Source organism: Balaenoptera ricei, chromosome 2 (assembly GCF_028023285.1).
Source record: "Balaenoptera ricei isolate mBalRic1 chromosome 2, mBalRic1.hap2, whole genome shotgun sequence".
Classification (NCBI taxonomy): domain Eukaryota; kingdom Metazoa; phylum Chordata; class Mammalia; order Artiodactyla; family Balaenopteridae; genus Balaenoptera; species Balaenoptera ricei.
In genome coordinates, this window is record NC_082640.1 from 40400099 (window position 1) to 40472187 (window position 72089).

Consider the following 72089-nt stretch of genomic DNA (forward strand, 5'->3'; position numbering starts at 1 on the left):
AATAGGATCTCAATTTTTTTAAAAAATTGTATTTTTTTCTGGAGCCTGACAAGGTAATTGTAAAGTTAATATGCAAGAACAGAAATCAAAACTAGCAAAAGACTCTATAATTAAAACATTGTGAACAGAACCAGAAATAGAATAACTTTCATATGAAAATTTAATATACAATATCATAGCATCTCATAGCAGTGAGGGAAGATAAACTTCTTGATAAATGGAAATCAAATATATGGATACAAAATTAAAAATTGGCTTATTCCTCATACCACATACAAAAAGAAAATTCAAAATGAATCAGAGATTTAAATGTGAAAAATGAAGCCTTACATATAGTGGAAGAAAATATAAATTAATTATATAATAATGTGGAAATGGAGATAATTTACCTAACGATAATTCAAAAATCCAGAATCATGGGGGAAAGCTATCTATCTATCTATCTGGCTATTTATCTATTTATCTATCTGTCTATACTTAACTTTATATATGTAATATATATCTTATTATATAGAAATATTTATATTAGAATCAATTAAAATTAAATATAATATAAAATTATATAAAATATAATTTTTCAAGTACCAGAACAGTTTGCAAATTACTTGTAAAGAACAGCAAAAATATTAGTAATCTTAATAATAAAAGAAACTCTAAAAAATAAAACAAGACAACCCTATACACAAATAGGCAAGATACATAAAGACATCAGTTTACAGAAACTAAAAAGCAAATGGTCCTTAACAAATGAAAAGATGTCAGCCTCACTCATAGTAAGAAATATGAAAATTAAAAACTATACTGAAATACCTTTCAAATTGACAAAATCCAAATGTTTGACAAAATACCCTATTGTTTAGCCGGCAAAGTTATAGACACTCTCATGGATTACCAGTGGAAAGGTAAAATTGCATAACCAATTTAGTAACAGCTAGCAAAAGTATATATGCATATACCCTTTGACCCAGCAATCTCTGTTTTAGAAATTTATCACAATGATACATTCTAAAAATACAAAAAGACATATTCACAGAGGTTCATTTTAGCAATTTATCATAGTAAAAGACTGACCCATTTTTCCATCAAACGGGAACTAGGTAAATAAATTATGAATACATAATGAACTACTACATAATTAAAATTTATATTTATATGCTACTTTACGAGACTGGGGTGTATTGTTAAGTTAAAAAAAAGCAAGAAAGAGAAAGTTTTGCATATTATACCACCGTTTAACAAAGAGAGGGGAACAGATCTATGAATAGATAGATTGATAGATAGATAGAATCTCCTATCTTGAGAAAATGGAAGGAAAACTGTATTTTGTGTAATTCTATAGGGAGAGGCAGAAATAGGGGTAGAAGTTAGAGTTCTCTAATACACTTTGTTTTGTTGTGACATAAACACCATATAAATACATATTATTTTTGGAACAAAATTGCATAAGGGATTGCTAACTATTAAATGTAAAATTGATATATAAATCTTTGAATTGAGTGATTGGAATAACAATACAGAGATAAGATTTTTCAAATGACTTTAAAACACAGTCATTTCACCGTACACCCTTAATGGATTATATGCTGAAGATAAAAGAACTAAAACAAAAAACGCACACATCTTAAATTATTATAATCAGTTGTTAGTGTGTGTGTGTATGTATCAAGTAAATGATTATGTTAATAAAGATTTTTAGCATCAAAGGATAAATCAAATAATATCTGCCAAAGCCTATAATCCTTCATTGGAATGGAAGTATTAGCATGGACTCATAATATAGTTTTTTTGTTCAATGAAAAAAACCTAGAAACTGTGACCAAAGCAATAGCAATGAGCATCTTTAACACTCAGGTCCTGAACTACTTAACCACAAAATTAACCAGTGATCCTTGAAGATATGGTTGATTCCTGATTTTGGGTAGGAAATGTGGAAAATGAGTCTGGATCATAGAAAGTATGAAAGTTACCAAAGATTGTTAGTGTTTGATTGAAAATGATCCATCCTACAACATAGAGAGTTTCCACTGACCAAAGATGGTTAATTAGGGCACATCAATATGTTTAAATCCATCAGTTTACAATGATACAGAAAAACAAAAATAAAATACTTCCAATGATTACTTTGGAGTGCTAGGGAACAACACATTATTTGAAAACTGGTGTAAAGAAAAAAGGGGGAAAGACTAACGCAAGAAAAAGTCTATATAGCAGAGCATATAATCATTACCGTCAATTTGTTTAGATAGTTGTGAAAAAGTATTTGCATTCTTGGATAATAAAACATTACGGAACTAAAACATTTTAAACTATGTGGTATTGCTATAACAACAACAACAGCATAAACAACTACAATAATAGCAGAACAATGAAATAAAATACACATCCGAGTATGACTATTTCCCATATGATAAAGATGGCATTATAAATAATTGACAAAATGCTAGATTATTTAATAAGTAGTATAGGAGTAATCGTTCAACAATTTGAAGACCTAACTTGCATTTTTACCTCACACCATAACTCAACATAAATTCCAGATGGAATAAAGAGAATATAGGATGTGGAGAAGGAGAAAAGGAAGGCAAATGGGAAAAAGAGGAAGGGAAAGAGAAAGGAAAAGAAGAAAATGGAGAGTTAGGCAAAGAGAGGAGTGTCAGAAATGGGAAATTATCCAATTTAGAGGGGGTCAGGCTCTTTGAGGCAAAAACCTCAAAGAAAATATAGAAAATATAATAATTAACAAAGTGGGCTCTGGAATCAGATTGTCTGGCTTTAAAGACCAGCTCTGCTGCTTACTAGTTGGTGTGTGACCTTGGGCAGGACACTGAGCCACCTCCCTTTGCCTCAGTTTCCTCATATGAAAATAAGAATAATTATATGCACATTAGAGGTGATTTACAGATTAAATAAAATAGCATGTGTCAATAATTAAGTATAATCTGGAACATGTAGTAAAACTAAATAGATGTGGACTATCATTGAACGTAATTTAAAATTTTGTGTGTAATGAAAACTTCATAAACACAGTTAAAATATAAATGACAAACTGAAAGAATATTTGCTACATGTAAATACATATTTAGACAAAAGGCTAATAGAATTATAAGTATATAAAAATATGCTATTGAGAAAAAGTGTGATGAATAATTTATAAAGTAGGAAGTATCAATGACAGTTTTTAAAATTAAACTAATTAAAAATCAAAGCCAAAGAAATTAAAATTAAATACTTATTGTCTGTGTATTTGAAAAAAAAATAAAGGCAATATTTAGTATTGGTGAGATATACCAAAACTGTTAATATCTTGCACTGCTGTAGCAAATATGTCGTTAACTCTCTGAAGGGTAATTCAGGGGTATGTGTCAAGAGTTTAAAAATATCTATATGTTTTATACTTTAAATTATACTTTTTGTAATTTAAACTAAGAAAACACGATTAATATGTGCAAAAACATTCTTCATACTATTACTTATAATAGTGAAAACTTAGAGTCAAGCAATGTGTCCAAAGTTATATGATTATCAAATACTTTTTGATGGGACCAATAATAACCATATCGAGAAGACTTGCTAATGTCATGTATATGCTATGTTTAAAGTTTTTAAAAGCAGGTCACAAAGCAATGCTTTCATCATGATCCCAATTTTATGTACAACTGGGTCTCTCCCTGCAGAGTGGTTTCATCACTTTATTTTTTTTTAATTTGTGTATTTTTCAAGCTTTCCACTGACTATACATTTATTTTCTAAAAATATATGTAAGAAAAAACCTTCTCAAAGCTTTAAAAATAAGCTACTATAACTATACTAACTTACCATGAATCAGTCATGATATTTTTCTTACAAGAAAACAATGCTCATAGCGGTGATCCCTGGAGTCTCACAGGGAATATAATGAGGACAAAGAACAGCTTGGCTGGCAGATTCCAAGGAGTTTTTATTGACCATGTGTTGCCTCCTATATGACATCTTAAGCTGAGCTAAAAAGAAATAAACTTTAAGAAAGGTTTACGTGGGTTAAGCTTTTTTTTAAACATTGCAATACCTTTCCCAATCCCCATTTCAAATTAGCAAACACCTATCACCATCAAAACTAGCACCCCATAAGAAGCACAATGATGGCTTTTTCAAGGAAACAAAGATAATGGACATGTTAATGCCAAAATCATCCCCAATTCATACTAATTCAAGCTCAGGTTTCTATCTACTAATCTTTTCTGTTTATGGGGTCTTGTCGTGTAAATTCTATGCCTCCTACTCACTAGTAATAAAAAATGCACCAGGTTTTTCATGCTCACCCAACATCTTGGTGTTGGGGATACTGCTTAGATACATGGGCTTTCTGATATCCAACATCCAAATATCACGTGATTAAATATCATAAATACATAAATCTTACCCATCAAGTAAGGATAAATAAAAAACCTTGAATCTATTTAAGTATACACTAACACCAAAAGGAGACTGTAAAATATTCCGAAACAAGAAGGGATGAAATCTATCATATGTAGAATCTCTCCATTAATAAGAAAAAAAAATAGGATATTAGAGAGAAATACAAGTCAATAGATAGCTAGTGGGAAGCAACCGCATAGCACAGGGAGATCAGCTCTGTGCTTTGTGACCACCTAGAGGGGTGGGATAGGGAGGGTGGGAGGGAGGGAGATGCAAGAGGGAAGAGATATGGGAACATATGTATATGTATAACTGATTCACTTTGTTATAAAGAGGAAACTAACACACCATTGTAAAGCAATTATACTCCAATAAAGATGTTTAAAAAAAAAAAAAAAAGCATATCACCAAACTAAAAAAAAAAAAAAAAGTCAAGGCAAATTTGAAATACCTTCTCCACTAAGTTAATTGACCAGTATCACTTACTATGAGTCATTCTGCAATAAATTTTGTTATGGGCAGGAAGCTAGTTTAGTGACACCAAGCCAAGAGTATGAATCAATTAATTTTTTTTTTCTGATGAGACAAGTTTAAATATCATGGCTTTCTACATTGCTTTTTCTTTAAACAAATATTTACTGAACACCTACTATATGACAGTCACTGTGACCAGTCAATGGGATACGTCACAGTACTTGGAGATTAGCATCTCCCTGATGATCTTTTGGGCTGAGTGAAGAGAAATATCTAAATTTCAGAAAACTACAGCTTGCAAGTCAAATCTAGCCCGCTACTTGTACTTGTAAATAATACTTTACTGGAATACAGCCATGCTAATTAATTTATGTATTGTCTACGGGTGTTTACATGCTGCAGTGATAGTTTAGTTACGACAGGGACTACATGAACTTAAAATAGTTGCTATCTAGTCCTTTACAGAAGTTTGCTGACCCCCGGTTTAGAAGACACTAACAATTTCTACTTCTGTACAAGTACCTGTGACCCAACTGCCCTCAATCTATTCTTCAAATAACACCCAGGATCATCCTTTTTACATGAAAGTTGGATAACATTACTCTCTTCTTAATACATGACAATGGCTTTTCATTGCTCTTACAATGAAGACTACATTTTTATACAACCTCCAAAGCCCAGCTTGCTTCAGCTGTGGTGGCCCTCTTTCCAATGCCTTGAATAGATCACTCTTATTATAAATGTTTTCTTCTGTCTGGAGCAATGTTCCACTTATATCTTGCACTGGTCAACTCATCCTTTGTTCTCAGTGTAAATTTTACTTCCAAGGAAGCCTTCCCAACCATACTATTTACAATAATCACTACACCTCCATCCTGACCTGTTATTTTCTCTTATGGTACTCTTATATTCTTTCATAGTATGCCTTAAATTTTGTTTCCATATATTCATTTATGGGTTTTTATGCTGCCGTTCTACACCACTAGACTATAAGCTCAGTGAGGGTAATAATTAAATCAGTTTTGTTTTGTTTTTTTTTAACTAAGTGAACTGTACCCATCTGAAGATTTCCTGGACCATAGTATGTATGTCATAAATTTATTCATTCATTTTTCATTCTTTTTTAAAACTTTATTTATTATATTTTATTTCTTTTTGGCTGCATTGTGTCTTCGTTGCTGCGTGCAGGCTTTCTCTAGTTGTGGCTAGCAGGGGCTTCTCTTGTTGCAGAGCACGGGCTCTAGGCGCGCAGGCTTCAGTAGTTGTGCCACATGGGCACAGTAGTTGTGGCTCACGGGCTCTAGAGCACAGGGTCAGTAGTTGTGGCGCACAGGCTTACTTGCTCCATGGCATGTGGGATCTTCCCAGACCAGGGCTCGAACCCATGTCCCCTGCATTGGCAGGCAGATTCTTAACCACTGTGCCGCCAGGGAAGTCCTCATTCTTTTTTTTTTAATTTTTGAATTTTATTTTATTTATATTTTTATACAGCAGGTTCTTATTAGTCATCAGTTTTATACACATCAGGGTATACATGTCAATCCCAATCTCCCAATTCACCCCACCACCCCCCCCACACCCCGCCGCTTTCCCCCCTTGGTGTCCATACATTTGTTCTCTACATCTGTGTCTCAATTTCTGCTCTGCAAACCGGTTCATCTGTACCATTTTTCTAGGTTCCACATATATGCGTTAATATACAATATTTGTTTTTCTCTTTTTGACTTACTTCACTGTGTATGACAGTCTCTACATCCATCCACGTCTGAACAAATGACCCATTTTCGTTCCTTTTTATGGCTGAGTAATAGTCCATTGTATATACGTACCACAACTTCTTTAGCCATTCGTCTGTCGATGCACATTTAGGTTGCTTCCATGACCTGGCTATTGTAAATAGTGCTGCAATGAACATTGGGGTGCATGTGTCTTTTTGAATTATGGTTTTCTCTGGGTATATGCCCAGTAGTGGGATTGCTGGATCATATGATAATTCTATTTTTAGTTTTTTAAGGAACCTCCATACTATTCTCCATAGTTGCTGTATCAATTTACATTCCCACCAACAGTGCAAGAGGATTCCCTTTTCTCCACACCCTCTCCAGCATTTGTTGTTTGTAGATTATCTGATGATGCCCATTCTAACTGGTGTGAGGTGATACCTCACTGTAGTTTTGATTTGCATTTCTCTAATTATTAGTGATGTTGAACAGCTTTTCATGTGCTTCATGGCCATCTGTATGTCTTCTTTGGAGAAATGTCTATTTAGCTCTTCTGCCCATTTTTTGGATTGGGTTGTTTGTTTTTTTAATATTGAGCTGCATGAGCTGTTTATATATTTTGGAGATTAATCCTTTGTCTGTTGATTCTTTTGCAAATATTTTCTCCCATTCTGAGGGTTGTCTTTTTGTCTTGTTTATGGTTTCTTTTGCTGTGCAAAAACGTTTAAGTTTCATTAGGTCCCATTTGTTTATTTTTGTTTTTATTTCCATTACTCTAGGAGGTGGATCAAAAAAGATCTTTCTGTGATTTATGTCAAAGAATGTTATTCCTATGTTTTCCTATAAGAGTTTTATAGTGTCCGGTCTTACAATTAGGTCTCTAATTCATTTTCACTTTATTTTTGTGTATGGTGTTAAGGAGTGTTCTAATTTCATTCTTTTACATGTAGCTGTCCAGTTTTCCCAGCACCACTTATTGAAGAGACTGTCTTTTCTCCATTGTATATCCTTGCCTCCTTTGTCATAGATTAGTTGACCATAGGTGCATGGGTTTATCTCTGGGCTTTCTATCTTGTTCCATTGATCTATGTTTCTGTTTTTGTGCCAGTACCATATTGTCTTGATTACTTTAGCTTTATAGTACAGTATGAAGTCAAGGAGTCTCATTCCTCCAGCTCCATTTTTTTCCCTCAAGACTGCTTTGGCTATTCGGGGTCTTTTGTGTCTCCATATAAATTTTAAGGGTTTTTTTCTATTTCCATAAAAAATGCCATTGGTAATTTGATAGGGATTGCATTGAATCTGTAGATTGCTTTGGGCAATATAATCATTTTCACAATATTGATTTTTCCAATCCAAGAACATGTTATATCTCTCCATCTATTGGTATCATCTTTAATTTCTTTCATCAGTGTCTTATAGTTTTCTGCATACAAGTCTTTTGTCTCCCTAGGTAGGTTTATTCCTAGGTATTTTATTCTTTTTGTTGCAATGGTAAATGGGAGTGTTTCCTTAATTTCTCCTCCAGATTTTTCATCATTAGTGTACAGGAATGCAAGAGATTTCTGTGCATTAATTTTGTATCCTGCAACTTTACCAAATTCATTGATTAGCTCTAGTAGTTTTCTGGTGGCATCTTTAGGATTCTCTATGTATAGTATCATTTCATCTGCAAACAGTGACAGTTTTACTTCTTCTTTTCCAATTTGTATTCCTTTTATTTCTTTTTCTTCTCTGATTGCCATGGCTAGGACTTCCAAAACTATGTTGAATAATAGTGGTGACAGTGGACATCCTTTTCTTCTTCCTGATCTTAGAGGATATGCTTTCACATTTTCACCATTGAGAATGATGTTTGCTGTGGGTTTGTTGTATATGGCCTTTATTATGTTGAGGTAGGTTCCCTCTATGCCCACTTTCTGGAGAGTTTTTTCATAAATGGGTGTTGAATTTTGTCAGAAGCTTTTTCTGCATCTTTTGAGATGATCATATGGTTTTATTCTTCAATTTGTTTATATGGTGTATCACATTGATTGATTTGTGTATATTGAAGAATCCTTGCATCCCTGGGATAAATCCCACTTGATCATGGTGTATGATCCTTTTAATGTGTTGTTGCATTCTGTTTGCTAATATTTTGTTGAGGATATTTGCATCTATATTCATCAGTGGTATTGGTCTGTAATTTTCTTTTTTTGTAGTATCTTTGTTTGGTTTTGGTATCAGGGTGATGGTGGCCTCATAGAATGAGTTTGGGAGTGTTCCTTCCTCTGCAATTTTTTGGAAGAGTTTGAAAGCATGGGTGTTAGCAATTCTTTAAATGTTTGATAGAATTCACCTGTGAAGCCATCTGGTCCTGGGCTTTTGTTTGTTGGAAGATTTTTAATCACAGTTTCAATTTCATTATGTGTGATTGGTCTGTTCTTATTTTCTATTTCTTCCTGGTTCAGTCTTGGAAGGTTATACCTTTATAAGAATTTGTCCATTTCTTACAGGTTGTCCATTTTATTGGCAAAGAGTTGCCTGTAGTAGTCTCTTAGGATGCTTTGTATTTCTGCGGTGTCTGTTGGAACTTCTCCTTTTTCATTTCTGATTTTATTGATTTGAGTGCTCTCCCTCTTTTTCTTGATGAGTCTGGCTAATGGTTTATCCATTTTGTTTATCTTCTCAAAGAACCAGCTTTTAGTTTTATTGATCTCTGCTATTGTTTTCTTTGTTTCTATTTCATTTATTTCTGCTCTGATCTTTATGATTTCTTCCTTCTGCTAACTTTGGGTTTTGTTTGTTCTTCTTTCTCTAGTTCCTTTAGGTGTAAGTTTAGATTGTTTACTTGAGATTTTTCTTGTTTGTTGAGGTAGGCTTGTATAGCTATAAACTTCCCTCTTAGAACTACTTTTGCTGCATCCCATAGGTTTTGGGTCGTCGTGTTTTCATTGTCATTTGTCTCTAGGTATTTTCTGATTTCCTCTTTGATTTCTTCAGTGATCTCTTGGTTATTTAGTAACGTATTGTTTAGCCTCCACATGTTTGTGTTTTTTACGTTTTTTTCCCTGTAATTCATTTCTAATCTCATAGCGTTGTGGTCAGAAAAGATGCTTGATATGATTTCAATTTTCTTAAATTTACTGAGGCTTGATTTGTGACCCAAGAGGTGATCTATCCTGGAGAATGTTCCGTGTGCACTTGAAAGTGTAATCTGCTGTTTTTGGATGGAATGTCCTATAAATATCAATTAAATCTATCTGGTCTATAGTGTAATTTAAAGCTTGTGTTCCTTATTAATTTTCTCTTTGGATGATCTGTCCATTGGTGTAAGTGAGGTGTTAAAGTCCCCCACTTATTGTGTTACTGTCAATTTCCTCTTTTTTTTTTTTAACATCTTTATTGGAGTGTAATTGCTTTACAATGGTGTGTTAGTTTCTTCTTTATAACAAAGTGAATAAGTTATACATATACGTATGTTCCCATATCTCTTCCCTCTTGCATCTACCTCCCTCCCACTCTCCCTATCCCACCCCTGTAGGTGATCACAAAGCACTGAGCTGATTTCCCTGTGCTATCCTCTTTTATAACTGTTAGCAGTTGCCTTATTTAGTGACGTGCTCCTATGTTGGGTGCATGTATATTTATAATTGTTATACCTTCTTCTTGGATTGATCCCTTGATCATTATGTAGTGTCCTTCCTTGTCTCTTGTAACATTCTTTATTTTAAAGTCTATTTTATCTTATATGAGTATTGCTACTCCAGCGTTCTTTTGATTTCCATTTGCATGGAATGTCTTTTCCAATCCCTTCACTTTCAGTCTGTATGTGTCCCTAGGTCTGAAGTGGGTCTCTTGTAGACAGCATATATATGGGGCTTGTTTTTGTATCCATTCAGTGAGCGTGTGTCTTCTGGTTGGAGCATTTAATCCATTCACGTTTAAGGTAATTATCGATATGTATGTTCCTATTACCATTTTCTGAATTGTTTTGGGTTTGTTTTTGTAGGTTCTTTTCTTCTCCTCTGTTTCCCACTTAGAGAAGCTCCTTTAGCATTTGTTGTAGAGCTGGTTTGGTGGTGCTGAATTCTCTTAGCTTTTGCTTGTCTGTAATGCTTTTGATTTCTCCATCGAATCTGAATGAGACCCTTGCCAGGTAGAGTAATCTTGATTGTAGGTTCTTCCCTTTCATCACTTTAAGTATATCATGCCACTCCCTTCTGGCTTGTAGAGTTTCTGCTGAGAAATCAGTTGTTAACCTTATGGGAGTTCCCTTGTATGTTATTTGTCGCTTTTCCCTTGCTGCTTTCAATAATTTTTCTTTGTCTTTAATTTTTGCCAATTTGATTACTATGTGTCTTGGTGTGTTTCTCCTTGGGTTTATCCTGTATGGGACTCTCTGCACTTCCTGGAGTTGGGTGGCTATTTCCTTTCCCATCTTAGGGAAGTTTTCGACTATAATCTCTTCAAATATTTTCTCGGGTCCTTTCTCTCTCTCTTCTCCTTTTGGGACCCCTATAATGCGAATGTTGTTGCATTTAATGCTGTCCCAGAGGTCTCTTAGGCTGTCTTCATTTCTTTTCATTCTTTCTTCTTTATTCTGTTCCGCAGCAGTGAGTTCCACCATTCTGTCTTTCAGGTCACTTATCCGTTCTTCTGCCTCCGTTATTCTGCTATTGATTCCTTCTAGTGTATTTTTCATTTCAGTTATTGTACTGTTCATCTCTGTTTGTTTGTTCTTTAATTCTTCTAGGTCTTTGTTAAACATTTCTTGCATCTTCTCGATCTTTGCCTGCATTCTTTTTCTGAGGTCCTGGGTCATCTTCACTATCATTATTCTGAATTCTTTTTCTGGAAGGTTGCCAATCTCCACTTCATTTAGTTGTTTTTCTGGGGTTTTATCTTGTTCCCCCATCTGGTCCATAGCCCTCTGCCTTTTCATCTTCTCTATCTTTCTGTGAATGTGGTTTTTGTTCCACAGGCTGCAGGATTGTAGTTCTTCTTGCTTCTGCTCCCTCATTCATTTTTGAATGAAGGTTATAGGACTATTTTGATGCCAATTGAGTGAACTGTTTAATGGTGGTAGAGAATTGGCAGATAAGTTTGAATTTCTTGAATAAAACAAAAGATAATTCATATTCTAAAACTGTCTAGATATCCTATGTCATGATTTCTGAAGTAAAAAAAAAAAAAAAATAGTAAGCAGATTGATTGAGAGTATAGTCAGATCGTCACTGCTGAGGCCCAAATCTGTAACCAGGAATACCAGGTAAAAGAAATATCTCAGATGACACAGAGTTGGGAAAATATGATAGAACAGATAAGAGAATTGGATAATAAATCTCAGGCACCAAAAATGCAAATAAAGTAATTTCAGGAGGTTATAAAGGAAAAAGTGAGGAGAGGCAATAATTGGCCAATAAGAAAGTAAAATTTCCCTGAGAAGGGTTGGTGGGGACCTATCTGAAAATTAAAATAACAAGTTCTAGTTGGAGGTGATAAGGAAAGACACACCAAGATCCATCCTGATAAAATTCTAGAGCTCCAGTGCCAAAGAGAAATCTAACAAACATTCAGGTAAAAATACAGGTACCTATATTAGCCTGCTTGGCCTGCCATAACAGAATACCACAGACTGGGTGGCTTAAACAACAGAAGTTTAATTTTTCACTGTTTTAAAGGCTGGAAGTCCAAGATCAAAGTGCCAGCAAGGTTGGTTTCTGATGAGACCTCTCTTTCTGGCTTGCAGAAACCTGCTTCTCCTATGTCTTCATAAGGCCTTTCCTCTGTGTGTGTGGAGACAGAGAAAGAGCTCTCTGGTGCCTGTTCTTCAGTTTATAATTGTCCTATCAGATTACAGACCACTCTTACGACCTCATTTAACCCTAATAACCCTCTAAAGCCCCTATCTCCATATATGGGTGTTAGGGCCATGAATTTGAGGGGATACAATTTAGCCCATAACGGTACCTAAAAGGGAGAAAAAGTATCATACAGCCAGTACTGATATGGTCTACAGGGCTGGGGGCTATGTGATGGTGGGATACATTTAAAGACTACTGAGATGAAGGGTTGCAACTTAATTATTCTATGCCTAGTCAAGTCATGATTCATCTGTCAAGGCTCAAAGGAATATAGTTGCAAAGACATCAGGGTTTGGAGAGTAGATTGTTCACTTACTCTTTCAGAGAAAAATGCTCAAAGACCAACTCCAACAAGCAGATCCATCAGAATAGAGATCTCAAGGTAGGAGCAATGAGGAAGAGAGGAACACGTGGAGAGCAACAAACCTTAGTTTACACATATATACCTAAATGGATAATGACAGGCTCTGGTGCAATGTAACGGAGCACTAATATGGATTATTAAAATAGAAGGAGTATCTGTAAGGAAAATTGTCATAACTTACACGTGAGCATAATTAGCTCTGTGAAAGCAGAGCTGAATAGAAGTTGGGAGGGAGAGGGAAAAAGAAGCATTCTAAAGATATCACCTAGGTGGGGTTAGTCACTGGTAAGAAAGAAAGGAAAAATGGGGGGTCAAAGTATTCTGAGATCTCATCTCACGGAAGGGCAAGGAAATGGGGTTAATAAAATATTCGGTATGGAAGAAGTTAGTACCATTTTATGAAATAAATAGAGTCTGATTATGAGTCTTTGGAGAGAGAAACAATCAGCCAGAATATGGAAAAGTGTACTAGAACTTCCAAATTAAAAAGCCAAGAAGTGAAATGAATAGCAACTTCATCAAACTGGGGAAAAAATGAAAAGGGGGAAAAATAAAAAAGAAATCACTAAAGACGTTGAATTAGTAGACATAAAGATGAAAATAATAAAATTAATATTTGTATTTGGAAATGGATTGAAATCTTCCATTAGAAGCAAGAAATCGATAGAGTTACAACTGGGTTAAATCATACCTTTTTTTTAAAGTAAGCTTTAGAGTGTTTTAAAAAGTTAGGAAATAAGATATGTAAAAGAGATATAAGCAAATGAGAACAAAACTCACAGCAGAGGTGGCAATATTAATTTAATCAAGGTGACTTCAAGATTAAAAATACCAAACAGAGGGGCACACTATGATGGTAATAGACACAACTGATGTAGAAGATAATACTGTCATAAACCTGTATGTACTAAATAACATAAAAGCTAAATATAGAATGTATTAGAAAATCAGGAAATATTTGGTAAGCATGCAGTATAGTAGATTTCAATACACTTATTTTAAAATTAGGTGGATGTAGCAGACAAAAATAAATATGGGATAAAAGAACATAATGATACATTTAAATAGTTTTATTTAATAGTATAGATCCATATATTCTTAAGAGAAATAATATACATTTTTGTAAGTCCACAGAGCATTCATATAAATTGATTTGAACTTGATTACAAAGATGATTTGATAACCCACAAGCTCTGATTGAAATTCAGTAAAATTAAATGAAATCTTAAAAAGATTATCAGATTTAGCTCACCCACTTCGATACTGAGAAATAAGCTAATGGATATTCCTGGAATCAAAGAGTAAACCAAACCTGACAATACAAACTATCCTGGAAGGAATGCAAATAATATTTAACAAGAACAAAAATAAAACCCCACAAAACTTAGCATAATGTAAAATCTACACTTTGATGAATTTTAAATAAGGATAATGAAAACTAAAATAGAATATATTATTCATCTCATGATTTTAGAAAAAGAATATCCGCAAAACAACAACCAAAACAAAAGAGACTGGGAAGAAAGAATGGAAAAAATGAAAACCTGAAATTAATGAAAATTAATATTAAAAGTAGTAAAAAGATTATAGGAAATAAAAAAGCTATTGCTTGAAAAGACCATTAACTATCTCATAAGCCTGATGAAAGACCTAAGAGAAGAAGGAGAAGAAGGCACAGGAGAAGGAGAATAAGGAGGAGAAAGAAGAAGAAATAGAATATAAGACTAAGGATTAGAAAAGACATATTTTTACTAATATACTGGTAAAGGACAGATACAAGAGAATACATGCCAAACATTTGAAATCCTAGAAGAAATGGATTATTTCCTAGCAAAATATAAATTAGTAAAAATTAATCCAAGAAGAAGTAGAAACTTAAATTGATTAATATAAAAAAGAATGTAAAAACAATTATATACGGCACAGAAAAAAGGCACCAGTAGGTTCACAGTTAATTCTAACTAATCTTTAAAAAAAAGATAATTTCAATATTACAAAACTATTACACACCACCAAAAATATTTAATCTTTTCCAAATGATTTTAAGAAAATTTCTTAATTTTAATTCCAAGATTCAAATAGATACATTTTAATAAGGAGACAAATTCAGCAGTACGAATAAATGAAGTAGTGATACATACTACAAAATGTATGAATCTCAAAAACAATATGTCAAGTGAAAGAAGTTTGACACAGAGGCCGCATATTGTATGATTCTTATATATAAAATGTTCATTTAAAATAGTCTATAAACACAGAAAAGCAGATTAGTAGTTGCCTGGGATTGGGGCTGGGGACAGAAATTGACTGCACATGGGCATAAAGGATCTTCTTGAGGTGATGTAAATGCTCTAAACTGGATTGTGGTGATGGTGCACAACTGTAAATTTACTGAAAGTCATTGAATTGTATCCTTAAAATGGGTGAATTTTATAGTTTGTATATTATATCTCAATAAAGCTCTTTTAAAAAAAGTAAATAAATAGTAGATATGGAAAATCAAGACTATCATTTATGAATATAGATGCAAAAGTCTAAATAAAACTTTAAATAAAAGAATTCATGAAGTATACATATGCCATGACTAAATAACATTTCTTCCAGAAAAGCAAGAGTGGCCCTATATCAGATACGCGATTAACATAATCCATTGCTTTGAGAAATTAAAGAGGAAGAAACATTGGAGCACATTAACAGATAATGAAAAGTCATATAATCAAAGTCATTAGCCACTATTGAAAAAGCGAAAGTAGGAATAAAACCATGTTATGTAAATTTACCAAGTCAGCAGGAAATATTATTTTTAATAACAGATCACTAAAACCATTTCAATTTAAATCAAGAACTAGATAAGGATATGTATTGTTAGTCAATATTTTCTTGAAAGTTCTAGAAATACAATAAGAAAATAATTTTAAACAAGGATTTAAATTTAAAAAGAAAACTGATAAACCTATCTCTTTTAGATAATAAAATTATTTTACACCTAGAAAACACAAAAAGCCCATAGTTAAAAATGAAAACAAAGCTGTCCTTCAATTGATAAGAGAATTTGGTGAGGAGATTTGATGTACCATAAAACTACAAAAGGAAAAGTTTTTCTCTGATATAGTAATAAGCACTTAGGAACTGAACTGGAACCAAACATATTCACAATGGTAAGAAAAAGGACAATAAAATCTTAGTAATAAATATAACAGGGAAATAACAGAAACTTCTATAAATAAAATTTCTACAAAATTGTATTAAAGGATATAAACCAAGATCTGAACAAATTGTAAGACGTCAATTGTTTATAAATAAAATGCTAATTCTTCTGAAATCAATGTATAGTTTTAAATAATTCTGGGTATAACATTAACATATCTTTCTTTTGAAATTGAATTATCCTAAAAGTTAATATGAACAAATAAATGCCACAGAATTGTCAAGAAAAGCATTCAAAAGAAAAAACAGAAAGGGAGAAGTTGACTTACATAAAACATCATTTGAAATAGCCACTCAAGTCAGTTCATCATAGTATCGGCATATAAATAGATATAGATTAGTAAAACAGATTGGCGAATCCAGAGCTATATCTGAGGATAAATGAGCATTGAATATCCAATGACAGTAATAACTGTGAAAGAAAACTGGATTAATTATAGAAGGTACTGGCATAATTGGCTATCTTTCCAGAAGAAAGTAAAATTAATCCCTATTTTACCCCAAACACAAAATAATTCTAGAAGCATTAAAGATTAAATGAGAAAAGAATAAGATCATAAAATATTAGAAAATGAATATTTAGTCCACTTCATCTATTATCTAGAGATAGAATAAATCAGACTTAGATGTATATAGACCACACAAAATATTAAGACTTTTGTATGGGAAAATATTCCATAAATAAAGTGCATAGAAAACAATAATGGATTTGGGCAAAAAATGATAACGCAAAGAATATGAGTTAATATCCATTTTATATAATAGCTCTTTCAAACATCCCAATAGAAAGATTAGCAAAGACCATGATGAAGCAATGCACAAAAAGGCAATTCCAATTGGCCAAACAAACATTAAGATGCTCAACCTCACCAAGCGTCAGTGAATGCAAATTAAAGTAATGAGATATTCCTTTATGCCCATCAGACTGGCAAACACTAAACAAAACAATAACACCTATTGCTGGCGGGATACAGAGAAAAGGGGCACTTTAATATATTGCTGGTGGAAATGTGCTTCATTATAGCTTTTTTGGAAAGCAATCTGGCAATATCTATTAAATTAAAAATATCCTTTGACCCAGACATCCCACTGTGGGAAACTATCCCAGAAAAATAAATGCATCAGTAGGTAAGGATACATACACAAAGGATTTTTATTGCATCACTGTTTTTTGTGCCAAAAAGTGGAAACTTAGTGAATTCCTATTAGTAGTGCAATGATTGAATAGTGTGAATATTACAGAATGCAACAGAACACAACTTAGTACCATATCTCCTGACTTGAAGAAATTTCCATCACATATGACTGAGTGGGAAAAGCACAGTGTAAAAAGGTGGGTGTAATATGCTCACATTTTTAAATAAAAAAAATAAACATGCACATGCATATGTCTGTACATATATGTGTGTGCATCTATATCTATCTATGTGCATCTATATCTATCCATCTATCTATCTATCTATCTTTTTGTCTGTCTATCTACATCTGTATCTGATTGGAGAAAAAGATGAGATTATACAAACCAGTTTGTTAAAATGGATTAACTGAGAGTAGAGCTGGGAGGTGATGTAGGTAGAGGGGCATAGAAAGCTGAAGGGCTCAGGGGGATGTACAGTCAAAAAAGGGGGGGAATATAATAAAAACCTGACAGGTGTGGTTTGACCCTGTTTGTGCCAGACAATACTGAGATCGTCTCTAATTACTCCCTTTCTCTGGTATTCATACTTTGTATAGTCTCTTCCCTTGAGTGTGGATGGAAGCTGTGACTTGGTTCTAACCAACAGAATATGGCAAAAGTGATGGGAATGTCACCTTCATGATTTTGTTACTTCTATCTTGTCACTGCTATCTACCTAGAAGACCCTCCTTACTGACTTTCCCTTTCTGGCCTGAGTGAAGTAATCTGCTCTGTGGAGAGGCCCACGTGGCAAGGAATTGAGGGAAGCTTCCAAATGCTAGAGAGCAAAGAGCTGAATCCTGCCACCAATCACAGGAGCTTGGGTATGAGTCTTTACTCAGTTGAGCCTTTAAATGAGAACCCCGCCAGGCCAACACCTTGACTGCAGATAACCTAGCTAAGCTGTGCCTGGACTCTTGACCCAGAGAAACTGTGAGATAATAAATGAATATTGCTTTAAGTTTTAAATTTCTGGCATTTCACGTGCAGCAATAGATAACTAATTTAAACATTTATATAAAATCATATATGTGTATGTATTTTTAATTAGAAAAATTAATCTTAGCTACTATTTATTGAAAATCAACAGTCCTCCAGACACTCCACTTACTTTATCTCAAAGCCCCACAAAAACTCTGAAGTACACGTATCATCCTTATATTACAGGAGAGGAACGTAACTCTTGGAAGTTAACTTGCCAGGTCATATAGCTGGTGTTTTGCCAAGTGAAAGTTAGAACCCTGGATGCCCCACTCCAAAGCCCCTTTCCTTTGTGTATGTGTATAAGAACTTATCACCCATCCCATTGGGAGTCCAGGCAGGCAAAATACCAGGATTGTCCCTGTTCCACTTCTCTGAGAAACTGCCATAAGCCGATAAACCTCCGGGCACTTAAAGACCAAAGATACACCCTGTACATGACAGGTGGCCTCCCATCCATACCCGAGCAGCCTTTTGGTCTAGATCTGCTTAGTACTCTATCTAAAACCATCAGGACAGTTCAGAGGGTGGCATGTTGCACTGGGCTACGCACTTCAGGTCACTAAGAAAGCTCCACGTGCCCAGAAGCCAAAGGTCAGAGCAGCAAAATGTGGACATCAGACCGAAGGAGGCATGGGGAGAGGCTGTCAGTACTTGCAGAAGGAAACTTTAGAGTTTTCTATAATGGGCCTGTGAAGATGGGAAATGAGTGTTTTGCAGAAAAAAAGAAAAGCATAGGATCAATGGTCAACTCATTTGTATAATGCTGAATTGGAATTAAACAAATGTCTGTAGAGCAAGACTTTTCAGAGACTTTAATCAGCTAATGTACAATGAACATTCACATTAACTTAAATGTGTTTGAATTCAGAAAACTGACTTGGTTGAAATTTTCATACACTAATGTTAATTTTCAAAAAATAAAAAGTGGGAAATGCTTCTCTTCTCTTTCCACCTACTTCTACACGTTCCTCTGTCTCTACAAAGTCAACCTGACCTTACACTCCATCCCTCTCTGCATAAGCTTGTGTCATTCAGATGCGATGAATTACTCTGGGAATAGAAATCCTGATAACTATTTTATAAGATTCTCTAAATATTCACTAAATGGACCAAAACATATTGGAATTAGACAAACACATAATCTTTCTAAATACAAAGCCTAGTGTATCTGGTATTCTTCAAAAAATGTTAAAAAGACATAGTTCCAGACTTGTCATTGCCAAGGGGGAGGGAGGTCAGGGAAGGGAAGGCTTGGGAGTTTGGTACTAGCAGATGCAAACTGCTATGTATAGGATGGATAAACAACAAGGTCCTATTGTATAGCACAGGGAACTGTACTCAATATCCTGTAATAAACCATAATGGAAAAGAATATGAAAAAGAATATATAAATATATATATTTTCTGTGTACATTTTGCTGTACACCAGAAACTGACACAACACTGCAAATCAACTGTACTTCGGTAAAAAAAAAAATTTTTACTAAAAAAAGAATTAGTTCTGTGGGAAATTTAGAGACAAGTAAGTAGATGAATTGAGTATCTTAAAACTACTTATTAATAATAGATTATAATAATGATAATATTTATATATGTGCCTTTTGAATAAAATGGTCATAATCATCATGTCATTTAATATTCACAATGACTTAATGAGATTTAAGTTATCTATTATTAGCTCTAATTTTAGAGATAAAAAGAGACTAGAGGTTATTATATGTCCAAGGTCACAATTCTATTGAGTAAGAGAATTGGGATTGGAAATTGATTTGTATTTTGGTAAAATGTTTTAGGAGAATGTTCTACATTCTAGGTGATTGTCTCAGATCAAGCAATTCATTAATTATCTCTTCAGCTATATCTAGTCTTCCATTCAAGCTGATCACAGAAATTTTGTTTTGTTTTTAATATCTGTATTTTTCTTATAGAGAGCCATTTGGCTGTTATAATAATCTGCTTGTTTTTGCTTTCTGGCTTTGTTTTCCTCCTCCCCATTATAAAATCAATTTGAATGTTTTAATTATGTTTATAAAAAAGCCTTTTCATACTGATTCTCCTCTCAGTTTTGGAGTGCATGTTCTCTTTTTTCTCTGCTGACTCTTCCTCATGGTAGCTGCTTTACTTATGGGCTATGAAATTTTTTAATGTAAACTCAGTTGTTGCTTTAGCAGTTTTCTATGGCTGTCTCGTGTATCCTTGGTGGGTAGAGGGAGAACAGAAAGAAGATTATGGATTTCCAAGTCCTCGGAAAATTTTTATGTTAATTTATCTGCATATGGTTTATTATGGATAGCGTAAATCTAAACCTCAAAGCTATGTATGATGTAATCCCCAACTCCCTATTTCTTGCAGTTAATTTTTTTTATACCCACAAGATGTTCCTGCAAGATATTTCCTTACCTCATACTTAAGCTACTAACTGAGTAGTTTTTTTTTTTTTTTTCCTCCTTAATCTTATATCAGGTATGGAAGAATCCTTTGTAAAGGCCAGTTTTATGTTATTCAGTAGTTTCAGTTCCCTGTAGGCATGGGTTCTACAGTTTTACCCCCCAAACCTAATAGGAAAATAATTGCTAATAGAGGACTCAGTGTTAACTGTTGCTTATAGCCCAAACTCTAATTCCTTACAGGTTTCTTTCACTAGGCACTTGAGGATTTCCATTTCTTGATTTCTGGCTCAGCTGTCTATGTTTCTAACTTTTAAAATATTTATTTATTTATTCATATATTCATTCATTCATTCATTTATTTAATAAGTCTGGTACCCAACTGTTTATGGTTTAAACTAGGAAGGGGAATTCCTTCTTAGTCAGCCATATTAAATAGTTATCTATCCCCTGTGTCCCAAATCACATCACTTCTCAATATTAATCTTCCACTTTGAAATCCATAAAATAATTGACATTATGGAAACAGTAATTATGGCTTGTTCATAAAATCTCAGAAGACTAGAATTAAGAAGCAGATGATAAAAATCAAAAGAGCAATTTGAGAATGAATGAAAAGGAGGAGGTGTATCCAAGATGGCCAAGTAGGAAGACTCTGAGCTCACCTCCTCCCTTGGCACACCAAAATTACAACGATTTACAGAGCAGCTATCCATGAGAATGACCTGAAGACAAGTAGAAATCATTTTCCACAACTAAATATGTAAAGGAGGAACCACACGAGATAAATAGGAGAGGTGGAGATGCAGTATAGTCAAGACCCCCACCCCTGGGTAGGCAACACACAAACAAGAGGATAATAACAATTCCGGAGATTCTCCCCCAAGGAGTGAGGGCTTCAAGCCCTACATTGGACCTCCCAGCCTAAGGGTCATGCACTGGGAAGATGGGCCCTCAGAATGTCTGGACTTGAAGGCAAGTGGGGCTTGTGTATGGGAGAGCCAAAGGACTGTAGGAAACAGCGACTCCATGCTTAAAGGACATACACAAAATCTCACATACTTGGAGTCCCAGCTCAGAGGCAGTAATTTGAAAGAAGCCTGAATTAGACCAACTTGCTGATCTTGGAGAACCTCCCAGAGAAGCAGGAGGCAATGAGACTCCCCCTGGGACATAGATACTGGTGGCAGCCATTTTGGGGGGCTTGTTCTGTTGTGAGGACACTGGTGCTGTGAAGCACCAGTTTGGATTCCTCACTCTAGATTATTAGTGCCTGGAGCTTTCCCATTTAACAGTGGGCCAGCACAAGCCCTGGGCCCCTGAGCCCCCATATTGAGCCACACTGGGGATCAGTCCCACCCACCAGTGGGCCAGAACAAGCCCTGGTCCCCTTAGCCAGCAGCCCTGGTACCCAGCCCTGCCCATCAGTGGTTCAGCAACCACTGCACAAGGCAGGGCCTGGCAGCCAGCCAAGCCCAATGACAGCCCCACCTACCAGCAAGCCCACAGCAGTTGGCCCAACCACAGCAGAAGGGCCCACACAACCCATACAGTGGTACTGATACAGTATATAGCTCTGGTCACCATAGTTGAGTTGCTGCTGGGCCCCATAGGCTGTCTCCTATATAAGGCCACTTCTCTAAGATCAGGAGAAATAACTGACCTACCTAATACACAGAAATAAACACAGAGAATTAGGCAAAATGAGGAGACAAAGTAATATACTTCTAATGAAAGAACAAGACAAAGCCCCAGAAAAAGAAGAGCTAAGAGAAGTGGAAATAATCAGTCTACTAAAGAAAGATTTCAAGGTAATAAACATGAAGATGCTCAACAAACTTGAGAGAAGATGGATAAATACATGAGAGTTTTAACAAAGAGTTGGAAAATACAAAGAAACAAATAGAGCTGAAGAATACAATAACTATATTACACACACACACACTACAAAGAATCAACAATAGATTAGAAGATGGGACACAGCAAAGCAGTTCTAAGAGGGAAGTTTATAGTGATATAAACCTACCTCAGGAAACAAGAAAAATCTCAAATAAACAAGCTAAACTTCATCTAAACAAACTAGAAAGAGAACAAACAAAACCCAAAGTTAGTAGAAGGAAGGACATTATAAATATCAGAGCAGAAATGAAAGAAATAAAAACTAAAAAACAATAGTAAATATTAATTAAAAGCTGACTCTTTTGTTTATCTTATCCGAAAAACTGAAGAGGAAAGAATACTTTCAAACTCATTCTATGAGGCCAGCATCACCCTGATACAAAAACCAGCAAAAGACACCACAAAAAAAGAGAAAATAACAGGACAGTATCACTGATGAACATAGATGCAAAAATCCTCAACAAAATAGTAGCAAACTGAATTAAACAATATGTTAAAAAGACAATCATACACCATGATCAAGTGGGATTTAACCCAGGGATGCAAGGATGGTTCAATATCCACAAATCAATCAAGGTGATACACCAATTAACAAATTTTAGAATTAAATCACATGGTCATTTCAATAAATTCAGAAAAAGCTTTTGTCAAAATTCAATATCCATTTATGGTAAAAACTCTCAACAAAGTGGGGATATAGTGAACATAATTCAACACAATTAAGGCCATATATGACAAACCTATAGCCTACATCATACTCAACGGTGAAAAGCTGAAAACATATCCTCTAAGATCAGGAAAAAGACAAGGATGCCTTCTCTAGCCACTTTTATTCAACATTGTATTGGAAGTCTTAGCCATAGCAACCACTCCAAAAGAAAAAGGGAAAAAAAACAAAAGAAATAAAGGGAATCCAAATTGGAAAGGAAGAATTAAAACTGTCACTGCAGATGACATGATATTATATATAGAAAATCCTAAAGATGACACCATAAAACTATTAGAATAAGTGAATTCAGTACAAATTGCAGGATACAAAATTAATATAGAGAAAGCTGTGGTATTTCTATACAGTAACAACAAGCTATCAGAAAGAGACATTAAGAAAATGATCCCATTTACAAGTGCATCAAAAAGAATAAAACCTAGGAATAAATATAATCAAGAATGTAAAGACCTGTACTTGGAAAACTATGACACTGATGAAAGAAACTAAAAACACAAATGGAAAGATACACCATGCTCATGGATTAGAAGAATTAATCTTGTTAAAATGACCACACTACCCAAGACAGTGTACAGATTCAATGCAATCCCTATCAAAATGCCAATGGCATTTTTCACAGAACAAGAACAAATAATTCTAAAATGTGTAGGGAAATAAAAAAGACCCTGAATATCCAATACAACCTTGAGAAAGAAGAGCAAAGCTGGATGTATAACACTCTCTGATTTCAAACTATGCTACAAAGTTACAGTAATCAAAACAGTATGGTACTGGCACAAAAATAGACACAAAGAACAATGGAAGAGAATAGAGAGCCAGAAATAAACCCATACTTGTGTCAATTAACCTACAAAAAAGGAGGCAGGAATATAAAATGGAGAATAGACAGTCTTCTCAATAATGGTGTTGGGAAAAGTGGGCAGCTACATTCAAAAGAATCAACTGTATTACTTTTTCACACCATATACAAAAATAAATTCAAAATGGATTAAACTTAAATGTAAGATCTGAAACTATGAACTCCTACAAGAAAACATAGGCAGTATGCTTTTTGACATTGGTTTTAGCAATATTTTTGCAGGCATGTCTCCTCAGGCAAGGGCAACAGAAACAAAAATAAGTGAATGAGACCTAATTAAACTTAAAATTTGTGCACAGCAAAGGAAAATATCAATGAAATGAAAAGGCTGCCTACTGAATGTGAGAAGATATTGACAACCAGTATATCTGATAAAGGTTAACATCCAAAATATACAAAGAACTGATACAACATGACATCAAAAAAACTAAACAATCTGATTACAAAAAGGGCAGAGGACTTACATAAACATTTTTACAAAGAAAACATAAAGTGGTCAACAGGAACATGAAAAGATGCTCAACATCACTAATATCAGGGAATGAAAATCAAAACCACAATGAGATTCCATATATATGGAATCTAAGGAGAAAAAAAAAAGGCCATGAAGAACCTAGGGGCAAGACGGGAATAAAGACACAGACCTACTAGAGAATGGACTTGAGGATATGGGGAGGGGGAGGGGTGAGATGTGACAGGGTGAGAGAGTGTCATGGACATATATACACTACCAAATGTAAAATAGATAGCTAGTGGGAAGCAGCCGCATAGCACAGGGAGATCAGCTCGGTGCTTTGTGACCACCTAGAGGGGTGGGATGGGGAGGGTGGGAGGGAGGGAGATGCAAGAGGGAAGAGATATGGGGATATATGTATATGTATAACTGATTCACTTTGTTATAAAGCAGAAACTAACACACCATTGTAAAGCAATTATACTTCAATAAAGATGTTAAAAAAAAAAACCACAATAAGATATAACCTTACACTTGTCAAGATTCCTATTATTAAAATGATAACAAATAACAAGTGTTGTCAACAATGTGGAGAAAACAGAACACTCTTGTACTGTTGATGGGAACATAAATTGGTAGAGCCATTATGGAAAAGAGCATGGAGATTCCTCAAAAAATTAAAATTACCATACAATCCAGCAATTCCACTTCTGGGTATTTTTCCCAAGAAACCAAAACATTACTTTGAAAAGATTTATGCTAGGAAGTGTTCTAATCTGATTCTTTTACATGTAGCTGTCCAGTTTTCCCAGCACCACTTACTGAAGAGGCTCTCTTTTCTCCATTGTATATACTTGCCTCCTTTGTCAAAGATAAGGGGACCATATGTGCATGGGTTTATCTCTGGGCTTTCTATCCTGTTCCATTGATATATATTTTTGTTTTTGTGCCAGTTCCATACTGTCTTGATTACTGTAGCTTTGTAGTATAGTCTGACATCAGGGAGCCTGATTCCTCCAACTGTGTTTTTCTTTCTCAAGATTGCTTTGGCTCTTTGGGGTCTTTTGTATTTCCTTACAAACTGTGAAATTTTTTATTCTAGTTCTGTGAAAAATGCCATTGGTAGTTTGATAGGTATTGCACTGAATCTGTATATAGCTCTGGGTAGTATAGTCATTTTCACACTGTTGATTCTTCCAATCCAAGAACGTGGTATATCTCTCCATCTGTTTGTATTGTCTTTAATTTCTTTCACCAGTGTCTTATAGTTTTCTGCATACAGAAACCTACCTTCTTAGGTAGGTTTATTCCTAGGTATTTTATTCTTTTTGTTGCAATGGTAAATGGGAGTGTATCCTAACTCAAAATGGATTAAAGACCTAAATGTAAGGCCAGACAATATAAAACTCTTAGAGGAAAACATAGGCAGAACACTCTATGACATACATCACAGCTAGATCCTTTTTGACCCACCTCCTAGAGAAATGGAATTAAAAACAAAAATATACAAATGGGACCTAATGAAACTTAAAAGCTTTTGCACAGCAAAGGAAACTATAAACAAGACGAAAAGACAGCCCTAGAATGGGAGAAAATATTTGCAAATGAAGCAACTGACAAAGGATTAATTTCCAAAATTTACAAGCGGCCCATGTAGCTCAATATCAAAAAAACAAACAACCCAATCCAAAAATGGGCAGAAGACCTAAATAGACATTTCTCCAAAGAAGATATACAGATTGCCAACAAACACATGAAAGGATGCTCAATGTCACTAATCATTAGAGAAATGCAAGTCAAAACTACAATGAGGTATCACCTCACACCGGTCAGAATGGCCATCATCAAAAAATCTACAAACAATTAATGCTGGAGAGGGTGTGGAGAAAAGGGAACCCTCTTGCACTGTGGGTGGGAATATAAATTGATACAGCCACTATGGAGAACAGTATGGAGGTTCCTTAAAAAACTAAAAATAAAACTACCGTATGACCCAGCAATCCCACTACTGGGCATATACCCTGAGAAAACCATAATTCAAAAAGAGTCATGTACCACAATGTTCATTGCAGCTCTATTTACAATAGCCAGGACATGGAAGCAACCTAAGTGTCCATCGACAGATGAATGGATTAAGAAGATATGGCACATATATACAGTGGAATATTACTCAGCCATAAAGAGAAATGAAATTGAGTTATTTGTAGTGAGGTGGATACACCTAGAGTCTGTCATACAGAGTGAAGTAAGTGAGAAAGAGAAAAACAAATACCATATGCTAACACATATATATGGAATCTAAAAAATAAATGGTTCTCATGAACTTAGGGGCAGGACAAGAATAAAGACACAGATGTAGAGAATGGACTTTAGGACATGGGGAGGGGGAAGGGTAAGCTGGGACGAAGTGAGAGAGTAGCACTGACATATATACAGTACCAAATGTAAAATAGATAGCTAGTGGGAAGCAGCCGCATAGCACAGGGAGATCAGCTTGGTACTTTGTGACCACCTAGAGGGCTGGGATGAAGAAGGTGGGAGGGAGACACAAGAGGGAGGAGATATGCGGATATATGTATACATATAGCTGATTGACTTTGTTATATAGCAGAAACTAACACAACATTGTAAAGTGATTATACTCCAATAAAGATGTTAAAAAAAAGAAAGATTTATGCACCTCTATGTTCACTGCAGCATTATTTACAATAGCAAAGATATAGAAGCAACCTGAGTGCCCATCAGTAGATGGATGGGTAAAGAAAAGGTGGAACACACACACACATACACACACACAGACGCATACACACACACACTAGAATATTACTCAGCCATAAAAAAGAATGAAATCTTGCCATTTGTGACAACACGGATGGACCTAGAGGGTATTATGCTAAGTAAATAATGCAGACAGAAAGACAAACGTATGATTTCACTTATATGTGGAATTTAATAAAACAAAACAAGCATAACAAAGTAGAAACAGACCATAGATTCATTAAAAAATGTGGTTTCTAGAGTGGTGGTATGTGGGGAGATGGATCAAATAGGTGAGGAAGATTAAGAAGGAAAACCTTCCAATTATACAATGAATAAATGAATAAATCATGGGGATGTAATGTACAGCATAGGGAATATAGTCAGTAATATTGTAATAACTTTGTATAGTGACAGGTAACTAGACTTAATCATGGTGAAGATTTTGTAACTATAAAAATCTTGAATCACTGTGATGTACACCTGCAATTAAAATAATATTGTAAGCCAATTATACTTCAATTTAAAAAAAAGAAAAAAAAGAATGAATGAAAGAAAATATATTTCTTTTCCCAACAGGTAGCAAACCTAATAAAATACTTCTCTAAGTGGTGTTTCAGTCCAGTTAATGATGTGTTGGTTATCTTAGCATATGATTTATGAAAGACTGTCTTTATTAAATCACAAATATTTCTTGAACCATGGTCTGTGTTAGGCAGTGAGGATGCAGGGGTTAACAGGTGGGTCATGGCTGATGCCCTGTGAAATGTACACTCTAGGGGGAATAAACAGAAACCCCACAGTCCCAGGGCATAACAAGCCACGGAAGAAGCCTCTGAATGATGTTTTAGCCAAAAACTGAAAGATAAAATGAGATCGTGATTTAGTTTTGGTTATGTTGAGCTTGATAAATTCCTTCCAAGTGTGGACACCAGTAACCTATCAGATAAACGTGTCTAGAGCTTAAGATATGATTCTTTATTGTAGATGCATATTTGGTGGTCCATTTGGATAGTAATTTATTATTCTAGCATGTTAAATTTTAATTTAATTGATTTACTAACACAGGAACATGTTTGCAAAATCCAAAAAGCGCTAAAGGGTGTACGTTAAAAAGTGAGTCTCCCTCTGACAAGTACAGGTTTCTGGTAACTGAGTGTACTGCTGAACTGAATGAATAAGCATTTTCAGAACTCTAATGGAAAACTGATGAACTCATAAAAGTGCTAACAAAAGATCAAGATGAAAAAGAAAATTAATTACATGGGACTGAGTGCACTGATGAGGATGATTATAATTTTTGTGACTTTCTGTTTGAATAAAAAAAAAAAAAAGTGAGTCTCCCTTCAATCCCTCTCATCCAGTTAAACCAGGCCCCTTCTCAGAGACAATCAATCACTGCTACCAGTTTCTAGTTCAAACTCCCAGAGAGTAGCATGTGCATATTAATATTTTACACAGGTGATATCATATTATTCAAGCTGTTCCATTTCTCAAATCTTGACTAAGCATTATATGTCAATCATAATTCTATACCAGTGCATATGGGGCCTCTCCAGCCTTTTGAACAGTTATGTACAGTCTATTGTATGGCTAAACCAGTCCTCTAGTCATGGATATTTATATGGTTTCTAATATTAAATGATATTTTAAAATGTAAATCCCAAATACATCTCTCCTCTAATTAAAAGTCTTAAGTGGCTTCTTACATGGTACTTAGAAAAAAATCCAAAGTTGTCATGCTAGCTTTTTATCCTAGCTTATAATGCCATTAGTATTTGCTGCCTCTCTTCCATCCTGATTGCATCCTGCACTCTGCTTTTGTTTGCTCACTGTGATCTAGCCAAATTAACATTTTTTCCTGTTTTCTCACTATATCAAGCTCCTCGTGCCTTATAGGTTTTTCAGCTGATATACTCTTCTTGGCATGCTGTTCTCTCTGACTTTTATGTGATTGGCTTCTTCAGATTTTAATTTAAATGACTACTCAATCTAAAGTAGCCACCAAGTCACATTCTATATAATGCCACACTGTTTTAATAGTCTGCATATCTTTCTAAAGTCAAAAATTAACAAGCACTTAATATGATCTCTGAGTTTGACAGCCATGGGAACCACATCTCAGACCTCTGACTTCAGGGAACCAAGGGCTCCAGCTGGTGTTCTCTGAAATCTATGGCTTCATTTTCACCAAGGGCACACTTCCCTGGGGCTGCTCTCAGCTAATGACTAACGGTGGAGTCCCCAGTAGCCTTACCAAACTTTCCTTAGAGGTGAAAAACATAGGCAATAAGCATAGATAATTATTTTAAGAAGAATTGTATAAAGGAAAGGAGAAACATAAAGTAGCAACACGAGGAGGAGATGGATATCAAAGGAAGACTTTGGGTTTTTTGTTTTGTTTGTTTTTTCATTGTTTATAGGAAGGGAGAGATTAGAGTGTGTTTCATGGTTTATGGAAAAGATCCAATAATGGTTGAGAACTTGAAGACATAGGAGGAAGGATAACTAAAGGAGTAAAATCCTCCAGGTTGATGGAATGGACAGGATCCAGAGCACAGCTGGAGTTTTGACTTTAGATTTTGTTTATCACAGAAATAAAGGAGGAAATAGAGGTGTTGGCACAGGTAGTTGTTGACTTGAGATGTTAAATGTCTTGTCCAGTGGATTCTTTTCTCTCTCTCATGCTTGCGCTCTCTCTCTCTCTCTCTCTTTATCCCTCTGAAACAAAAGACAAAGATATGTTTTGAATGAAAGGGAAGAGAACATGGAAGTCTTCAGGAAAGTGGAAAGCTTTTAAATAATTTTATCAGGAATGGAAGAGCAAGTCAACGCATGCCAGCTGTTATTGATGACCATACATTTATAAATACCTATACATTTATAAATGTTAAAAAATAAAACTATAATACAGTGTACTAATTCCACAGGAGAGTAATAAACAGTGTTTTAAATGTACAGAAAAAAGAATGATTTATTGTACCTTAAATTATGTTTAAGTATAATAATAAACACCATTTCCTAAGCTCTGCCAGGCTTTGTGCTGAATACGTACATCCATGACCTCAATTAATCTGAACATCAGTGAAAGGCTGGTATTTTCCATATTATTAGTTAGCATATGAGTGAATTGAGTAGCACAGATAATAAATAAGTTATCAAAATCTCACAGCTGATAAGTCACAGAAATAGAATGTGAACTCTATTTGAAGGACCAAAAAAGACCCCTGAGTTATTTTCATGCCTAAAATGTATGATGATTAAGCTTAGCCTTATTTTGAGCCCTTAACCAGATTTGAAATCCAAAATGACCGTGATCACTGAAATGTTTCTGAGTACTTTAAAAACTACCGAAGTACCTGCAATTTTTTTTTTTTTTGTTATTGTTCTTCAAACACTCTTCTCAGTCACAGCACTAGTTCTGAATCTTTTATCTCCTGAGGCCATGGTAGACATGGCTAATCAATCACGGCACTAATTTCCAATGAACTGAATGAACCCCATGCTCTTCCACCTGTTACTCCAGGTAGGCGTGATTAATTGACCAAAGTCAACAGGAAAATTGAACATAGTATTTGCTGTCTCTGTTTTAAAAAGTTAACTGCCCTGGTGAATACAAATTGAAGAGATAGATAGACTTTTAAAGGGAGACAAGGTAGAGAAGTCCTGTGGAAAATATCTAGATGAAGACTTAGTACATAGTAGGTGCTTTTGAGTTTAGCAGATTCTTGATCAATTACAGGCTGAGTACAATTTAAAGAGAGAAGATCAATTCCTTTCCTTTCTTTTCTCTGTGTTATTTAATCTCTTGAATTTTTGTGATATATCAGGAGGGCTTGGAAGTAGACTCTCTACTTCTCCGTTGAGAATATAGAGACTTCAACATGACTTGCTAGAGGATGACCGAGAAAATGGAATGTGAAAGTGCTGTCTCCTAGGCTCCAAGGTGCCTGTTTCAGAACACTTTGACAGATGGCTGCAAGAGGGTTGAGGGTAATTAGGTTGGTCAGCTGGAGGGCTTTCTAAGGTCCTGTAATCTGTCACCCCTTGATGCCTGCCTTCCCCTAGAAAGTGACAGATGATGCATTGAGCCACAGTGGTAATGTAAACCTCAGTGTGCTCCAGAATCCCATGTCTGCTCTTCTTATGACAAGCACTTCTTTTATGGATGATTTATTTCTCTCTGGAAAGCTCTATCTAGACACAGCCTTAGTTTCCAGGATATTCCTTATCATTACTGCATTCTTCCCAAATATGAGAAGTAAAATGCAGGATAGGCAATGAATCTTTCTGGAGGTCTGAGTTAGGATCCATTCAGAATTGGAACTATGGTCCACTCTAAATATGAGTTTCTTATGCATTATAGTAGGATCCATGGATCTTAACAAACGCTGTACTCCTACTCTGCCAGTTTGTTTCACTATACTAGTAAGACTCAAAGATAGCATTTCTATATTCTTTCCCCAACTTATATTAAATGGGTTGTATTCCATCAACATATGAAATATATTCTATTTCTAAATATATAAAATTACAACTTCTCCCATCTCTCTGGTCTTGTTATCCCCTTACCTGGCTTTTTTTTTTTTTTTTTTTTTTCCTTCATCTCACTTATTACCTTCTGACTTATTACGTTTTCATCTGGTTTTTTGTTTATCGTTTGACTTCCTACACTAGAATGTAATGAACAGTAACTTTGCTCTTTTTTGTTACAGTAACCTTGGAACACTGTATCTCCTTGATACATATTTGTTCAAGTTTAAATAAATGACAGATACCAAAAAAAATTTATTTAAAACAGAACAATTCACATGATTTAGTAACAGGAATACTACTGAATCTGGAGTCAGAAGGGTTCTTGTTCTTTGAGAGTCACAAGCGTGATACGTGTGTTGGTTCGGGGTGGGGTACACTTGATCTTTCTGAGACCCCGATACCTTATCTAAAAGCAAAAATAATAAGTCTTGGTCCACCTATATCATTGGATTTCCCTGAGGCTCACATAGTGTGAAAATACCTTGAAAGTTTTCAATAATACAAATATCAATTATAATCACTCTAAAATGTGTTCATAAACTGAGGAATAAAAAGCAGACTGTGTTTTAGTGGTCCTGTCAAAGTGCACAACTTTTAGGAGGAAGACATGAGATCATGGTTGCTGAGGAGTTCTTCAGAAGTGTTCTTTATCCAGAATCCCGCTCTTAGCCTCCCTCCTCCCTTTCTTCTTTACTTCCTTTCTCACTATTACAAACCTTTATTTGTTCAAGAAAAAAACTTTGCTCAAAGAAAATTAGCAGTTTATCCATGATATGCCCGTTATAATTTTATACTGTTAAGATGATCTGAGAGTTGGAAGTTTTCTTTAAGTTAATTCAGTGAGGATGAAATGTTTCCTCCTATTTCCCTTTGTCAAGTCAGTCCTTTTCTACTCAGAAACGTGAGTTTGAAGCAACTGCTAGGAAAGAAGTTAACTTTAGGTAGAATCATAGTTTGTCTTATGCCCCACAAATGTCAAGTGAGCAGATTCATGACTGGACTCAGAGTCTCTCCTAGCCTACAACACCATTTCATTCATGTCTCTCCATTGGCAGCAGGATAATGGATTAAGGTTCTTCTTAATCCATGTAGATAAAGGCTGGCCTTGAACACCATATAACTGGAGAAACAGTAAGAACTTTGGAGTCATACAGAGCTAGTTTTGAGTCCTAGTTCTGGCACCTGTTTGTCATTGGTCCCTGAGCAAATAAATAAAATCTCTGAGAAAATAATGGTATCTACCCCATGTAAAGTGGGCATGGATTACATGCCAAGAGCAATGAAGAGATTTAGGATACTGTGGAGAACAACATAAATATAAGGTCCTGCCCTCATAAGGTCACTGCCTCGCTGCACGTGATGACTCTTGCTTTCCCCTTTTCCTGATTTCTGTCATTTCTGACACTGTGGCCCCATACCCAACCTCTAGACAAATGGCACGACCAATGCAATTCCCCAAATATTTCAAACTTACAGGGTCAGGTCATTGTTACTTCCAAGAATCCAGGTAATAAATATGAGGAATTTATTCTAATCTGTTTTAATAAGCTAATGTAATGACAGGAGAGTGGAGACTCACCCCAGAGTTCTCTCTCCAGGACTTTTCAGTTGACCAGTACTTCCTAAAATGCAGATGACTTAAACTAGGGATATGTAAATTGATTTTACATTGTATGTCAATAATACTTTCAGTTTTAATTGTTATACATTTAATATTATTTATCAGAAAAAAAAGAACTTAAGCCCATCAAAATCATGATTGATCTTATGTTTATTATTACTTATGTAGAAAAGTGAATTGAATGAAAAATATAAGTAATTATACAGGTGTTATGGCAAAAACAGGCAAAAATAGTGAAGGTAGACTTTAACTAGTTGACGTTTGGAAATTCCACTTTAAGGATTCCCTTCACCATTTCCTTATGTATCAAAGGAGTAGTTCTTGAGATAAGAATTTGCAATTCACTAAAAATGAAAGGAGTTGATAGGATTATTAAATAAATGTAAAGTATATACCTTGGTAATTTTCAAAGCCATTTCACATATATGATCTTTTTTTTTAAAATAAATTTATTTATTTATTTATGGCTGTGTTGGGTCTTCATTTCTGTGCGAGGGCTTTCTCTAGTTGTGGCAAGCGGGGGCCACTCTTCATCGCGGTGCACGGGCCTCTCACTATCGCGGCCTCTCTTGTTGCGGAGCACAGGCTCCAGACGCGCAGGCTCAGTAGCTGTGGCTCACGGGCCCAGCTGCTCCGCGGCATGTGGGATCTTCCCAGACCAGGGCTCGAACCCGTGTCCCCTGCATTGGCAGGCAGATTCTCAACCACTGCACCACCAGGGAAGCCCCACATATATGATCTTAATTGATTTTATAATAGTGCTGTGAAGTAGGAAGAGAGATAGAGAGAGAGGGTGAGAGAGAGCACTAGACTAGAGGGTGGAATATTTGGGCTAAAAATTACAATTAACGCCTGCAAAGCACAATGTAAAATGAGAATATAACAGAAGGGTGGATGAAACTGTGTTTGTTTTGAAAGTATGAGGATTTATTGACAGACCAGGAGATGATTGATTTAGAGAAAAGATAACTAAAGGAAACATGGAAAAAATTTTTTAATATTAAAGGCTATTTTGTGGAAAAGGAAACAAATTTATTCTGCATTGATCGAGAGAGAAGAACTAGGATTAATGGCAGAAAGTTTCAGGCAAGCAGCTTTTTAATCAATGTAAGGCTGACCTTTCTAATAATTAGAATGTTCTACAATCAGCTCCTGATCAGCTTTCCTAGGCTGCTTCTATTCCTCCTTGCTGAATTCATAGTTTTTCTAAATATTCCAGGTTCCTTTTCAACTGTCCCCCCTGCCAAAGTCACTAATACAAGGTTTCTTTTCCTTCCTATTTCCTCTGCATGAACATTAACTGAAATATTCTGTTTAGAACACAAATAAATGTAAATATATGGCCTCTGTTAATATTAGACCTAGACTTTAAATGTATGAATAATTTTTATTTGAAGGTAGGTTTTCCCTGTGTTGGAATAGTCTACAGTCTTTTCCCAAAAGCCTTCTTTTTAATCAATGTAACTTTGAAATTCTCTCATCTATAGCTGCATATCTAGCTCAGAAAAAAAAAAAAGTCTGAAAACATGGCCTAGCTTTGCCCAAATGACCTTGAGCAGAACAATTCCCCTTTCTGGATTTCAGTATCCTCATTGTTTTAAAATTAATCATTTGGATTGGACAATCTCTAGGGTTTCTTCCAGCTCTAATTTTCCATGATTCCATTAATCAACTTCCCTCACAGTGGAATAGGCAAACTCTTAACTATCCAATGAAACTTTGATAGATTCTGTGTAAATAGTTGTAATTCTTTCTTTGTGTTGTATTCGCTTAGGTTCCCCCTTAAATAAATAATTAGCTGCCTAATTTAGAACTGCATCCTTAGTCTGTTTAGCATATACATGCAGGCCTAACTGAGTGACACACAAAACATGGAATGCTTTATTCACACGTGAAATTTATTCATAGCGTTGGACTTGAAAATCAAAAGGAAAATGTCTTTTAAGTTTTAAATCTGGAGTAGAACTCTTCCACGTCTAGGTGAAAATAGTGATGCTCTTCTTTCCTTAGAAATTGATAACTTCAGGGACTTCCCTGGTGGTGCAGTGGTTAAGAATCCGCCTGCCAATGCAGGGGACACAGGTTCGAGCCCTGGTCCCAGAAGATCCCACATGCTGCGGAGCAACTAAGCCCGTGTGTCACAACTACTAAGCCTGTGCTCTAGAGCCTGCAAGCCACAATTACCGAGCCCACGAGCCACAACTACTGAGCCCGTGTGCCACAACTACTGAAGCCTGCGTGCCTAGATCCTGTGCTCCACAACAAGAGAAGCCACCGCAATGAGAAGCCTGTGCACCGCAATGAAGAGTAGCCCCTGCTCGCTGCAACTAGAGAAAGCCCGCGCGCAGCAACGAAGACCCAAGGTAGCCAAACATAAATAAATAAATAAAATAAAATAAATTGATAACTTCATGTTTCTCCTAGATATTCAAGTACAGATCAAAGACAGAAAAATTGTGAAGAGTTAATTTATATAATTTTTTAAATGACAGCTTTATTGGGATATAGTGCACATACCATACAAGTCACTGGTTTAAATACACAATTCAATAGTTTTTAATATATTCACAGAGCAGCGACCATCACCACAATGAATTTTAGAACATTTTCACCACCCCAGAAGGAAACTCCATAAGCATTAGTAGTTTCTGCCCATCTTCTCCCTGCCTCTCCCAACAGCCTCGGTCCTAGGCAACCACTAATTTCTGTTGTCTCTGAAGATTTGCCTATCCTGAACATTTTGTATAAATGGAATAAAACAACTTGTGTTTTTTTGTGACTGACCCCTTTCACCCAGCATCATGTTTTCAAGGTTCATCCATGTTGTAGCATGTATCAGTTCTTCATTCCTTTTTATGGCTAACTGATATTCAATTGCATGGATTTACCAAATTTTGTATATTCATTCATCAATTGATGGACAATGTAGGTTGTTTCTATCTTTTGGCTATTATGAAAAATGCAGTTAGGAACATTTATGTACGTGTTTAACGTGGACATATGTTTTAATTTCTTTTGAGTATATACCTAGGAGTGGAATTGCTGGGTCAAATGTAAACTTTAAGTTTTTGAGGACCCGTAGCCTCTTTTCCAAAATGTCTACACCGTTTTACATTTACACCAGCAATGTATGAGGGTTCCAATTTCTCCACATCCTAGCCAACATTTGGTATTATCTGTCTTTTTGATTATAGCTATCTAGTGAGTATGGGGTATATCTAATACAATTTTGATTTGCATTTCCGTGATGAGTAATGATGTTGACCGTCTTTTCGTGTGCTGATTGGTCATTTGTATATTGTATTTGGAGAAATGTTTAACAAGTTACTTTGTCCATTTTTAAATTGGATTCTTTGTCTTTTTACCATCGAGTTGTGAGAGTTCTTTATATATTCTTTATACCAGTTCCTTATTTTATCTGCAAATATTTTCTTCCTTGTTCCGGGTTGTTTTTCACTTTCTTGATGGTGTCTTTTGAAGCAAAAATAGTTTTTACTTTTGAAGAAGTTCAATTTATCTATTTTTTTTTAGATGTGCTTTTGTTTTCATAGTTAAGAATCCATTGCCAAATAAAAAGTCATGAAAATTTACCCTCATGTTTTTTTCTAAGAGTTTTATAGCTTTAGCTTTTACATTTATGTTTTTGACCCATTTTGAGATATTTTTATATAAGGTAAAGTAACAGGTGAAACTTCATTCTTTTCCATGTGCATATCCAGTTATCCCAGCAGCATTTTTTGATCAGACCGTTTTCCTACATTGAATAGCCTCAACACCATTGTTGAAAATCAAGTGACCATAGATAATGTGGGTTTATTTCTGAACTCAATTCTATCCCATTGAACTACGTGTTTATGTTTGTGGCACACCCTTAGAGGGCATAGAAGTTCTGCACAGAATACCGCCCCCCCCCCATAATTTTCCCTGTGCATCTCTTTCATCTGGTTGTTTCTGAGTTATATCCTTTATAATAAAGTAGTAGATATAAGTAAAGTGTTTCCCCATCTGTGAGCCATTCTAATAAATTTTTGAACCTTAGGAGGGGGTTTTGGGAACCTGTGGTTTGATAGCCAGTTGGCTCAAAGTCCCAGTGGCTTCAGGATTTGCAACTGACATCTGATGTAGGATTAGTGTTGTGGAACTGAGCCTTTCACTTACAGGAACTGTGCTAACCCCAGGTAGTTGGTGTCAAATTGAATTGATATGTAGGTTACCCACCCAGTTGGTGTCCACAGGGAATCGGTCGTTGATACTGGAAAATATCTCAGAGTAATATATATGAAACAAAACAAACAAAACTGGTTTTGGTTTATTGATTCTGCAATCTTGCTCAACTCCTTTTAGTTCTAATAGATCTTAGTGGATTCCTTTGCGTGGAGATTTTAGTAGATTCCTTAGCATGGAGATATATAAATGTGTATATATATATGTGTGTGTGTATATATATATATATATATATATATATATATATATAGTGTAGCATGTTATCTACAAATCAAGTTAGTTTTACTTCTTCCTTTTCAATATGGATGTTTAGTATTTCATTTTCTTTCCTAATTGGTCTAGCTAGAACCTCCAGTACAATGTTGAATAGAAATGGTGAGAATGGGCAATCTTCTCTTTTTTCTAAGCTTAGGGGTCATTCAGTCTTTCATCATTAATCATGTTAGTTGTGGGTTTTCAAAGATACCCTTTCTCAGGCTGAAGAAGTTTCCTTTGTTTCTCATTTGCTGAGTGTCTTTTTCATGGAAGGCTGTTGGATTTTGCCAAGTTCTTTTCCTGACTCTATGTAGATGATTACTGTCTCTATGTAGATGATTACTGTGTGTGTTTTATTCTGTTGATATGATCCATGGTATTAACTGATTTCTGAGTGTTAAATCAACCTAGCATTTCTGGGATAGATTGCACTTGAGCACAGTGTATAATACTTTTTATATGATGCTGATTTAGTTTGCTATAATTTCTGTGTCTGTACCCTTAAGAGGTACTGGTCTGTAGTTTTCTTCTCTTGTGTCTTCCTCTGATACTGGCATCAGTGTAATAGTAATTTAAAAAAGAGTTAGGAATGTTCCCTCCTGTTCCATTTTTTTGGAAGAGTTTTTGAAGAGTTGGGATTAATTATTTAAAATTTTTTTTTTGTAGAATTCACCAGAGTAGATTTCTGGCTCTGGGCTTTTCTTTGTAGGTTTTTTTTTTTGATTACCCATTCAATCTCTTCACTTTTCATAGGTCTATGCAGATATTCTGTTTCTTTTTGAGGTAGTTTTGGCAGTTTGTGTCTTTCTAGGAGGTGAATCATTTCATCTAGGTTATCTAATTTGTTGGTGTACAATTATTTGTGTTATTCTCTTATAATACTTTTTATTTCTATAGGGTTGGTAGCAATGTCCCCTGTTTTATTTCTGATTTTAGTAGTTTGAATCTTTTCTGTCTCTCTGCGTCTCTCTCTTTCTCTCTCCCTCTCTCACCCACTTTCTCACTTTATCTCTCTATCTTTGGTCAGTCTCCTAAAGATTTGTCAATTTTGTTGATCTTTTCAGAGAATTCACCTTTGATTTTATTGATTTTGTCTACTGTTTTTTCCTATTGTCTATTTCATTTGTTTCCTTTCTTATCTTTATTGCTTTTTTTTTTCTTCTTCTTGCTTTGAGATTATTTTGCTCTTAGAATTGTAAGGTGGAAAGTTGGGTTATTCTTTCAAGAGCTTCCTTTTTTAATATGGTGGTTAACAACCATAATTGTTGCAATTTTTTCTTCTGAACGCTACTGTTAGTGCATCCCATATGTTTTGGTATGTTGTGTTTTTGTTTCATTTGTCTCAAAGTATAGCCTAATTTTCATTGTGATTTATTCTTTTTTCCATTGGTTATTTAGGAGTGTGCTGTTTAATTTCCACATATTTGTGTTTCCAAATTTATGTTATTTCAGCTTGCAGAACTTCCTTCAGTATTTCTTGTAAGGCTGATTTACCAGGGATAAATTTTCTGTTTCTGTTTATCTGGGAATGTCTTTATTTTACTTTCATTTATGAAAGATACACTGCCAGTAAGTGTATGTTGCTGTGCATAACAGTGTCCTGCATTTCTCTGATGCTCTGTTTACTTTTCTTCATTCCTTTTTCTCTCTGTTCTTCTGATTGTATAACCTCTATTGATCTATTATCAAGTTAACTAATTCTTTTTTCTGCCAAATCAAACATACTGTTGATCCGCTCTAGTGAGTTTTTCATTTCATTTATCGTGTTTTTAAACTCCAGAATGTCCAATTAAAAAAAAATTTTTTCTACTCTTTATTGATGTACGCTATTTGATAAAACATTGTCATTGTATCTCCATTTAATTATTTAAGCATGGCTTCCATTCCATTAGTTCTTTGAACATATTTATAATGACTACTGTGAAGTGTTTGTCTGTTAAATCGTATATCTACTCACTGTGCTTCTATTATCTGTTCTTCTTTTTCCTGTTGTGCGGATCAGACTTTTGTGTTTCTTAACTTTTTGTTGGAAACTGGACATTTTAGATAATGCATTGTAGCAACTCTGGATTCTAGCTCCCCATTCCCTCTGGCACTTGTTATTGTTATTTATTTTTTACTTTTTAGTGACTGATTGGATTATTTTGCTGAAGTCTATTTCCCCTGCAGTGAGTTAAATTATAAATGTTGGTATATAATTTTGTCCAAGATAGATTTTTAGTGAGATTGTGAAAGTAGAGTGTACAGAGCATATTCCCAATTATGTAGGTGGAAACAAGTGGTCCGTCTATGCTTATACGTGCTTACCTGATTTCTAAAAAGAGACAGAGAAACTGGTAAAGAAGTTGCCTGTAGGAAGGAGGACTGAGACCTGACGAGCTGTTATGAAGATTAATTCACTTTTCCTTGCTTACTATTTTTACGTATATTTAGTTTTGCCATTTGTGTGCAATTCTTCCTAAATGTATAAGGGTATAACCATTGAGTTTCTTTTTATTAGAAAATGACTCTTAGATATCTCCTTATACTAATTTCATGAATGCGTATTTTAAATGGGAATTAAATTACTTCATTTAGAAATTCTGTTCTAGTGGAGATTAATGTATTATATAATGCATTGTGTACGTAATTTATTATATATTATATAGTATATAATATGTTATATATGTATTACATGTAATGTGTATATATTATGTAATATTACATACATATTACATAATTATATAATATGTTAACATGTATATAATGTGTAATATTACATAATATAGAATAAATTATATATAATATCAAAATGGATTATCCCACATTTATATTTTTCAAAAACAAACCAATCTTAGACTAGTGTTTCATCTGGTAAAATCATTAATAAAATGTGAAGGTTTAACAAAAAAAATCTAACTTTTAGAATTGCAATGTTAATCTGCAGAAAATGCACAAATTTGTTCATTGTTTCCTTTCCTGCTTGGTTATTAGCCTCCAGGGATGGTTACCAGCACTGCCGCTTGTGTTCACTTCCACACCACTAGGGTCTCCCCTTACACAGCTGCTTCTTGCTTAATGAGTGTTCCAAGACCTTTCCCAGGGTGTATTTATTTCTCCACAGCTGCAGGCAACTCCTTCTCAAACTTCATTGTCTGAGTTCCTCTCCCCGAGAGGAGTTCATGCCTTCTCCCTTTAGAGTATGGCTCCTCTCTGATCAGGTTCACTGCAGCAAGATTAACCTGTCATTAAAAAGATATAATTGTACTTCAGTTTTCTCCTGTTTCTTAAATGGATGCCGAACTGAGCTCCAAAGCCCCTTGCCAGAAAGCAGCTAAAAAGCCCTTGGCAAAGGAAAGCTGATTATTTGCAAAACTGGGACTCCTAATTGGAAAATGTGATGGAATGAAAATAGTGAGTCCCCAGTAATCTCCTTCTAAAATGATAATGTGTTCCACTTAATGAATATTAATGTGTCATATTCATGAGCCTGGAAAATTTGAACCTGTGAGATAAGAATTTGTTCTACCTCTGAACCAACATGCTCACTCATTCACACTTTCCCCATTGACAGAGACAAGCTGCCATTCTTGATGGGACACCTCTCACAGACAGCAATTACTATGTATGCAGACACCTAATTGGTTGTGAATTTTTCTTATTTTTTTCTGTTCCTAGGGATAATTATGCATGCTTTCATACTCTTTACTCTGTTCTGTTATAAATTCCTAACAGCAAATGGCCATGTATTTTACCTCTTTTTTAATTCCTTACTGCCCACCAGAAATGTACAACCTATGAGATTATTAAGAAACAAAATGGAAACTATACATCCAGATATGTGTTGGGTGTACAAGACTAATTTGAGGTTCTACTTATTCCAATAACGTAGTTAGTACTTAACATATATTTGGAAATCTACTTTGGGACTCGGCCAATTTTCCCAGCAAAAAGTGAAGTGAAGATCTGTACTATGATTAGCTGGGTAGAGCCAAATGTGATTCATTACTTTTAAGACACAATTTCTGTATAATAATCAACGGGAGACCCAGTCAGGGGCCCAGCATTATTAGAGCCCATCCTTGAGACAATTATACTTTTCAGAACTTTGGACTTTTAGAAAAACAGCTTATTGAGATATAATTCATATACCTGACAGTCACCCATTTAAAGTATACATTTTTTAGTACACTTTAATATACTAAAGTGTAAAGTTTTTAATATAGTCAAAAGTTGAACAACCACCACCACAGTCAATTGTAGAACATTTTTCTCACTCCAGAAAGAAATTCCATAACCATTAGCAGTCACTATACATCTTGCCTTCTCCCCAGTAGCCACTAATCTACTTTCTTACCTATTCTGGACATTACCTTTAAAAGGGACATACAATCTGTGGTCCTTTGTGACTGGCATACTGTTTTCACTTAAGCATAATATTTTCAAGGTTCATCCATGTTGTAGCATATATCAGTACTTCATTCCTTTTTTTCTTAAATTTTAAAACTTGGGACTTTTTAAGAGAAATACTAGTTACAGTGGAAGACCTGTACACACAGAATTCATTTTTCAATCAGTTGAACATATATAAATGAATACTTGTTAGATATAAAAATATGCGACAAGACCAAATACATTTTGTAGCAGGGAAAAATTAGATTTTGCCCTACCATTTTCTAGGGAGAATGGTGTGGGGAATCTTTTGTTTTATTTTGAGCTCAAAGCCAACCTGTGTGTGATGGCTTTTTCTTAGAGCTGAAATGTTGGCTCTGTATAAGAAATAAGAAAACATGGTGGAGAGAAGAAGTTTCTGAAGGATGGGAGAAGGTAGGGGCCGCCTGATGGAAGGGGGTTCCCAGGCAGATGGGAGACCTAGGAACAGTAAGAGAGAAGAAACTGGGAAAGAAGAGACAAGTTTGAGGGGGGATTTATTGAAAAGTAAAATGCTGTGTCTTAGGTTACTATGGATTGAATTGTGTCTGTCCAAAATTTATATATTGAAGCTCTTACCTCTAAAGTGATGGGGTTTAGAGATGGGGCTTTGGGGACATAATTAGGTTTTGCTGAAGTCATAAATGTAGAGTCCCCATGATGGAATCAGTACCCTTATAGGAAGAGGAAGAGACACCAGAGCTTTCTGCAATTTGGCCATGTGAGGACAAAGCAAGAAGACAATCATCTGCAAGTCAGGAAGAGCATTCTCACCAGGAGCTGGATCAGCCAGCACCTTGATATTGGACTTCTCAGCCTCCAGAACAGTGAGAAATAAATGTCCATTGTTTAAGCCACCCAGGCTATGGTATTTTGTTATAGCAGCCTGAGCAGACTAATACATTTACCTTATAAAAAGTCTATACTGATAGAAAATCCTCAGTGAAAACTCAGTTTCATTTTGTGTAGATGGGGTTACATGCTCAAGGCTCTTCTGAGGGTTGTGTGTGAAGATCACAAGAGACTCCATCCCAACAGAGCTATGTTCTATTTCTGTGCAGGCCCATGGTAATATGTGACCAGTTGGGGTCATGTGCTTCCTATGCTTCCTCCAACTCCCAGCATCCGCTCCTGGAGCCCCTCACAGTTTGTTGCCAGCCAAGCGGATCACTTCTTTCCCAATCAGTGCTGACATGTTAACTTTGGGGAAATCTCAGTGCAGCAATCCCTAGCCAAATCTTAAGAAACACCAAGATTGGGACTTCCCTGGTGGTGCAGTGGTTAAGAATCCGCCTGGCAATGCAGGGGACATGGGCTCAATCCCTGGTCTGGGAAGATCCCACATGCCGCAGAGCAACTAAGCCCGTGTGCCACAACTACTGAGCCTGTGCTCTAGAACCTGTGAGCCACAACTACTGAGCCCACGTGCCACAACTACTGAAGCCCACGCGCCTAGAGCCCGTGCTCCACAACAAGAGAAGCCACTGCAATGAGAAGCCTGCACACCGCAAAGAAGAGTAGCCCCCGCTCACCGCAACTAGAGAAAGCCCTCGTGCAGCAATGAAGAACCAACGCAGTCAAACATAAATAAATAAATAAATTTATTATTAAAAGAAAAAAAAGAAACACCAAGGTTGGCAAAACTGCTGCTGATACAATCAGTTTCATAGCAAATATGGGATTGGGGGAAAACAATAAAAGTGGCATTGAATATATGTGTTACTGTAAAAAATAAATAAAATTATAGAGCATCCATTCCCCCAAACAAAGCAAATTTCTCATCATTCTGAATCTGAAACAATTACCTGCCTCATAGTCTTCAGATATTCAGGGAACATTGCTGCTGGACCTTGAGGAGCTGAGACAGACCACAACATTGCACACCAACCCTCACATGCCTGAAATTAAACATCTTTCAACTTGCATTCTATCTGGTTTCATTTTTTTCCTGGGATTGAGAAACAGTGTTGGGTGATGGATAAGTGCCCAGACACTGAAGTTTGGAGACTGAGTTTGAGATTTACATAACCTCTATGGGTCTCATTTGTAAACACAGATGAAAATCTTACTTACCTGAGAGAGTTATCATGAGGATTCCACGGCTTGATGTCAGTAAAAGGTTTGCATGGGTCCCTGCCACATAGGAAGCGCATGGGTGCCTTTATCGTACTTATTTCATTTTTTAGAAGATAGATAGGATGTTGGTGCAATCACTAGCCTCTTTGCAAGTTAACCTCATTGGTTTACAGTTGTTTGGGGGTGACTGATGTCCTGTGTAACTGGCTAGAATGATGGAGTGTAAAGAGATTGCTCTTGGCGCTGTTCAAGGCCTAGCCCAGTGACTATTTCCATGGGAACATCCTCTCTCTATAGACTGGGATCAGAGGAAGCCCAGCCCCTGAGACTAGGCTTGGCAAATTCTGAGCTGGGATTCTGATAGTTAAGTCTTTCATAATTACTCATCCACAGACAGCACCGTCTGGAAACTAAGCAGGACCTGAGGCATTACAGTAGGAGAGACTTCCAGCCTCCAGAGTGGTAATTAACAGCTCCAAGAGATGAACAATTTCCTAATGCCAATGGTGGTAATCTGTACATTTACAGGTAGTTTTTATTTTCTTCTACTTTCACTATAATAAATAACAATGTAGCTGGTAGAGAAGAAGGAAAAAGATACGCACAGTGCTGTTACTGGTTTTAACCTTTCTTGGAGGAGAAATCTAAGAGGAGAAACGAAATGAGGTAAAACAGAGACAACACAAATGATAGTGAAATTAATTTAGGGAAGCATGAATGATTTTCTTTTACATTTTAATACTTTCTTTAAGTGCCTTCTTTATACATATACTCACAGGCATCGAGTTTTACCAAAAACGCAAAAAATAAACTTAACATACAGATTATTTTTAGTGTAATCTTCTATTGTCTTTTTTACTTATTCTCTTTCTACACCTCAGCCAATAAAATCCTCTTAATCCCATTGTCTCTTTTAGCCAATTCCGTATTGATTTGATTACAGTATTTTTATTTTTTTTTATTGGAGTATAGTTGCTTTACAATGTTGTGTTAGTTTCTGCTGTACAGCGAAGTGAATCAGCTATATGTATACTTATATGCCTTCTTTTTCGGATTTCCTTCCCATTTAGGTCACCACAGAGCATTGAGTAGAGCTCCCTGTGCTATACAGCAGGTTCTCATTAGTTATCCATTTTATACATATTAGTGTATATGTGTAAATCCCAATCTCCCAATTCATCCCACCCCCCTTTTCCCCCCTTGGCATCCATCCATTTGTTCTCTACATCTGTGTTTCTATTTCTGCCTTTCAAACAGGTTCATCTTTTTAGAATAGTCTGCATCCTGGCATGGCCAGTACCTCCTTCTCCATTCTTCCTTCCCATTAAAAAAAAAATTAGCTAATACCTGAAAGTTATTTTTCCATGTAAACTTCAAGAGCATTTTATATAATCATCAAAAGGATTCTCTTGGGCTCTAATGGAAATGTTATTATATTTATTAATTTAGAAAGATTTTGTATTTTATGACCTTAAGTCTTCTATCCAAAGGGATGGCAGATCTTTCCATTTGTTTAGATATTGTTCTATACCTTCCAAGAGATTATATAGCTTTATCAACTATGTCTAATGTCATTTCTGTTACATTTATTTCTAAGTCTTTTATAATTTGTTTTTGCTTTTATGATTGGAAATTTTTTTTTACCACTTCTGTGTGTAGTTGCTTATTGCTAACTTATAAATCCTGTTATAAATTCTGTGTTTTTTCAGTCTTTTGGAATTTTTGAGCAAGAAATGTGATCATTATAAAACAGTTTCAGTTCTTTTCCAATGTTTATGTGTATTTGAGTCAAATTAATGTTAAAATATAATGCTGATAGAAGGTGTCCCTCTCTGATTTCTTATTTTAATTTAAATATTAAATATCACTCATTTAAGGTAATACTTTCTGCTATCTTTGGTAGTCTGTATTTTATTTGTTTTCCTCCATTTTTTACTTAAAATTTTATTTAAATTTTATTAAGCATCACTTCAGCATTGATTTATTTGCACGTGTTTTGATCTTTATTTTCTTAACATAATGTATTACGCAGATAGATTTCTTGATATCAACCATCCTGGTTTCCTGGAATAAACCTTCCTTAGTCATAATGTAGTATTCTTCTAATAATTTTGCAGGGTCAGTTTTCTAATATTCTATTTAAATTGAGATTATACAGTATTTTTGTCTTCTGCAGAATCTTTATTATGTTTTGGTATTAAAGTTAAACTGTACACATAAATGAATTGGATAAATATCTATCTTTTTATCTATGGCTGGTTTACATAACATTGGGATTATCTCTTACTTAAGGATTAGATAAACTCACCTGGAAATTCACCTAGTCCTGGTGCCTTTTGTTAGACCTTCTATAGTAATTAGCCTACTCAAATTTTCCACTTCTTAATCGGTCAGTTTTGGTAATTGATATGTTTCTAGGAAATCATCTATTTCATTCAGGTTTTCGAATTTATTACCAGAGAGTTGGATGCTTGACAAAATGTTAATGGAAAATGTAGACAAATACAATGTTCATAATGTTACTTAATGTAAATAGGTAAAGGATATGTACATGGTCATGTATTGGATGATATAAAATGAAAAAATTGATTGGATTTGGGGTTAGGTTGTTGGGGAATTATTTTTCCCATGGGTTTCTGATATTTTAATAAGATATCAGCAATATTATTAAAAAGATGAAGCATTGTACCATAGTGGTGAAGAATGTATGTACTGAATTTGGATAGACATGGACTCAAATCCTGGGCCTGCCAGCTGATCCCTGTATGAGGTGGGCCAGTTACTAGGAGTCTCCTGACCTCTGTTTCCTCATTTGTAAAATGGGGACAGTAACAGTGCCCCTTTCCTAGGGTTGATGTGAGGACCAAATGTTGTGATGCAAAAGAGCTAGCACAGTGTCTGACATATTATTAAGCCCTAACTTATTGTTAGCTATAGTCATCAAAAAAGCAAACTATCAAAGAGCCTGATGGCTGCAGTTTGACTCTCATCACAATTGATAACACTTATGATTTTGTTTAGCCTTCCCAGCCTTAAGGGATGAGATGGCCAAAATGAATAGTCTTGAGGTACAGCTGCTTTGTTACTAATAAACTTACAGACCCTGTTGAGTCAAGAGTTTAGTGGAATTCAAGTTGATATGCAATGCAGATGGCAGGAAGAGCTCCAGGCAGGGGTATCAGAGTGACAGAGCACAATGAAAGAGAATAAATAGGCCAAATGAGGAAAAGCTGGAGGAATTTAGAAAGAGGCAGCAGAGTGCTATTGACAAGGATGCAAAGAGTTTCAGGCTGTCAGGGTTTAAATCTTGTTTCCACTACACAGACACCATCTGTGTCTTTGAGACTTAATGTTTTCACCTTTAAAAGGGGACTAATAATAGCACTTGCCTCATAAGGTTATTTTGAGAATGAAACTAGATGATGCATGAAAAGTGCCTGACACATAGTAGGCACTCAATAAATGTTTCATATTAAGAGGTGGTCAAAACAATGCAAATAGATGAAGACTCTCTAATAAAATATGGAGTGGAGTAATGTAAATTCTCATGAACTACACCTGCAGTCAGCAGAAAAGATGATGGAACAGGAAATTCTAAGGAACCTGATTCCTAAATGAGAAAGATAATGGGGGAAAAACAGTATACCATCATTTTTTCTACCCCTTTCTTAAACTTGTAACTGAATTTGGAAGAAGTCCATGTTGGTCAGGGACATGGTATTCAGAATCCAATTGAATTCTCTGGATGTTAATAGTTACGGCAATATAAGTAATGAGAAGTGGCAATAAGCGTGCAGATGTGCATTTAGAAATGACCCTTTGGCGGAAAGTAGAGGATCTTTTCTGTGGGGGGGATGGTAATGTTGTGGAGGAAAGCAGAATCGACAAGAACAGATATTGGCAGAACTGATAAGAACCGATGTTGGGGAAAGGCTAGGTTGGGGGAGAAAACGTGATAAGATGATTGACATACATGACGGAAATTTTAGAATTTGAGAGATTCAATGCATTTTTTAAAATATTATTTATTCTCAGAGTTTTTGTTGTTTCGTCATTTTCTTTTAAGCAGGTTATATTCAAGGGAGCTGATTTTCTTTTAAGCAGGTTATATTCAAGGGAGCTGATTTTCTTTTAAGCAGGTTATATTCAAGGGAGCTGATCCTTATGGGAAGAGAAAGGGGTTTACTGCAGGGAGAGACTAAGGGAAACATCTAGAGGGGCTATAGGATAGGGTTCCTTCTCTTGGATGCAAGGAGAACAATTGTGATTGAAAACAGAAGGACATATTTTGTCCAGTTAGAAGAGAACATGCTTCCCTAAAGACACAGAGTACATAGAAAAAGAGGTCTTAAAGAACATATAGAAAAAGAGGACTAGTCAGATAGGCACACAAAAAAGTGGACGGGGAAGGAGAAATCACTGTGGCCGTAAATGCTGAAATTCTCTGTCTATTTGTAATTTCCAAATTTACTTGAAGTTTGTATCCTGATGGTCTGTTGCAATAGTAAAATAGCCTGAGCGCTCTAAAGGGATGGCCGAGCATGCCATCTGGAATAGATCAGGTAGACAAGGAAAGAGCCCCGAGGTGTGTTGTCTTTGGATCAGAACCCCTGCTTTCTGGAATGGATGGCAGGAAGATATTAAAAGAACAGCAAAAGCCAAGTGGTACATCATCAGGGCTGTGTTTTTAACACAGATGATGTCTCTGAATTCCTAGTCAAAGAGAGGATTATGCCAAGGGGATTGAGAAGGAAATGGGGGAAATATTCAGAAGAATGAGAGAGGAATGCCAGTTAAAACAAAGAGATATCATGTATGATCTACCAAATAGGCAAAGACTTAAAACAAATGATAATACCTAGTGTTACCTAGGATAACGGAGACCGGTACTCTACTCTACACATTACTGGTGGGAATATTCATCAGCACAACCTTTCTTCTCTCAGATTTGGTAATGTGTACAGAGAGCCTTAAAAATGTGCAAACTTTCAAAGCCATTGTTTTAGTTAGGATTAGTTCAGCTGTATATGATAGAAAACCGACTTCTAAAGTGACTCAAGCAAGATAAAAGTGTATTTCTCTTTCTTCCTGGAGGTAGGCAATCCAGGGCAAGTACGGTACTCCATAGACAGTGCCATGGACCCAGAAGAAACCTATCTTGTTGCTTGACCAACCTCAGCAAAGGTTTCTTCTCATGTCCTTGGAGCTCCTTCAGCTCCAGCCATCCTGTCAGCACTCTGCCAGAAGGAAAACAAAAAGAAGACTTCACCTTTAGACAGCACTTTGCAGAAGCCACACACTACACTTCCACTTAGATCCTAATGCCTAGAGCTTCTGGCTGAAAACATGTCTGAAAAATGTAGCTTTTATTGTAAACATCTGCGTGTGCACCAAAAATTCAAGGTTCAAATAGTAAAAGAAAAGCAGGGAACAACTACTGGGGATAGCTTAGCAACCGTCTGTGACCCATTTCATTTTTATGAATTTATCTTAGGAAGTAATCAGAAAAAATAATCATATATACATGTATAGATATTTATTGCAGCACTACCATAATATGGGAAAATTAGAAATCATCTAAGACTTCCAATAGGGGACTTATTTAATAAATGCAATACACATGTACATCAGATACTCTGCAGTCATTGACATGGTACATAAAACAAACATGGAAAAATAATTGTGAGGCTTTACTGATTGAGAAAAGCAGTGCATAAAACGGTATGGTTGGTATCATCTTAATTTGTAAGAAAAAGTATAAGAAATAAAAGAATGGATATACACAAAATGTTAGTCTTTATGGTTGGTTGGTGGAATTATTGGCTATTTTAATTTGTACTTTGTATTTTCTAAGTTTCTTTCCAGTGAGTATAAATGCATAAATTAAAAATGAAATCTCCAACCAGGATTCCATACCTCGTTTGCACTATCACAGAAATCTTTGAAATCTTACTGTTTCTCAAACCATCATAGTGATCTGCTGACTCTCCCACTTTTGACTTTTTCTATACCAATCCTTCATAAATAAAACTAGCACATTAGTTTCCCTAGAAGAAGAACTCTTACCGTATTATTTTTCTGTTACTCTTGAATACTCCGCAATTGCTTCTTGAGTTATAATAAATAAAAAATGCTTTTCTTGAACTTCAAAGTTCTCTGCTAGATGTTCCAAACCTACTTTGTTCACCTTGTCATGCCAAAGACATCTGTTCTGCCAAATGTGCTATTTGCTGGTCCCAAACATCCAGCCATTTTCTGCTTCTATGCCTATACTCAATCTGGTAACGATTTCAGAAATGCCCAGCTTTCTTTATCTTTGGCTGTTGAAATCCATCTTCCATGATCTTTAATGTTCTTCTCAGATGCTATCTCCTCCCTGAAGCAATTCCAGTAAATGTGCTCTCCACTAACTTTTTTAATAGCAATGGTTATCTTCTGTCTTATACAATAGCTATTTTGGGGCTTGTCTTCTCCCTTTTCTTAGAATCTTGCAAATTCCCTTAAGCCCAGTCCTCTATGCTATTCATCTTTGTGCCATCCCCTTCACCCACCCTCTCCCTGCCATTATACATATCACAGAACTTAAGTATAACGGGAGCTCAGCCAATATTCATTAAACTAAATTTAATTGAATATAATTTACATGCTGTCATAAGAAGATCACCACTGCCCACAGGGAAAAGGGAGAGGAGGAAAAGAAATGGTAAAGTGATGTTGAGAAGGTGATTCACAACTGTGAAAGAAAACAGTCATAGTGAGAAGAAGTTTCCAAAGAATGAGAAGAGTTTCCAAAGAATAAAATGTCACCGAAATTTAATCTAGTAAAAAACATATGGTTTAGGGAAATAAAAAAAAGCAATAATCAAAGTCGTTTGTCATTACGCGTGGGTTTCTCCATAAAATTGACACTTGGTCTTATGTTGAACATCTCTAGTGACAAGGAACTTATTACTTTGCACAGTAGCTTATTTCTTTGGGGGACAATTCTAACTGATGAAAGTTTCTCTTCTTTTTTGTATTGAGACATAATAAGTCTTTATCTTTGTTTCATGTGTCCTATTTCACCTCAAATCTTCCTTCTCTTTGAGAGCCCTTCATATGTTTGATCAAAGCCATCATGTCCTCTCTAAGTGTTTCCTCTCTTAAGCTAAGCTTCTTGGTTTTATTCCTCATCCCTCATTCCAGGGCACTCCCAAAGGAGCCTATCTTTCGAACAGGTTAATATTCTATCACTGGTATTATCAGATCTGATGCACATATTGCCCTTCTTCAACATACAGTGTAGGAGATATGCTCCTATCACCACTTGTCCCACTTTCCCATAAATCTCTCAGCAGGTTTTAAACTTTATGAAACCTGAAATAAAGCAGCTTTAACAAATAGCTATTCGTATTGACATTTTATCTGATTCTCAGCACAAATTCCTAACTCTTCCATTCCAACAAGTTTGCCATTTCCAGATTATTTTCCTTAGAAATTATGGAAGCACTACTGCATATGTGTAAGAAAGAGAAGGTCCAGAACAGGTGGGTACTGCCTCAGGCACAGATATTTGCAGTCAACGATGGGCACAAAAGACAGTGTTACTGAATCGGGTCCAGCTGCTCGCCCCTCCAAAGTCAATACTTAAGAGAGAAAAATGTTGGTAGAAAGGAAAGTTGCTTTTCATCAGAATGCCGGCAATCTGGGTAGATGGTGGACTCAGTGTCCCCCCAAAACCACCTCTGAAGATTCTGTTTGACCATGAAAGTTTTCAAAGGAAAAGGGGAAGTAATCTCAGTTAGTCACTGAGATAGGGCGTCAGAGTCATCACCATCCCCCACTGAGTGTAGGCTGGTTGACTTCTTGTGGTCTTCCTCTAGATGTTATCTCGTTCACACTGCTTTGTTCACACAGTTTGTTCACAAGATTACTGAAGGGGAAGCTAGGGAAGAGATCTGGTCATCTTTTAATCACTAATTCTTCATTTCTACTTCTTTGTTCTATAGAAAGAACCAACCATGTAGGCAAGGTATTGCATGATCAAAAGACTTGAAAGGTGTGCTTGGGCTGGAGATGAGTTGAGCACGGGGGTGCCTAGTTTTAAAAGTGAGTTACAATACAGCTTTGCTAAAGTGAGAAGAAAAGGGGCTTCATGCTGAGGGCAGTTTTCCTGCAAAGAGCTGCTTACAACAGTGCTCGCAAAATGAGTCAATGTTTAGATGGGCAATTTCAAATATTGCCTTATTATTTTTTTTCTGTTAATCTCATCTCAACCAGGAAGCTATATTACTAGAAGTTTGGACATTAGAAATGGGACATGGTTTATTTCACAACTCTCTAGAGGAAAAGGATATCTTGGATTTTGTAATTTACTTTCAGGCCACAGATAAATGCTAAGCTCTTGTCTGTATCTGTCTCTGAAATACAGTGTCAGACATACAGGAAACAGGAAGTGAATGAATGAATGAATGAATTGTATACAGTACACAGCTTATGAGACCATGTGAAGAATCCCTTTAGGGACAAGAAATTATCTTTGTCATGGAGGAATGGTGGGCATCACCTAGAGAGAAATAAAAACACCAGAGAAAGTTGCTACAAAGAGCAGAAACTTAATAAATGCTATTTCCTTCTCCATGAGTTGAATACAATTTTTGCCAAATAAACATACTTAGAACCAAAAGGACATCAAGTACATCTTTATATGGATAAGGGAAAAACCTGGAAGTCAAGTATCTTGTACAAGGTCACGTCCCTAGTTAGCTGAACAATTAGGGTACAAACCCAGTTGTCCTGACTTCCAATTCAGCATTCTTTCTGTCATAAAAAGTAAGGGATTTTTTCTTTCTTTCTTTCTTTTTTTCTTTTTCTGCCTTACACAAGCAAAATATAGTTACTAGGATACACCCCGAAGAGGCAGAAGTGGGGAACCAGGGAAAAGCAACATTACACCACTGCTGTACAGGAGGCAAGAGACCAAGGCAAGAAAGATGACATCTAAGCCACCAGTATGCCTGCGGGATGGGGACACCAACAACTTCAGCAAATAGAATGAGACAAAAAACAAATTAGATTTTTTTTTTTTTAAAGATCAAATTTATAGAGAGAATGTTTTGCTTATCTCTTTTAAATTTTATTTATTTATTTATTTATGGCTGTGTTGGGTCTTCGTTTCTGTGCGAGGGCTTTCTCCAGTTGTGGCAAGTGGGGGCCACTCTTCATTGCAGTGCACGGGCCTCTCACTATCGCGGCCTCTCTTGTTGCGGAGCACAGGCTCCAGACGCGCAGGCTCAGTAATTGTGGCTCACGGGCCCAGCTGCTCCGCAGCATGTGGGATCTTCCGGGACCAGGGCTCGAACCCGTGTCCCCCGCATTGGCAGGCGGATTCTTAACCACTGCGCCACCAGAGAAGCCCCACAAATTAGATTTTTAATAAAACCCTTATTAGATAGATGTAGGAGATGGAAGAGTTACAAATATATGATTTTTATCTCAGTAGTATCTCCCTAACTTGAATGGTGTTAATTTCATTGATTGATTTAACACTGATTGAGTGATTAAGGGAAATGAAGGGATAATCCCGAATCCTCAAAGGAGACAGAGCAGCTGCTCCTGACAGTGTCAAGCCGGCCTCATTAATTGCTGTCTGCAACCCTTGAAAAAGGCCCCACTGGACCAAACTCTGTGGATTAGTTGTGTTAAATAACAAAAATTCAACTGAGTAAATTCAACAATCAAATTGGCTTTATCAAACAATTCATGAATAAAGCAGCATCCCAACTAGCAAGTAGAGCTTTGCCAAGCTACAGAATAGGAAAGGTTTTTAAAGGTAGAAAGTAGGCAAAAAAGGAAATTATTAGTGAAGAACGTGTTGTTTCAGGGAAGGTTGCACACCTTAGGGGAATAGGAGGGTTCTATAGGGTGGATTACCCCAATAATTCTGACCAGGTAATTCCAGATTGGCTGGTTAAAGGTTATATTCTTGAGAGAAGCTAAAATTGCAATTAGGTTTGGTATTATGTCTCAATTTGGTGATAAAGTCTTAGTACGAGTGACTCCATTTTGGGCCTGCTGTCTCTTTTTTTAACAATTTCCCCCTTTTGATTAGACTCTTAGCTTAGCTGAGAGATGTGATAAAAATTTAAAGCATTAGGTAGCACTACTCTCAGTTACTGCTCTGTAGTTCTTGCACCTTTTGTTGATCCTTTGTGTGGCATTCACACATCATGACATTTTTTGCCTAATGTCTATAATATTCACGGGCCATAACTTCAGGTTCACAATTTTTAACTTGGCCATTCTCTTCATTTCTTTTCTAATATTCCAGTCTTAGGGAGATTATTTGCTTGGTGGTTAGCAGCTGTGAACACGTATTTAAAGCTTTTGAGAGAATACAACACACCAGGGAGATTACTCTGATTATTATAAGCAGAATAATCCCCATTGCTTGGAGTGCACTTTATAGCCATGGTCCCCCAAACCCAAACCAGTCAAAATCAAATAAGTCAGAGAAAGACCCTGTGGAAGGAGTCACCTTTTTAAGCCAAGTGTCTTGCTCAGTGACCTTATGTAACTGAGTTTCAACCTTCCCAGAAGTGTTAATCCAGGTGCAGCAGGCTGTGTTGCCCACAGAAGAGACACCTCCCTGCTCAGCTAAAAGAGAATTAAGAGTGATCCTGTTACCAAGAACAAATTTACCAGAGAATCTAAGGATTTTTTTGTCAGCTAACGTCTTAGCAGTGGATTCTGCAATATTCTCAATAGTGAAGGAGAGATTTCTGATCATATTCTCTTCTACATTTACTCCTAACTAGGGAAGTATAGCCCTGCCAAAGGAAGCTGATCCTTAGTCAAGAATGCCTTCTGCTAATTCCTTTCTAATTAAACTATTTGAATTCAGGGGGGTTGACCAATGAGGTGCCTCAGTCTGACTGTGAGCCGTTAGCACAGTTAGGTAACCTAATAACATTGCTGGGTTTTGCACCAGGTATCCAGGCCAAGGAGAATGATAACCACCACGGACAACAATTAATCTTCTTGAGCACGAAACACTTCCGCTAAGATGACACTGCTAATAAATTCGTTTGCAGGAATTGTTGCATTTGCCCATTTAAGCCAGGGATCAGTTAGATTTTCTCCTAGCCTGAAATAAAAAGTTGTTCTAAATTTCAGAGTTTACCAGCTTTACCAATGCCTTGGGGGATGTGAATGATGGTGTTATCTTTCCAGGCCAATGCCAGAGTAAAGGTAAAAAGGGAAGAAAAAAAGTATTTTATGTTAAAGTATAAAGTCTTATTCTGGCGTGTTGGGAGGAAGCAATCTACTGTGCCGTCAGCCACTTCTCTTCCTAGTCAATTTTAGCTGGAGGTCTCCATCATTTGTACGGGACCAAATGTCAGGTGCAGCCCTCTTCAGCTGTGAGATGCATACCAAGGTTCAAGTCCCTGAAGTTTGGCTGTCATCTGGGTAGGGAGGAAGATCTAGTTAGTCCCTTTTAAGGAAATATAAGGGTAATTTTTGCTCTTACTAATTCCAAATGAGAGGGTAGGAGAAAATTCTAAATATTAGTTTGGGAAGTTACAGTCAGACATTTGAAGAAACTGTAAGAATTCAGGATTCAGTCCAACTTACAGGTATATACCAAAACCTCAGAGATAATTAACAGGACTAGAATCTAATATAGACAAATGAGCAAACATAATTTTTCTTTCTACAGTTATTCCCATTTCTTTTTTCCAAGGATGACCACAGTGAGACTGATTTGTTTGCATTAAATGTGGCTTGAATATTTATATAAGTGCAGCAAGAATAGTGATTGACCATATGAACTCTAAGACTGCTTTGCTGGAGCTTTGCAAGCAAGGTACCAGGTTGATTTCTTCAAAGGGGTTTTATTGGCTCTGTAAAGTCAATTAATTCCTTAAAACTATGGTCATATCTGAGACTAGGAACAGCTCTCTAAAATACGACATTCAGGTCAAAGATTTGGTAATATAATCGATGTTTCCAGTTGTGTCCTGTTACAACGAGAACAGGTTCCTTTTTATTTTTTTTAGTTATTTATTTTTAAAATTTAATTACTCAAAAATTTAAATTGAAGTATAGTTGCTGTACAATATTATATAAGTTACAGGTGTACAATATAGTGATTCACAAGTTTTATTTATTTTTTTAAATTTTTATTTTTTGCCCTTTAAAATCTTAACATATTTTTATTTTTTTATTTTATTTTTTTAATTGAAGTATCGTTAATTTACCAATACAATGTTGTGCCAGTCTCTGAAATCCACAATTTTTAAGGGTTATACTCCATTTATAGTTATTATAAATATTGGCTATATTCCCTGTGTTGTACAGTATATCCTTGTAGCTTATTTTATACCTAATAGTTTGTACTTTTTACTCCCTGACCCCTATATTGCCCCTCCCCCCTTTCCTCTCCCCACTGGTAACCACTAGTTCGCCCTCTATATCTGTGAGTCTGCTTCTTTTTTGAAGGAGAACAGATTCTTACTGAACTTATCTAATTAAGTAACATTTTGCCATAAAAATAATACTCAAGAGTTTTCAAATTCTGGAGGGATCAGATAGAGAGAAAAAAATAATTGTTTCATCTTTCTTTGTAAAGGTATACTTTACCAAATTGTTGTATGTCATAGATAGTTTAAGATAAAAGGTTTCCGTATTAAGGAACCACCCATGTTTCAAACAAAAAGTCATTAAAATTATAATTATTCTACTGAGTTCATTCAGACCCATGTAATTCATACTTGTTCTGCTTGAATCCAGTTTTTTCACTAGTTCCAGAAATTCTTACCCAGTTCAGTTTTATGATCTTAAACTTATCAGGAATCTGTCCAAATTCTTTCCATGAATCTCCTTGAAGATAAGGCATTTTCGCAGAAACATTTTGGTAAAAGCATCAAAGTAAAACAATAACCATGAAAAGACTTAAAGATGCTTATTATTAAAGAGCTGATCAGAGTTATTATAATGGAATTGATGAGGAAATTTGGTTATTTCTATAACATGCAACATTTTAAGATTATAACCAGAATTATGACTAATAACATATACAAGACATATGGGATTTCCAGGAATTACACAGAATTTCTAGAACACTTATGACATATACCTATACAAATATAACATAAAGAATGCTTAATATTACTTCTTATTTGACAATGCTTTCCATGTAATTTAATATATCAAATAAGTCTAATTAGTTTAACATCTCTTTTTTTTAAGAGAGACGGAATAAATCTTCTGAGATGTTCTAGGAGCCCCCTAGAAAATCCTAAGGTTTACTTCTACATCAAAAAGACTTCATCTAGAATTTTACTTTTGGGAAGTTTGTCAAAAGTATCCAAAAGTTTTAAAACACTTGGTCAAATAGGATCACGGGTCACTGTGAAACAATACTTAGTTATTCATTTAACCACACTGACAACTAAACACTTCACAGGTGAAACAGAAAGTTAAATAGTTGTAAAAAGCAAACGAAGAAACCAAAAACCTTAGCTCTTTTAATAGAGATTTAACTTTCTAAACTTTTATCATTTTAGCAGAGAGAAAAAACTAATTTTCATTTTGCACCAATGTACTTTCGATATTAAAACTTATTAAATAAATTTATTTCAATCTTAGCCAGCTTGACTACACATAAAATTACTTTCCCAAGGTTTTTTTTTTTTTTTTCACAAAGCTTCCACAACTTCCTTTTTTGCATTAAGATTTTGTCTTATGTTTTTCCTCTTTTATACTGAAATAACCAGTTTCACTTTAGGACAAAAATTACTTTCTTTTCCCTTAACAAAAATACATCTCCATACCTCATACCTTTTCTTAATCCAAAAGACATTCTACTTGCTTTGTGTAAACAGTTGTTTCTCCTATTATTTTTAATAACTTTAATCGCATATATTAATTAGAATTTTAACCCCTAGAAATGTTTATTTCTAGTGAAAAATAAGAATTAAGCAATTGTAATCTATCTGTTACAACAGTATTCTTTAGATTGACAAATTTATGAATACATTTCATGATCTCTAGAAGCATATGCTTTCTCATACTACAATCTTTTAATGTGGCACACAGCATGTTTACTAACGGGAACAAACATCTCTGGTTCCTTCGTAATAAGAAGACAAAAGTAGACAAATCTGTTTAGTAATTAATGTTTCATTATTTTATCATATTTGGAAATAATCTGGATGTTCAATGAATTTAACTTAACTCACCATTGAAGTTAACTTAGCAAAACTTAAGCTATCAGGTTACCAGAAATATTTGGGAAACTATATTAAAAGTTTACCTAAAATCTTTTTATCCTACTTACATTTATTTAATTTACTTGTTCTTAAGAATTACATTTATATTAGCCACAAAAACTTCATAAGACATTAGACAAAGTCTGCCATAATCACGAACTATTTTTCTTGCTGACAGATTTTGTATGAGATAACATGAACTTACGTGACTGAGTAAGCCTAGGTAGAATAAAGGTATTTCATTTAATGTTGATAATTCTAAAGACATGCCTGTTTTAATTAAACCAAACGAACTTAAACTAGCTTTAGTACTGAATATTTTCCCAGATCACATGAACCTTGAAGGCATTTGGGTTAATTTCTATTATATTTCTGAGATTTAGAAATAATTTATAAGCACTTATTTGTAAGCCAGTTAGAGATTTTGTTTTGTTTTGTTATTTTTTTACAAATTAATTTTGGCAATACCATCCAGATGTAGACATATACCATACATCTACAACATATATATATACACATATGTATATGCATATATATAAGCATATAGACAGATGCACGCAGAGAACTTATAGCTTCTGTTTCTAAAATTACTGCACTGAATCAGGTAAACAAAACTCACTAGTTGTAAAGGAATTTGTATCTCAGTGTTTTTTAAAATTTTCAAAAGACTTTTCCAATTTTGATTTGTTTTGCTTTATTTTGTTTTTGATAAAAATTACCTCCCTGATGTTTGTACTCTCACATTTACACCTCAGAGGCACAGGGAGAAAATGCAGTTATAAGCCATTTTAAGATAAATATGAGACGTTTTGGGATTGATTTTAAAAAATAGCTGAACTTTGAATTGCCTCTAGAGCTGCATTTCTGGTTTTGTAGAGATTTGTAAGATAAGGACAGTTGCTCTCAATTCCCCAGAGGACTGGGTTGCAGCCTAAATGACATCATAGGGTGATCCACCCACCCAATGACATTACCCTTAATTTGCTTTTTTAATATGTATATGTTAGGGAGAAGATTTCTAACTAAGATGGAAATCAAAAGATTTCTGTGTTCTAGATTTAGAGCTGTTTGCCCTTGGAATGTTTTTTAGTAAATCCTTTCACAAAGGCTTCAGAAGGTTTTTCTTTCCCTCTGGGTACATCGTTTTATTTTTAGCTTAAGGGAGGAGACCTAAAAAACATTCCTATTGGGCTCTGAATATCAGCTTCCTATCTGGCCAATCTCTGATCACAGAGCTACTTAAAAATTCTTTTAGATATCTTGTCAGTTTTCAACAGAGACAAACAGTAACATTTCTGGCAGTATTAAATAACCCTTCCTTGAACGTAAGAGCAGTCCCCAAAGAGGGTGCAAAATATATTTTATATTCCTCTCTCTACTGGTTATTATAGACAGAGATCCAGGAGGGCTGATTCTGGTGAGCATTTTTACCCTTAGCCAGCTTCTGCCAGTTTTTCCAGGAGCCCCTCTACAGGCTCCAAGGGGGTTTAAAGTAGAGGGTATACCTTTGGTATCCTAAATTTGGCATTCTTAAAAATAATTTTAATTTTCCTTAGGTGTTTAAGGGAATAATGTAGGAATTTACCAGAAAATCTCCCAAAGTCTCCTCAAATCTAGGAGGGACCCATTTGAGGGGTTAGATAGGAGGGCATTGGAGTTGATGTTAAAAATTTTGCATAGGCCCTTTGAGGTCCTATCTCTTTTCCAGTGTTCCAGCTGATTGCAACTGAGACATTGTTTCCTGGGCCAGCATTTTAATGATGAACCCTAGGAAAGTGCAATGTGAGGGGTCCAGGTGTTATTTTAGGTGCCTGAACTTGGAGCTGTTGCAGCTGTAAAGTTAATGGATTGGCAGACTGCTGTTTACAGTCTTGTGTCATTAAATTTTCACTATCCTTTTGCAAGACATTTTTTAACGAAGCTGTTTTAGAATCTTGGAGCTTTTGGGAAGCATCTACATACCAATGAAAATAGGCATTGCATTCTGTCTGTTTGATATGGGAACCCTTACTTTCAAGGGCACTTATTAAGCAAACAGTCTTGTCTAATTGGATCATTCCCCATAAGGGCCATTGTAATCCTAATTTGTCTTTAGTAAGATTTTGCTGTTTGTGTAGATATTTACAGCTTCTGGGACCACAGTTCTCTGACATAAAATAAGCAGGTGTGTCAGAAGGTGGCATGTGAAACTCTTTGGGTTTTGAGGATCACATTTTATATATTTGTTTGTTTGTTGCTGAGCCCTTGGGTCTTTTAGAGCCAGACTAATACCTAAAGGGGATGTGATGTGAGGTTGGGAATTATGTGGTGTTTACATTACACAAATGTGTGCCTTTTTGCGTGGAAATTTTCTTGATGTTGCTGGGTGATCTGGTGTCAATCTATCCCATTCCATGACCAATTTATCCTAACACAGGAATCTTTGATTCAGGTGGCAAGAACTCTAACTCTTAAATGCCTGATCCATGCTCACCACTTTTTATGGCTTTTCTTTCTGCTTCTAAGATCTCCATTAGCAATAGCCTTTATCTACACAAAACATGACAAATGGACATGGGCAACTTAACACACCAGCAGTGACCAAGAGATATTACTGCAGACTGACCAAGGGAAGACCATGCACACCATCAGCAATTTCCAGCAGCAACTGAACCAGCAAACTCCGGTAAATGGGAACTGTGGGCTGGAAATGAGGCAAGGGATTCCAAACAACTGGGGAATTGTAGAGGAAACCAAGGCCTATGGTCTTGGGTTCCAGATAGAACCGTCTGCCAACTCAAGCTGACTTGCTAAGCCCTTGACTGGAAAGCCAATTAGATTGAGAACTCAATGTAAAGAAAGTGGAGCTCAGAACTGAGAGGATACTTACCCACGGACCTCAGAAATAGAAAGGTAGTGAACTCAAGGGGTTTGTGGGATATCATACCTGTGTTTCTCATTGTCCCTGAAGCCCTTGAATGTTCTCCTTCATTCCCATTGCTGCCACCAAATCTGTTAAATAACAAAAATGAAAATACAAATGAGTAGATTTAAAGACTAAATTGGCTTTATTGAACAATTCATGAATCGGCAGCCTCCCATTTAGCAAATAGAAAGGAGCTCCTCCGAGCTACAGAAATGGAAAGATTTTTAAAGGTAGAAAAAGGGCAGAAAAAGGAAATTATTAGCAATAAAATTAGACCTTTCAGGAAAGGTCATTCTCCTAAGGAGAACAATAGTGAATTACCCCACTAGGGCTGACCAGGTAATTCTAGATTGGCTGGTTAAAGCTTACTTTCCTGGAAGAAGCTGATCCTGCAATTAATTTAGGTATTGTCTTGGTTTGGTGATCTGGGCTTAGCACAGATGACTCCATTTTGGGCCTGTTGTCTTTTTTAACAGTTAATATTTTTCTATTTTCTTTAAAGTATTAATTTTTTTAAAAGCTGGCAATATACAGCCAAAGACAAAAGTCTCTTACTTCCTTTCAAGTTGTTTGATTTTTTTAGATCACAACCTTGTTCGGGATTGTTTTAGATCACAATCCTGGAGTTTCCTCTTTCCTCAACTCACTGCACACTTCTGCAGAGCCATTGCCAGGGCCAAGGTTGGGGTTTGCAAAGGGGGAGATGTTGTTAACCTCTGTTGATAGCAATGATCTACACTGATGTTTTGTATTCGTTTTCGTTCTCTTTGGGACTTGGTTATGCTAATTAAAAAAAAAAAAGAATCTTCTTTCTCTGTAACATTGTTGGAAAGTGGAAATAATTAGACCATTTGGGAAAGTGGCATGTAGTTCAGGGAAACACACATGCTGGATTTTCTAGGACAGTGCCACTTTCAAATATACATTCTTAATGTTTCTGTAAATTTATGACATATGCTGAAAATTTAATGTTCAGTGGTGCATCCTATATCTTCCATGTTTCTTTTTGTACAAAATCTGTTTTTCATGCTTTTTGCTTTGAGGATTATGAGTGTCCTACATGCAGGTCTGTAAGACAGTGCTACTCAAAGTTTGGCCCCCAGACCAGGAGCAGCATCACCAGGGAGCTTGTTAGAGATGCCAGTTCTTCAGCCCCACTCCTAGAACTGGTGTTTTAACACGCTCTCAAGGTAATTCTTTTGCACGATACAGACTGAGAAACACTACAGGGTATAGTTTCTGTAATTACTGATTTTTGATACAGGACACGTGCGAATGAAAACTTTGAGATAGCATGGGAATCCCAGGAGTCTATATGACTCCAAAAATGCAATTTAAAATTTATGAGGTCATCTGACATGGTAATTACACTTTCTCAACAGTCCTGCTTCTTCAGCAAAGAGGTATTTATGAAGTCCTGTGATGGCCTTTATGCCCCATAAACCACTGTAACTATACTGTCTTCTTCTGTGAAAGTCTGGACATTGGAAGGAGGTACCCACTTGGTAAAGATTAGTTCCCAGTCTTGCTGGAAGGGTTAATGACTCCTGCAGCTCTGACTACCTAAGAAATATGTCCAAGACAATACAGCGTGCTGGGAAGGATAAAGCCCTGGCCTGCCACCTTATTTATTTGTTTTCTTCCTTAAGGCAATAATTCTGCTCGGGTGCTCTGTCCATTGACAGTAGATGGTCATCTGTTTATTACAATTAATAAAAGGAATGCAAGATGGGACCTATGCTAAATATTTTCTTTGGATTACGAAGGGTTTGTATCATATTACTGGAACATAGAAGAGATTACAATATATCAGATATACCAAGTGGGATATGTTAAGACAAATAGAGTATAAATACTCTATTGTATGTCAAGTGGATTACTGATATATATTTTTCCAATTCTTACAAGCCTTCCTTGGCCAGTCTCTCTAAAGTAAAACCTCCTCATCTTTCACTATCATCTTACCCTCCCCTGTTTTTCATAGCTCTTATCACAACCTGACATACATTTTTTTTTTGTCTATTTTTCTCTATTTGTCTTTCCCACTGAAGTGTAAGCTCCAGGAGAGCAAAAACTTTGTCTGTTCTGGTTCCGTCTATACAACCAGTGTCTAGAACAATATTTAGCTCATAGTAGGTACTTAGTGAGAGACTGAATATACAAATAGACAATGGCCATACCCTATGTAAAAACAGAACTTTGACACACAACCTGGGGCAACCAACACCTTATATACAATAAATAACCCGGGAAACCAGCCTGCTATAAGTCAGAAAGATAGAATGCTATCTCTAGTAACAACCCAGGAGGCTAAACAATAACTTCTGTAGTGATCAGCCCCAAATTACCACGGATTCATTAAGAACTGAGAGCTTCCCTACTTTTTGTTCCCATTTCCAATTTAGGAACAACCAGAAAAAGTCAAATATGCACCCCTAACCAATCATATAGGATGTCCGGCTTCAAGTTAGCTTTCCTGAAACTTCCCCATGTCAACTCTTCCAATCAGGGCACATCTGAAGCCTTGCCTTCTCTTTTTCCACTATAAAGATTTCCACCCCTCTGCCTGCATCTGAGTTTCTGCCAAAACATCAAGAGATGGGCAAGTGGTGGGGGCTGGCTCTCTTGCTACAGCAAGCTCAGAATAAATACTGTTTGCTTTTCCCATTTGGTTGGTCATTGTTTATTTCCACATCAGTAAAGGAACAAGAATAACATGGGTTGGGAAGACCACCCAGAGGAGCTTATGAAATCTAGTAAAAAGTGGACATTTTTATGAAATATACTGTCTGTATAATAAACAGTGTGTGTGTGTGTGTGTGTGTGTGTGTGTGTGTGTGCGCGCGCGCGCGTGTATAGAGAAAGCAAGAGGATAAAAGAAAGGCAAAAAGAAGGTGTTTAAGTGAGACTCACAAAATGCCCCCTGAAGGGCATTAAGAAACACTAACAGTCTTTATGGTTCTGTCAAAATCTTTATATTAGATCCTTGAAAAGAAGGTAATTACAAATTTTCCCAAGAGAAATTTCAACAGTGAGCCCAGAATGAGAATTTAAGAATCAGCAAATATAAGATAGTAGGATCTACCTTCCCAAGTGTAGCATCAGGGGTCACAACCCCCAATGTTCCATTGGACAAAGATAAAGATCAATAAATCCTAAAGACAGCAGGACCCAAGAAGAATTAGCCCCTGAATATTAACAACCCCCCTAAAGATGGAAGCAACATGTATAATTAGGTCAAAGTCCAGTGATCAGAGTGGTGAAAATGTGCGCCCTCATCCAATAGGGCTGGCCGGAAATTGGTCCAAGTGTCCTGGGAGATTCCAGAGAGCATCTCTTTATGTGGATCTAGAGTTTAAGTTAACTGAAAGGGAGATTACCTAAAATGAGTGTATTGCTATTGATGCCTTTTATTTTATGGCTTGGACTGTAAATTTGCCTAGAGATTCATGTCCCATCCAGCTATATTTTTCTGGTTGGTCCATTTCACAGGAGCCTGTGAGTGGACAATCTTGTACGCATGTGTGTTGATGCTCAGGACACATCTCCATTTTGGGTCAGGCAGCACACAAGAGTATTCTTGACCTTTATTAAGCATAATATGTGTGCCTTGGTCTTGACAGAATGTGATTAAGATGGATAAATTAAAGGGCAAAAGTGAAATCCAGTTATTTTCAAAGCAACTGCAATAGAGCAGATCAATAACTTGCAACTTGTTTTTACACCAGTCTTTATTGTTTTCGACAGATCCCCCACTGCATTAAGTGCTGTCTATTTCAGTGTTATCTGGGCACCCTCCGACAGGTCAGCTGGTTTCACTGGGATTATTTCATCCTAGGTTGAAGTGTAATGGTTCATTCTGGGCATGCTGAAAGGCAGGATTTGTAGCAATGTGTGAGCCCTGTGATTCACTGGTGAGATTGTGATGATGAATTGCTTGCCAGAGGGGCGAACACAAAGTGCTATGAGATAAACCAAGGCCATTATTATCCAGGCATTCTTTGGTATGTCTGGTCGTTTTCAGCTGTGGATGCTGCTTTTTTGTAGAAGATGGGATGGAGACAAGTCTCTTGCTGGTAAAATGCTGAAGGGACAATGATGGAGCATGTTTTCATTCTAGAGTTATGAGACAGAAACAAATCTCATGACATAATCTGGTCATTTTCAGGCCCCAGGAAGAACTTCATTTAAACATCAGAAGAAAATGCTTTGAACACATACAGTACAATATAGTGTGATATTATTATTGATAACAGATTCCTTGATCTTTTGCTAATTGTCCTTAAAAGGAGAACTCCACAGTTGTCCATTGATTGATCATTTCCATGTCTCAGATGGATTAGTTTGTCTTTTCTAAAATCTTAATTATTCTGTGTTTTTTTTCTTGTTTTTCTTTAATGATAGCAGAGAAGCTGTACTGTTTATGCTAATTCCTACACTCTAACTTCAGAGTATCCAAAGGCTTGAGTAATTCTGTAATAACCAAGGTAAACTAATCCTCTTTGTTGCCACAGAGAAATTCCAAAATCTCAGTGGCTTAATACGGATAAAGTTAATTTCTTGCCACAAGCAAACATTACTCTATCTCAGGTGACCCTTCCTCCATCTTGGAGTGATGCTGTTTTGAAACTGTGGTCTCCAAGATTATCACGGCAGCAAAATAAGGACCAAAGGCATGAGTTACAGAGTCATTTGAGAGGTGCTTGGCATCAATTTCACTCATTCCATTAACCAGTCATATTGTCCCAATCGAAATGGAGAGTAACAGTTTGATGTTTGTTGGATATTTGATGAGCACTAAATTTCCACCACACTGGTTCCTTGCAACCTCTCTTTTCTAGGCAGATCCTCTGGGATTTGTTTGTTTGTTTGTTTTTAATTCTTTATTGCCTGAAATTTATTCCCCCAATCTCTAACTTTTATTCCTCTCAGTTTACTCAGTTGCCTAAAACAACAGGAAGATACACACTACTATATATAAAATAGATAACTAATAAGGACCTACTGTATAGCACAGGGAAATCTACTCAATACTCTATGATGGCCTATATGGGAAAATAATCTAGAAAAGAGTGGATATATGTATGTGTATAACTGAGTAACTTTGCTGTACACCTGAAACTAGCACAACATTGTAAATCAACTATACGCCAATAAAAATTAAAAAAATAAAAAAATAAAAATAAAAGACTGGTTTGTATTATCTGGGGCTCCTTGGGTCCATATCAAGACCCAAAGTAAATATTCAGTCTCAGTTATCTAAGCTAACTGCTGACATTGTTCACTTCAAAATTTAACTTCATTTGAAGTTGTATAGGCTTTTCCCAACTAGGAGTTTTATTTATGTATTTATTTTTAAGCTTGTGAAATCACCTGAAATACTTACATACGCAATCCACATTTTTGTTTCTCTCTCTCTCTTTTTAAAATTTAAAAAAATTTTTTGATTTTTGTTTGATGTAGATGCCCCACTAAGGCCTTAGGTACCGACATGCCTGGTGAAGAGATTATTTCTTGGGGAGCAGTTATTACCAAATAGTCTAAAACAGGAACAGCATAACTTTTCCACTCAGTCATTTTATTTTATTATTTTTCCTTTTCAATAAAGTGTGTGCCCTCTGGGATTAATTCACATTACGAGGCAGGAATCAAGTTAAACGCGTCCATTAAAATGCATATGAAATGAAACAGCCGAAGATGAAAAGAGTCTGTATTTTAAAATACCAAATACATGGCCATTTTGCAAAGAGAAACAAACAGTTAATAAAGCACGACAGCTGTGCAAGTGCTAGGAGGTGGCCCTCCTCTGTCCCTCCATCATCTCCTGAGATACCCTCTGTATGAGCTCCCCCCATTCTTCTTCAACTCTTCACTTAGGAAACTGAAACCTACGTTCAAAATTATTCTAAAATTAGTTGCAGCTCTTGTGAATAGACCATTATGTTCCCAGCTATCCATCTGAAAAGTGTATGAGACTGTTCACATTTCTCTCCATTCTGAAAAAAGCCCATCTTAACCAGCAGACTATCTCATTTGGGGTCTGACCCACCCAGGGCTCCCTTGAACCACAAACTTTGGCACTTTACTTAACCATTCAGTCTGTTGGCTAGAACGTTGCTGTGTTTGAAGGGCGGAACTTCTTCAGGAATGATGCCTCATATAGCATTCAGTGCAGCAGAAAGCTGGACAAAGCATATTTTGAAGTTGCACAGATGAGGGCTAAGTCCGGACCCTGACATCTGACAACGGTGTCCCCCATAGGAGAGATGGCTACTTTCCTTATCAGAAAAATGGGCACTGATCAACATCAATTGTAGGATATTTGTGGGTATTAACTAGAAATATATGGGTATTAGCCTGGTACACAGCAAGAGACAATAATTGATAACTCTTATTCACTTTTATTTCAGATTCTTTCAGTGGATTACTAGTTTTGGGTTTTCTGGATCCAACTACCTCTCATCCGGCAATGCTTGGCACTATTTATTTTAGCTTTCACTTCAAAACACAAATAAGAAATAGAAACCCACTCTAGCTAAATGCCTTGCCTATGGGCATAAAGTTATTGAATCACCCAGAGCCAAGGCATTAATCTTGGTTTACTGAGAAGCATGCAAATCTGAAGGCATGTTTCTTTTACTTTTTCAGTTGGAAGGAGTCTTGGACGTCACCTAGTTCTCACAGGCAGCCTTACGGGCCTTTGTGGTAAGGATGGATATTTGGGAATATTATTCTTTTTGAGCTACCAGGGATTTTTGTCTGTTACCTCATTTTCTTACCACAAAAGTTGAAAATCAGTCTGCGGTAGCAGCTGGTAGAGTTTCTATTCTATATATCAGGAGGGGTCACTTTTTCCTCATCTTAAGGATAACCTCTGAAGGAAAATATGATGAAACCAGGGAAATACTATGAGCTGAGTTAAAAAAAAAAAAAGAGAGAGAGATTTAAGTGAGACATTTCTATTGCTATGATTTCATATTAGAAACTACAGTCCATGCATACTGGGAATAAGGATCAACTGTAAAATCTTGTCTTATCCAACTTTAATTCACAAAATGTATTGAATGCCTCCTCTGTACTCAGCATTGCTACTGTGACTAGGTGAATGGGAGCAGTGTGGGCTGGTATCCCTACCCTCACATTCCATAAAACGTTTCAGAGATAAAATTTACAAACATAAATTACTTATAGAACTGGCATCACAAAATTAATTAATTGCCATTATTTCTGTTCCAAGTAACAGGTGTTATAAAAGATAAAGCAGAAAGAGGTGCCAAACCCTCTCAAAACAGCTGGGAAGTTCGCTTTAGGGGAAAGATAAAGAGCTTTTTTTTTTTTTTTATTGGAGTAAAATTGCTTTTCAATGTTGTGTTATTTTCTGCTGTACCATGAAGTGAATCAGCTATAATGTATACCTATATCCCCTCCCCCAAGTTGGACCTCCCTCCCACCCCCCCCCATCCCACCCATTTATCCATATCGTATGAGGTATTCACAGGATAGGAGATGGAGAAGTTCAACAGGACGAAAGAACAGACAATATCAGAAATAGACATGGAAATATGCTTGGCCCCCAAATGGAGGTGATGGCCATGAGAGAAATACATTTGCAGAATGGCCATCAAACAACATGCAAACAGATACAGGAGTTCTACAAATACCTGTTATTATTATTTTTTTAATATATGGTTTCATATTTTATTAACTATTTAGGGAATATTAAAATCAAATAAAAAATTAAAAACAAACCATCAAATATGGTCTACAACAAATTTCAGCATACTGGAGCATGCTGTTGCATTAAGTATGTTGCCAGTACAATTCATTTTGTGCAGACATTAGATTAAGCTTTTTTGGTTTCTGTGTATATACTTGATTCTTTTGTATAGGAGCCTTGGATTTATTTTTATTTTCCTTCTCAATGTAGGCAGTCGTGTGTCCAGTCATGGGAACTAGTACAAGCAAATTCAATCACACACCCCACAGTGCTAGTATTATGTTGTAAATAGTTCTAATGCTTCTTGGTAGCTTTGGGTGATATTATAAGGAATTCAACTGTAGAACAAAATGTCCAAGTACACTTAATACTCAGAAAAAAAGCAGTTTAAAAATACAAAGCCTACAACTGTTACTGTTTGCAACAATTGATCTGTGAGAATCAGGATTATCTAGATATGGTGAATCTAACAAAACAGAGTGTAGAAATAAATTATGCTATATCTGATGTAATCATTCCTCCCCCAGTCTGGCCCCGAACCTCATCTGGTAAACACTTTAGTTTCTTGAAATGTATCTTATTGTTCCATTGGTTTATTTTTTAAGCAGTTATTGCTATAATGTGGAGTTTAAAATATGTCTATGCTGGACATATACGCTTTTTCAAGTATATATTGAGAATCTGCATTAGATTTTTTTTTGGATAGAGGTTTATGGTTAAACAATATTTGAAAATTATTGATTTAGAGGCAGAAAATCTGAGGGCTTTGTTCTGAACCTTAGGATCTCCAGGTCTTGAAAACATGTAAGGAGAGGTAGAGGGGCAGAGAACACAAAGAACAGAATTAGCAAAGGACAGAATTTATTGGCCTTAAATTTCAGCAGCTTTGATTTTCCATGGTTATCCTTTTGATGAAGCATTAAGAGAGCTAGAGTATCCCCAAATTGGATAATTAATCCCTTTATAATTGCTAGATGACTCATGCTTAGTGTAAAACAAAAGCCTTTCTCAAAATTAGCATGTGTGTCTGGGAGTAGCCCCAATCTGGCTGTGGTCAAAGGCACTGCATTACATCTAAATTCAAATGCTCTGGTTGGCAGCCACTGCTGTCTGAGAAGAGTCAGTGTCTCAGAGATGTGGAAGGACCTGAGCCATGAGCCCTTGGGAGAGGGGGTAGAGGTGACCCAGTAGAGGCTTCTGGGTGATCCTGAAGACTGAGGGATAAAGCACTTGGAGCTAGCTGCCATGGAACAAAGAATTCTAAGAAAACATTTTCTCATCTCCAGTTACTCAGAGGAGAGAAATCCACATGAAGGGTAAGGTCAAGCAGATACCACTGAGCAGTGTGCTACGATGGACAGAATTCATTTCGACCTGCAATGGCTCATCCATGACGAAGCAGATTTGCTGAAATAACTCTGTCTCGTGTAGAGGTAGAAGAAAGGGTTAGGAAGGAAAGAATCCCCACCCAGCCCACTGAGGATCAAAACTGAAGGGGGAGCCAGATAACTGGAGGCAATTGAAACTCCATGGACCACTTCTCTTGGTCTGCACTCACCAGGGCTTATTCTGTGCCAGCCTCGACAATAGTTTTTATGGCTACAAAGATGAAGACACAGCCTTCATCCTCTAGGAGCTTGCAAACTGGAAGGAACAAGATCCATAAGTGATGGTAACACAGTGTGGTGGGAGCTCATCTGAAGTTTAATACAAGGTGGGAGAAGAGCCCAAAGAACATCCAGTGTAGGTTGGCCAGGACTTAAAAGATTAGATACAGAGAGGGAAGGAATAGAAGGACAATTTTTGATATAAGGGACAATGCGTGCAAAGGCAGGAGGTGAGGGAGGAAGATGTACATGAAGCACAGCAAAGAGGGAGCCTTGTTCTCTTGGTTGGAGAACAGGGGAGATGAAACTCGAAACACAGGACAGGCAATATCACAAATGAACCAAGGTCCTGGACCTCAAGCAGCATATATTCTACCAGTAAAACCAGAAAGACAAAAAATAATTTAATATACACAATGCAACATAGAACTGTGGTTGGCTTTTCTATTGCTGGAACCCATAATCAAATTTAGGAGGATAAGTGGAGAATAAGAGGTAATTTCATCTGTATGCCTGCCTATAAGCAGATTTGAATAAACAACATCGCAGAACTCTTTGATGAATCGCATACATTGGAAATAAGCAAGGCTGTCTTTGACCATGAGGGAAGAGGCAGTGCTGCAAGTACAGTAATAAATACAGAGAAACCAATGTGATAGCGGAAGAGAAAATAACTTCGGAAGAGGAAAACGATCTTCCCGGAGGAGGTGAGATCTAGTTGGGTCTTTAAGGATGAAAGGATGCTTATTAAGAAGTCAAGGAGGGTTAAGGCCATTCTAGCAACAGAGACCAGCCCGTGCAGAATCATAGAAATGAGAAGCAGCAATGGAGAGCTGGAGGATGAAACGTAAGCTGGGAACCTTTGATTAGGAGGCTAGAAAATGTGTGTGATTGCAGAAAGGGTGAATGATAAAGAGGAGAGGTCTGATTTTGTCAGTGTTGGGGAGCCCCTGAAGGATCTTAAATGAGGAAAGGATAAAATACAGAGATTTTCTAGAAGAGCTTACTCAGTTCTATAAGCTAAGAAAAGTTAATTAGGAAATGTGAGAAAATTGCCACTATAATTTCCTTAGCTTGTACGTAGTTGCTGTTTGAAATTTTGTTGAAATGAGTTTTATATATTCTCTCTCTTTGAAAAGATAAATGGCATTTTCAAAGCCCACTGCATCTAGTTGGGTGAGTTGCCTGATTAATTGCAGGAACTGTCCTAACCCAAGAAACTTGTCAGAGTGGTT